Source organism: Anarhichas minor, unplaced genomic scaffold, assembly GCF_050575085.1.
Source record: "Anarhichas minor isolate MPS153535 unplaced genomic scaffold, ASM5057508v1 ptg000005l, whole genome shotgun sequence".
In the NCBI taxonomy this organism is placed as follows: Eukaryota; Metazoa; Chordata; class Actinopteri; order Perciformes; family Anarhichadidae; genus Anarhichas; species Anarhichas minor.
Genome location: NW_027466451.1, coordinates 868,629 through 940,717, shown reverse-complemented (window position 1 = coordinate 940,717; position 72,089 = coordinate 868,629). Strand labels below are relative to the sequence as shown.

The 72,089-nt window shown below is 39.5% G+C and overlaps 1 protein-coding gene and 2 long non-coding RNA genes across 3 annotated transcripts; all 3 read right to left on the bottom strand.

Moving 5' to 3' along the window:
* Positions 1–19,109: 19,109 nt before the first annotated feature.
* On the bottom strand, positions 19,110–20,935 carry LOC142971817 (uncharacterized). Its single transcript, XR_012959413.1, has 3 exons — positions 20,797–20,935; positions 19,809–19,889; positions 19,110–19,280 (listed from the first exon to the last, which is right to left on the bottom strand). It is a non-coding gene; the product is annotated as an uncharacterized LOC142971817 (long non-coding RNA).
* A 22,215-nt stretch (positions 20,936–43,150) lies between these two features.
* LOC142931447 (uncharacterized) lies at positions 43,151–47,324 on the bottom strand. Its single transcript, XR_012947339.1, has 5 exons — positions 47,230–47,324; positions 45,970–46,005; positions 45,167–45,203; positions 44,863–44,897; positions 43,151–44,134 (listed from the first exon to the last, which is right to left on the bottom strand). It is a non-coding gene; the product is annotated as an uncharacterized LOC142931447 (long non-coding RNA).
* Positions 47,325–65,116: 17,792 nt separating this feature from the next.
* LOC142931438 (olfactomedin-like) lies at positions 65,117–70,786 on the bottom strand. The gene is made up of 5 exons (XM_076075349.1): positions 70,675–70,786; positions 70,375–70,533; positions 69,337–69,549; positions 68,538–68,670; positions 65,117–66,429 (listed from the first exon to the last, which is right to left on the bottom strand). The coding sequence occupies exons 1-5, from the start codon at positions 70,702–70,704 to the stop codon at positions 65,573–65,575; spliced, it is 1,392 nt and encodes a 463-aa protein (XP_075931464.1). The 5' UTR covers positions 70,705–70,786; the 3' UTR covers positions 65,117–65,572.
* Between the last annotated feature and the right edge of the window lie 1,303 nt (positions 70,787–72,089).

Genomic DNA, 72,089 nt, shown 5'->3' with positions numbered 1-72,089 from the left:
TGTGTCCCCAGCGCAACATTGGACGTAACAATAGTTCCTATCACACAAAACCAAACAAAAATCAATCTTCATAAAAACAAGTTGTACAAATAATAATACATAAACAAGCATATTAAAGCTACTGCAGATGTAAAAACAAAAGCAGTTCACTTACCAAAGCTGCTGTTCACTACTAAAGACAAAGTCCATCCTCCTTTCTTTGTTAATAAAGAGTTTAATCTCACGGTTGTTCAGTACATCCGTGCATTTTAGTTCCAGTAAGAAGTCCTTCTCGAGTCATGGACACCAGTGAAGACAGTCGAGCCTCCCCAGTTGTATTTCTTGAATACGTTTTATGCGTTTGAGGGCTGAAAATGTCCGCTCCACAGAGGCAGCAGATATTGGGATTGTCACCGCCCAACATATCACGCTAGTCCACTGACCAATCACGTATGGCTAGGCCAGCTAGCAGGCTCTGACATGTCAAAGAATACGCCCAACATGTCAAACTAAAGATCTGATTGGTTGAAGACTATGACAATCAACAATATCGTCCACATTCACTTAAACTGCAAAGGGATTCACTTGTAATTCTGCAGGCCTCGGGCCTCTCTTCTTACCTAGAGACACAGAGGTGAAATCTGATTGGATAAAAGCTCTACTTAAAACAAGTTGCACTGGAAGCAGAGCAACTGAGGAAGACAGTAGCTGTGCAATGAGAAAATAAGATAATATTATTATAGTGTATTTATGAAAAATTATTTAATGATAAAATAGCTATAACTTTGTGATTCTGTCTAGGCCATCAGAGAAGGCCTTGCTGGCCCTGACGGCCCGCCACTGTTACGTGGATACAGTGTCTTTTCAAAATAAAGTTCTGTGCTCACAGAAAAATGCACAGTGTGTGGACATTACATGCATGCAGGGTCTGTTTGAAACAAACTTTTGATGTAGGTTCACTTTTTTAGGTCGACTTACGCAACAAAGTATTTTGTCAAAATGAGTATGTTTGCTATGGTTCCGAAACAACGTTGCTGAAAAACACTGCATGTGATGGGTAAATGTCAAGTTGCACGGCAGCAGTAAGTGGGGGTGAATTTTGTTTCGCTCATACAAGTTTTGCAGATAAACACAGATACAATTCAAGCTTTTATTTATAAAAACTATCATATCAGATTTCAAAAGTTAACCAAGCCTTAACTGCAGCATATTTTCTGTCTAACTACAACCTCCAAACCTAAATGATCTAGACTGGAGCATCCTTGCATCATTAGTTTGATCGGACAGCCTCTGAATGAAGTGAGGATTTACTGTTTGAATGGAGAAGACAGAGGCTTTGAGAGTTTGTCTCCATGTGATATTTGAGCCGTGATCCGGAAGCTTCCTCAGTCCTCGGCAGCCCTGCTGACAGAAATAGGGAAGATTAGATGAGGCGGAGAGAAAGAGGGAAGAGAGCTGTGACAATAAATTTGGGACATGAGGGATTGTGGGGCTTTACATCAGGGCAGTTGGATGATCCATGAGTCAGATAGTGTCTGAGGTGATTTGCCATGCCGTATGTGAGCAGCACCTGGCTTCAGTAAATGGCTGAAGGGATAATCCTTCACAACAAAACATACTTTGCCAATGAAAATCCTGTGAATTCTATAAACTCTGACTTATGAAAAGCAGCATCACAAAGTTAAACATGCAGAGAGCGAGAGAGATGTGGGTCTTGTAACGCCATCTAATCTCTTAAACACGCCATAACTCAGTTTGATAATCCAAGAAACACTGTGAAAGAGACAATATTTCATTTTTGAGGAGATTCTTCTCAGATCACATCAGTATATAAAAGCTATTTTCCCTGTTGCATGCGACTGAGACAAAAGTAAAAAAAAAAAAAAAAAAAGACTTTCCCTATATAACATTTTTCCATTCATGCCAACTGCATGGATAAAGAGAAAAATCCATCCATTATCTTTAACCGCTTATCCTGAAGCCGATCCCAGCTGACATTGGGCGAAGGACCCCTGGACAGGTCGACAGGCTATCGCAGTGCTCACACATATTGACAGACAACCATTCATGCTTAACCATAACCTAAGTTGCATGTGTTTGGACTGTGGGAAGAAGCAGGAGAACCCGGAGAGAACCACGCAGACATGGGGAGAACATACAAACTCCACACAGACGGGACCTCCAGCCCGGGAATCAAACCCGTTGCTGTGAGGCAACAGTGGTAGCCACTACACCACCGTGCAGCCATATATTGGGTACATAAAGTCTTGTCAGTCCATAATGATGTCAGACACTTATAATAACAATCAGGGGCAAAAACGAGCACTTATAATGGCCGTACATTGATGGTGAGGAGTTTCTCCGAGCATTCACATTACTGCTGTCTGCAACAAACTCTGACAACACCAGCACTACTCCTCTCTCAAACTCTCCCTCAGGTTTCCAACAATGTCTTCTGGCAACAAGTTACATGACACAATAATTCAAGCAAAAAGTAAAGAAAAAGGTTTAATTTCTCTGTAGGGTCCTTTTCCATTATGTTGCCCATTTAGCGGCTGCTGGCTGCAGTGTTCTGGCCCCAGTAGCCACTTAGACACAAAAACATGGGGAAATAGGGTACAGGTTTAAAAATACCCAAGTTACCCTTTTTTCCTCAATCCCCTCCGGTTGTTCTCCGTACTATAAAACGTGAGCCTGCTGCGTTCCGTTTTCCCCTAACAGGATTTCTGAGCTGAGTTCAGGAACATTTTCCACTCTCAAAGCATGAAGTCGTGTAGTGCAGTTCCAGCTACTGTTAAAACAAGACGCACTCAACAGTGTCACCTGGATGACATGACAGTGATGCACGCTGGGTGGTGCAGTGTAAACTTGACGGGCAGTGGAGAGTTCTACGTAATATGTGGGGCCGGGGGGACTTGAAACACTAGTGGTGGGAGGTCTACATCAGCCACCTTTCCACTCCTGCTCAGCTCTGGCTGGTAAGGGTGCAGTTATCATACAACTGGCAGCTCTTCACTATCAAAAGGATTCATCTGACTGGGAGTCCAACTCAAGCTCCTTGTTCATTTTGCAGCATGACAGTGAGCTGAGAACAGCATTTCGTGGCTTTGTTTATGTGGTCGGGCCGACTCCGGAAGAGCCGTGAAGTGCTTTTACATTTTTCTTTGATGGTTTGTCAAGTGCAAACACCCTTTGAGGAGGCTGCGATACAAACACCCACACACACACACACACACACACACACACACACACACACACTCGCTCACACATATACAGTGATAGAGCCTGGATGATGATGAACTCCTCTTACAGGCATTCAGATGAATTATACAAAGTAGTCCAAAAGCAGCGTCTTGTCCTGTGAGCGCATTAACCATGACAGTAATTCCTGCTCCTGCCAAGACGAAGTGGTGGTTGGCAGTGTATGTGTGTGTGTGTGTTTGTGTGTGTGGACAGAAAGAACATTGGCAAAGTTGGCAAGCATATATTTGCTGAGTAGCTCATATCCAAGCCACAGAACACAGCCCTGTTGCTCTCTGATTGATCAACAGATGATGTGCGGTGCAGAATCAAGATAAGGGTTGCTCAGAGCCTCTGCAACAACTCTGTGTTGCAGAGGCTGAAACAAAAATGAATATCAATACTGGCTGCAACAGAGATGAGGTGCTGTGCATCAGAGGTTTGATTAAATGCCTGAAGTATCGTTGAGAACTGTTGGAAAGATTTATCACTGCACCCCCAAACCTTGTGTCCGGCACACATTCCCCCATCAGAACGAGGAGCAGGAATTTATTTTTCGCCAGGAAAAATAGTTTGCATCCTGTTCTGCAAACCACGAATGCATTGAATGTGGACATTTTTGCATTCGTTCAGAGCAAGTGATGTAGTATATTGAGCCTTCTTTATTGAATTTTATTTGGTAAGAATGTTATGTGGTATGATAATGACTATAACAAATAATAACGCATAGCTGTAGCGTCAAAATCAGGTTATTAGAGGTGGTTCAACTGTAGTAGGACAGCAGTGAAGGCCCAGGTATAGAATACATGGCCCGCCACTGCTATCCACCAATCATCTTGCCCCTCCGTAGTGAATGTTGTTGCGCTACGTTGTTACGCTACGTTGTTACGCTACGTTGTTACGCTACGTTGTTACGCTACGTTGTTACGCTACGTTGTTACGCTACGTTGTTACGCTACGTTGTTGCGTTTCTTTTGCAGGTTTGCAGATATCCGTGTGAGATTGTGAAGGCCAGCAGAGGAACCATGCACCAGGTCTAAAATCCAAAAGCCCCCTTTGGGACATGGACTAAAATCAAAAGCTGTTCCACTCAGTAACCGTGCTTCCTGGAGCTGGCCCCAGGGACCGTAGAACTGCTGTAAAATCAATGAAATCACACTGAAGGTGAAGAAGTCTATGTGGAAGGTTACAGTTAATTATAAATTTCACTTGTTTTTTATGTCTCATATGATATGAAAAGTGAAAACACATGCAGAACCAATGCAGTGAGCCACCATGGCCCAAAGCTACCACTGTTTATTCTACAGTATTGTGACAGATTGGCATCCTTCTGTCCCTTCAAACATAGACATCTGGACTTTGACTCATATCTTGCAGACTTCCACAGCCAATAGCAAATAACACAGAGACTACAATTTTATTGATGCCCTCATCTGATAAGTTCTGCCACTTAATGTTAGACCATCATTAGGCGTTCGTGGTCATTCTGTGTTCATCTCCATCTGCATGACATTCCTGAAATAAACAATCACAAAGTAACACACATTCTCTTATTGCCTTGTCTCATCTGGTATCCATAACTGATGGTTGAGTTGTCCTGTTCAATGTAGCAGGCTGGTTGGAGCCTACTCCACACTACACAGCATCGTCCATTTCACATTGGATTACTGAACAGCCCTACTGGGCAGAGACCTAGGGGCCCAAAGTGCCTTGACCTCTCTGGCCATCACCTACAAAATGTCTTTCAAAAACACAAGTACCAACCAGGAAGAGACTCAAAAAACAGCCATAAAGAAACAAAAAATGACTATAAATAGAACCAAAACGACTACAGAAGTGCAAAATAGCTGCAAAAGACTCAAAAGAACAGCTATGAAAAGGGACAACACAACTACAAAGAAGCACAAAACAACTACAAGGAGACTCAAAACAACTACAAGGTGACACAAAACAAAAGAGACACAAAAACTTCTGCATCGGCTTCACTCTACAGAACTGGAGGTTGCCGCCTGTTTAAAATGTTATTATACTAGGTTTAGTTGACTGTAAGTCATCACCATGACATGTTCATGGCACTATTACAACTGTAACTGCGTCTACTAGGGAGCTGTGAAGAGGTTGTGGCCATCAGTGTTAATTCTTCAAACTTTAAGAAATCATGTTATTCCATCAGTTTGGATAACTGAAATACTACGATATCCATGAGCCATGACACCCAGAAGGGCAAAATGAAAACACTTTCATCACAGAATTTATGTAGAAGGGCTGATTCTAAGGTAATGAAAACACAAACATTTCACTGTTCCTTTAAAGAGACAGGCGCAAAAACAGAGCATTTCAGACAGAGGGTGAATACAGGTACTGTATATTCACACAGAAAGTGTGAGGAAAATAAAGTGTTGTTGAACATTAGCATGTAAACATGTTCCAGTAGAAAACCAGAACCTGAAAATGAGCATGCTATGCCCTTTAATGTTAACACCCCAATAGTGCAGCTGGTTCAATTGAAAGGAAAAGTATGAGTGAATGATCGCTGGCAAAGACACACACAACACAGAAAGAATGTATACCCATGAATATGGTAAAAAGAAACGGTCAAATAGAAAAAATAATTGTTTGCTGAAGCTGGTTTGCTCACACCAATAAAAAAAAATCAAATAGAAGGTTTGTGTCTCAATAAAAAGGCTCCTCTGTGGTTCTTGTTATTTTCTTTATATACTGCAGTCTCCCCAGTCTTGAGTCAACAGAAAGCAAACATCTGTGTCAGTATTTTGTCAGCAGAAACAGGATTTTGGATTATGGCCCAAACTCAGTGTTTTGAGAGTACAGTAAGTCATTACGGAACATGTAAGACAACATATTTTGAATATAAATCCATCACAATTACACGGCAGAGGATGACGTGTTTGTGTTTAATGGGTGTTCAACATGAGAAACATCTGCGGTACACAGTAGCACTTTGTGGAACAAGTTGAACCGTAAAACTGTCCACCCAGTGTGTTTATCAACTGACACACACACACACACACACACACACACACACACACACACACACACAGCTTTTCCATCCACCCTGTCATTTTAAGCAGGGGTGGTGGAGTCTTTCCAGGTTTTGCTCAGAACGGCTTTTTAAAAAGTATTTATGTCTTCAAACTCCAGGACGCCTTGTCATTAGAAGGCCTCATATAGCAACAAGGATGGTTCCACCCATCACAGCTCCACTCCCACACCCCTTTTCTCTCCGCATCCCCGCCTCTCATAGAGGCCAACACCTTTGTGGTTTGTGCTAGTATATGTTATATTTAAAAAATATACTTTTCTTTTAATTAATTTGATTATAACATATTTGCAGCCACAATGTACAGTAGCCAACATCTGACTGTGCCATCATAAATCTACAGTGCCTTTTAGCCCAGCCACATTCACCATTTAGTTCCCACTGAAACCCACTAAACTCCATCAAGCTCCCAACATATACTTCCCCTTATGTAGATTCAAGGTTGTTAAAACAGAATGAAATATTCTAAGATTCAAACTGTATATATAAATATTGCTGTACCATTCAATTAACTGGAAATCATGCTTGTTAGGGGGTTAAAAGGTCTGTAAAAACTCTGAACTCCATAAAGGAATACAAGTATTACGATGACAGTTCCATTGATCAGTTTTATATTTTTTGTGTAATAATAATGTAGACAAAAATATCATTTATATATTGGTTTGATTAGTTGCATTTGGGTATCGCTTTTTCAGTAGTTTGAGGCCATGTGTCAGTAGATCTTGTGTTGCTTACTTACACTTCAAATTACATGGTATTGACTGATAAGAGTTAAGGGCAATGGAAATCTATGGAGGCAAAGTAAATGTGCTCTGAGAACATATTCTCACTCCCACTAGTCAAAATACCGACGCTTGTTTAGTGGCCCTGCGCTTCAAACTATGACGTTCCAGGATTGTCAGTTTTGGACGTGTCAGGGACGGAGTGTCAGTAAACATGCAAAGTGTCTTTTCAAAATAAAGTAGGTTTACTTAGTTGTTAGGTTTACTAAGATCATGGTTGGCGTTAAAAAGAGTAAGCTTGTTATGCAACTGGCGTTAATTAAATATGTTACATAACAAACCTATAGTAATATACGTTGACAGGTTTCACACGGGACACAAACAGAGGTCACCTGGGTGAAAGTCCTGTGTTTATTCATTTTACTTTTCATATACAAATTGGAACTCACTCCATGACACACTGTTTCAAGACTGGATTATTATTGTTATTAACAAAAGTCATGTTTCTTTCTCTGGGACGCCAATCTTCCAGTGCCACCCTTTTTGCCCGGATACAAAAATGAATTTCACTGTGCCACTTTCTGGTGAGCCCTAAGCCTGTATGTGGCTTGTGTGCTCCCCCATTTTTAAGATGAGATAGTCTTTATATTTGGATTTATTTCAAATGAGCAAACATGTATTAATCCCAGCCTGGTCTCCTGAAAAATAAATAAATACGTTTCATAAAATTAATTATGAAAAACTTATTTTGTTTTTGACAGATCACAAATACGTTTCTAATTCAATCATGTAGGAACTCCCTCCTACATGGACTTATTTTGAGGTGGTTGGTTGAGTCAAACAAACACAGGACTTTCACCCAGATGACCGCTGCTTGTGTCCCATTTGAAAACAGAAGTCAACGTTGACTTATTATAATTTACGTCTGTGATGTGACAAACATACTTATTTGACAAGCCATGATGTTTTACCAAACCTAATTATGTTACCTAAACGTAACCAAGCATTGCTGTTGCTTTTCTGTTTTGTTTTGTTTCAATTTACAACGTTAACCACGTGTTTAAAACTGCACCCGTAGTCCAGGGGAAAAATACATTCACCTTAAAATGTAATTGAATGCAGTTTAGCCGTTTTGTTATTTTATAGCCGACAGGTTTGATTCATCCACTGGTTTATTGTCATAGTTTACTTTTAATGATTTCCCAAATTAAACTGAAATTCTAAATGTATCAAGAATTAGGTACCTATGCGTGACTAATATCAAGGCAGTCTCCCTGTTTGACTAAACCACACTGAGTGTAAATGTAAAAGAAAGGCGATTCGAAGAAGACAGGGATGGGTTGAGGTGAAGGGGGGCTGGGAGGAGTCGCAGTAGTTAAGGGAGGAGGTGGAGGTAAAATTGGTGTGTAATTACTCTCTAACTCTCTTAAATTAGAGGGGAGGACAGTGCTGCCAACCTCCTGCTGGTGCCTGAAGTCTGCACCAGCATCCCTCCTCCACTCCTTTCCCTTGTATTCCTCCTCTCCTCTCCTTTCCTCTCCTCCCCTCTCACTCAAACTATTTTTCTGAGCCAACCATGATATCTGGGAAAAGAAGTTAATAAACTGCCACAGAAGCTTTCAGGTACCACAAGAGTCATGATGTTCCAACTGGTTATGTGCCAAAGGGGAGAGGATTTGACATCTGCATCTCAAGGAAAACAAGGTCTCTTTATAAACAGGATGAGAAATGAAAGTTGGATCGATTGTAATGTGTTTTATGTGTGTGTCAGTGGGAGAGAGAATATTCTTTCAGGAACACAAAGCATCATTAGCATTCATAGTTTTGTCGCTCCCACTAGCAAAAAATATCTGTCACCTTAGCTGCTATGGACACAAGCTAGTAGCTAACATTTTTTCTGTTTTTGTCATTTGGTGCTCAGCAGGAAGTGCACTACCGGTATTTATCCCTGAAAACAAAACGTATATTGGCTAGTGCAGCTTTAAAGTTGCAATGCTTCCATCTGTGGCAGTTAGCTTGGTAACATACAAAAGCTGAGCAGGCAGGAGAAGGAGAAAACTTTTGTCAGACAGAGTGAGAGGCTTTGTTTTGTCCCAGAAGCAGAACATATTGTCTGCATGTTTGTGTGGACTGAACTGGGAAAGAGAGACAGTACAATAAGCACTAACCTGGAGCGGCTCACAACAACAATAGCAATACTTATTCCTCGTCCTCTACACTATTCACAGACCCTCACACTGCAGTCTCTACACGTCCACTCTATCACCTCCATAGTTACTACTGATGACTGTCTTTTAGTACAGTCTCCGGCTGCGAGCTTCCAGTTTTCAACTCTCTTTTCGGTACAGTGTGCTGCTGTTTCCCCTGCTTCTGCAAGACTGGATATTTTAGCTTCACAAATATTTATTGAAGGCAGCACCTCTCAGGAGGCAGAAGAGATTCATTCTAATTGGTTAATTAAACTTGAACACAGCCAAAGGACCTCTGTGTGTATTTGGCTAAAAACCATTAGACTAAGGCCATGTCCACACTACTCCGTTTTTACTCCGTATTTGCTACGTTTACACTGAGCAGCCACACTACGCCGGAGTTTTGGAGCACCCTAAACGGAGGGATCTGAAAACTCCGGCGAGGTTGGAGGTGTTTGAGAACTCCGGGGTTGCGTTTGCGTGTGGACGGTCGGATACGGATGTGCTTAGAAAAAATTACGCCCACACCCGTGTTCGCTACTGGATTGGTTCTTGGCAACCATGACGTCTCCGTCCCTGATTCGTCACACTCACTATCACATGACCCGTACCCGGAAGAAAACAAACTGGGCTACCAGCGATTCATTTCAACATGGATAACTAATTGCAAGCGTTGCTGCTAGCACAACAGCTAGCAGCAGCTATGCAGTAAAAGTCTGTATTTCTGTGGAGGAAGCAGCTGTTATTGGAGTGATTAGCGAGCGGCGTGACCGGCATCAGCCCTATGGAGCAGCTCGTTGTTTTTAGATTTTAATGAGAAGACATGCTGCTCTAACGTTTTACTTCTTCCGTTTGGTAGCCTTGAGAGACCTTAGTCTGTAAGTATGTATTTATGGAGCATGAAAATATGTACGTAGATATATTCTATTCGCGTGTTTAGTATAACATTTGTGTTGTATTAAATGCTAATCGCGGTTAGCATTTCTCCATTGGCGGTAATGTTAAAATTAGCTTAGAAGCTAGCTAGGCGGACATGTTACATGCTGGCTATATCATGGATTGTTGTTTTGTATTCGTGTAATGTGTATAGGGACAGTTCGTAAAGCCATATTTCATATTGTGCTTCCACAGTTTTACAAATAAAGATTCACACTGAAGTCTTGAAACTCTTCTATGGATTCCATGGTCTTTATTTCACGGATCTACTGTTAGCGATCTGCTAAGCTTTCCTGCACGAAGGAAGAGCAGAATAGAGTGAGAGACGTGTGTTGACCACATGTATGGACCCATATTCTAGTAAACGTTTACGTGTAAGTGTTGATTTTAAAGTAAATTTGATGTGAGAGAGATAGACCCGCACCGCTGTAATGCTAATCGCGGTTAGCATTTCTCCATTGGCGGTAATGTTAAAATTAGCTTAGAAGCTAGCTAGGCGGACATGACGTTCAGAGCTACTAGTGAGAACAGACATCAACAACACGGAGGAAACGAGTGAGAGACCACATTGATGGACCCATAATCTAGTAAACGTTTATGTGTAAGTGTTGATGTTAAAGTAAATTTGGAGAGAGAGAGACAGAGCGAGTATTTTTTTTTTTTTAACTAAGCAAGCAATTCACTTCCTGTTTACACCGTCACGCGCATGCCCAGTGTAGTTAATGGTCACGTGCTGTCCGCCTTCGACGGCTGCCGTGTGGACGCAGATCAACTCGAGAATGATGCTGAAACTCCCGTGTGGACGGAGATCGTTTCTATTTGACAAATCTGCATCCAAGGAGAAACGGAGTAGTGTGGACAGGGCATAAAGCCCAGTGCAAAAAGAAGAGAAGAGAGATGTGTGTATTTGAAGAGCTACCAAATAAAGTATTTTACTCCCAGGAGCCTGCAGCCACACAACAATCCTTAATTTTGAATCTGGTGAGTAAAGGTCAAATTGACTATTTCTGTTCATTGGTAATGAGACAGTGAGTCGGTGTAACGGTTTACAAGTCAAAGTTGAGTCACAAATTGCCATGACCATGAGCCTTTATCAAATTACACTAAAAAGGAGCTCCGTGATGTTAAAGGATGAGGTCATTCTATATGTTTTATTCAGTCCATCGCTCAGTCATTTTGTGAGTCTTCCTGTTCAAGATGCAAATCTTTAAAATCAGCTCACAAACAGTCATTGGCAGTCAGCATAACTAAGTAACGTGTTACAGCAGCGTCGTTTTTTTTCAATCACAGGTTACATGAAATTCATTAATTATATCAGTTTTCTTCCTTTTTTATGTGCGCACATATACAACATCATGAAACCAGATTACTTCAGTGGTGGGGCGTCAGGGCCAGCAAAGCCTTCTCTGCTGGCCTAAACAGAATCATCAAATTATAGCTAATTTATCATTTAATATTTTTTCATAAATACACTACATGTATTCTAATTATTTTTCCCATTAGCTTATTTTCTCATTGCACAGCTCCTGTCCTCCTCTGTTGCTCTGCTTCCAGCCTGCAGCGCTGCTTCCAGCACAGCTTGTAGAGCTTTTATCCAATCAGATTTGCCCCTATTTCTCTTGGTAAGAAGAGAGGCCCGAGGCCCGCTGGATAGCCTTTGCAGTAAATGGGGACGATATTGTTGATTGTCATAGTCTTCAACCAATCCAATTTTTAGTTTGACATGTTGGGCGTATTCTTTGACGTGCCAGAGCTATCGAGGTAGTCTACAAGTACGTACAAGGGCTAGCATGACTGTTGTGACGCTGAAGCAGCTAGCAGAAGTTAGTAGTAGTAGTAAGAGTTCAAGTTGAAAGATATGTAAGAAGTTATGACATTGACATGACATTTTTAGCGTTTTGCTTGGTGTAGATTCTGTTTTTTACCTAGCTTTGTTTTTTTAACACTCAATGGCTGAACGAGGAGGAGAAACTGATTTGGTGGTGGAGTTACTGGCAACGCCTTTCTGGAGAAAGACATTTCAGGAAAAAATGGACATCGTAAGAAAAGGTCGCCCAACCCCACAGCTAGCAGCCCTGACCCAGCATGGAAAAGGATTTGTACGAACGGTATTCCTTGCTAACAGCGCCGGAGAAGCGTTGCACATGTTATGGCTAAGAATGCGTTTAATTTGCAACTGAGCAAATGATGTTTGGAGCTGTTTGGAGCTACACTACACTAACCTGAGGTGCCATCTCAATCTATGTACATAATATGAAAACATGTGAACAGTTTCCTTCCTTTCTTCAGATCTAACCATGAAGCAAGGAACCTCACATGTCTGTGTATTCTTAGCATATCTCGAGAACTGTTTGTGAAATGTACTTCACACTTGGCAGGTATTTTGCTGAGGACTTTTTAGCGGTCCAATCAAATGTAAATGATGATTTAAATCCCTCTTATAACTGTACACTGCTCAAATATTCCGTTTCACTGGGGAATACTCACAGTACAGAACCTAAAGACGCTCTAGACCTCAGCTTCTGTATGCAAGATTATCAACCAGTGAACATACTTAGATTGAATCATATTTACAGGCTCTACTCCCTGAATAAGTGTGCAGAGAGGGCACACTTCTCTGCAGCAGCCTGCGATTTAAGCTGATAAGCCTGGCTTATTTTTTACATGAAACCCTGGTCCGGTGCAGCTTTAAGGAAGATGTGCCGGCTGCTCGTTGCAGTCATTACTGGTAATCATTCGTCCTTGGTATTGGCAGCGAGCAATGACGGCCTTGTGTATCCGTAATATGACCATTACACTTACCATTACATTTATGGGTAATGATGGCGTGATGATGTGTAAATGTGAAGCTGTCAGACAACAGGATGGACTTCCTTGCAATGCATATGAGGACGTGCTGTTCATCAACTCTTTTCTTATCTTTTACTTAAACTTTGTTTTGTATCGTGGGCTCGTACGAGTGAGCCACGTTACATTCAGCAAACTCTCCCTTCTTCAGATTACTGTGTAAATGACCAGCGTAAACATGATAAATACCACCTGTGTGTTCATGAGAATTGTAGCATCATTAACGCCCCAATAATACTATATAGGGCTATGCGTCCTGCCCCATATGTCCTGTATTGAAGTCCTGCGTTCAGACATCCATAAAGCAAAGTTTGTCATTTTTAAAAGCGTCAGCAGCAGAATTAAGAGACCTGCTGAAGACAAGGAATGGGGACAAATGACGAGCGCTGTTAATGCAGAGTCACCTGAAGGATTAATGTCACTGAAATAAAGAAGAAATGGTTCCATATAGAAAACGTCTCGCCACAGCAAGGCCATCGATCTGCATCAATGACTGCAACGGGACAAATCATATCTTCATATTGATATTGTAGTGTTATACAATAGCATCAATAGTCGATTTAAATTAATGGTGGTATTGTTATGCTATAAGAATACATATATATTAGCCTATAATTTGAACTGCAGAATCAAACAGAATAATGTCAACATTATTATGAAGTGAAATTGATATAGGGGTTTATCAAACTCAGAATTGCTTTAAAGTAATGGAATATTCAATCCATTCAAGAAAAACATGGAACAGCAGACTAATATCACATGACTCCCGAGAAAATTGGTGAATGCAGCAATGTGGGTTCAACTGAGGCCCATTGCTCTCAAGGGGAGCGTCTTACCTAGGGATGGGTATCGTTTGGGTTTTTTTTCCGATACCGGTGCTAAAACGATACTTTTAAAACGATACCGGTGCCTAAACGGTGCCTGAACCGATACTTTTTTCTTCAAATTGAACAATATATTAACTGTTTAAAGTATACTATAAATATAAATAAATACAAAACACTTGGACATGTCTCATGACTTATTTTATTTTACCAGTTGGTGGCGGTAATGCGCCAATTCGTCGTTTGCCAACCGCCACTACACCTCAAAGAAGAAGAAGAAGAAGCTTTCGCGTGCTTGTGGATGTTGTGCTTTATGAGCGGCAGCGCTAAGTACCCCGTTGTAATAATACTATGAGTGAGGAGCGGAGGATCGAGTCCTGCTGCCAGGACGGAGTCATCAGAGTAGTGTAAAAAAAGTATTTCAATCGGCTCAGGCACCGAAAGGCAGCACCGAAATCTGCGTTTCGGTCCGGTGTTACGGTTTAACTAGGGACCCTGTTAACTGGCGACCTTCAGCCGAATGCGTCTGTCTGCAGGGGTAACCAGATCAACTGGTGACTGCAGAGGGAACCCAGATCAACTTGTGACCGCACTGCGCGTTTACCATGGGTCCGTGTACGTTTTAGTCATCTGTTTTACCGTTAATTCGGAAAAACCAAAATATGGAAATACAATGGTATTCTCGTTTTTCGTTTCAAACCAAAAACGGAAAAACCAAAGTCAAATAACGAGCCGTATTTCGTTTTTGCAAATCCCTTTTTTGTTTTTTCATTTAAAACGAGACGCAGAGCACAACAGGTAACCCGGAAATAAGAATATTTCAAAATAAAAGTGAAGACGATATAATGACCGTATGCAAGAAATTAATACATTAATTAATTAATTAATCTGGGCCGATGGGAGTGCGTTAGCATCAGTAGTTGACTACATGCTGTTTAATATTCATTTATCTATGTACACAGCAATAATTAAGTTTTCGATTAATCGGTGCATTGTTTGATGCAATACAGTTCGTGATATAATTTAATCAGTCATTTTCGTGTTCACAGAGCACTGATATTTATTTTTCCACCGTATTGTGCTGTTGATTTAGTGAACGTGAAGTAGATGCAAAGTCAAAGTGTTTGCCATTTTTACCAGTAGATGACAGTATAAGTGTATTTAAACCATAGCTTTAGTCATATTTACCTGTGCCTTTAGGTTATTGATACAGATGTATTTAATGCTGATTATTTCATCTGATATTTGATGTTTATGGTTAATTTGCATTAGTTGTATACATCATGTATTTACATGTTATATTTGTGTCATTTAAGAACTCAACATAGCAGCAAGACACACCAAGAAGCAAAGTAACAGAGTAACCAAAAATATTAAGTATTAAAAAATGCACAGTATATACAATGAAATAGAATAGTGTTAAATTGTCACGATCAGGCTTTGCCCTGTGTGTTCTGTGTCTGTTTCTTTCTGTAGCTCCTCACTCACCTAATCAGTTCATTCAGTGCACCTGCCAGTCACACTCACCTCATCAGCTCATTACTCTCACCTGTTCACTCTGCCTAGTCACTATTTAAACCCCTGTCTTTCACTCAGTCACTGCCAGATCATTGTGTTTGTTTTCCGTCCAACCCGCCCGTTTTGCTCGTCCTGTTCCCGGTTTTCCAGTCTGCCTGTTCTGCCTTTTCCTGCCGGATTTTCCCCCTCTTCTTTTGTCTTGTCCCTGGATTCCCTGTTTTGTTTTTGGTTGATTAAAAACCTTATTTTTTCACTACACCTGACTGTCTGCGTTTGAGTCCTCATCATGCCCCGTGACATAAATGAACTAATTAGGTGAATAACAGTAGTGCAAAAATCAACCCCAGCAAACAACAGTGAAGCAGTGTGTAGTTATGTGGAGGATGATCTGGCCATAGGTGATCTATTGTAAAGTGTTATTGCAGTGGGCAGGAATGCTCTCCTGTATCGGTCCTTGTGACAGCGGAGCTGGATCAGTCTGTTGGAGAAAGTGCTCCGCTGTCCCTGCAGTAGGTGGTGGAGAGGGTGATCCGGGTTATCCAATATGGATAATAGTTTCTTCAGTATCCTCCTCTCCACCACCTCTTCCAGATAGTCTTGTTTGCAGCCAATGATGGAACCGGCCTTCTTAACAAGTTTGTTAAGTCTGTTGGTGTCTCCGGCTCCAATGCTGCTCCCCCAGCAGACTACGGCGAAGTACAGTGCACTGGCCACAACAGACTGGTAGAACATCTCCAACATCTGGCACACGTTGAAGGATCGAAGTTTCCTCAAGAAAAAGAGTCGACTCATCCCCTTCTTGTACACAGCGTTGATGTTGGTCTATCAGTTCAGTCTGCTGTCGATGGAGACACCCAGGTACTTGTACTCCTCCACCATGTCCACGTCCTCTCCCAGAACTCTCAGCGGTTGTGGAGCCGTCGTCTTCCTCCTGAAGTCGACCACCATCTCTCTGGTCTTGGCCACGTTCAGGTGATTTCTACCGGCCCACTCTACAAAGTCATCCGCTACTGCCCTGTACTCCTCCCGTCCGTCCCTTATACACCCGACCACTGCAGAGTTATCAGAGAACTTCTGCAGATGGCATGACACAGAGTTGTACTGGAAGTCAGTGGTGTACAAGGTGAGCAGGAAGGGAGACAGAACAGTTCCCTGTGAGGCTCCAGTATCACTGACCACCCCATCAAACAGCACACTGCCCAGTCGGACAAACTGTGGTCTGCCCGTGAGGTAGTCAGTGATCCAGGAGACAGTGGACGCGTTAACCCCCACCACCCGCAGCTTCTCACTCAGCAGCACTGGTTGGATGGTGTTGAATGCACTGGAGAAATCAAAGAAAGTGATTCTCATAGAGCCACCGGATCCATCCAGGTGCGACTGAGCTTGTTGCAGCAGGTAGATGATGGCGTCGTCCACTCCCACATGAGGCTGGTATGCAAATTGCAGAGGGTCCAGTGAGGATTTCACCTGCAGTCGGAGGTGGGCCAAGACCAGCCTCTCCAGCACCTTCATCACATGAGATGTGAGGGCAACTGGTCGGTAGTCATTGAGGCCAGATGGTGTCGTCTTCTTTGGTACAGGAAGCAGGCACGACGTCTTCCACAGCACCGGGACTTCCTCCTGCTTCAGGCTCAGGTTGAAGAGGTGTTGCAGGACAACAGACAGCTGGCTGGCGCAGGTCTTCAGGACCCTGGGGCTGATGCCATCAGGTCCAGCAGCCTTGCCTTGGTGGAGTCTCTCCAGCTGTCTCCTAACCTGGCCAGTCGTCACAGAGAGGGGAGGGGGGTCATAGTGTCGGTGGTGGCAGAGCCCTTTGAAGTGGAGGGCTCTGAGTCCATGCAGCTCACCAGGGGGGACAGAGGGGGAGGTGGTGGTGTTTGGGAGGTGTGGTGTGTGGAGGACATAGATGAGGGCTCTGAGCTAAACCTATTGAAGAAAGAGTTTAGCTCGTTGGCCCTCTCCAGGGAGCCCCCTGGTTGTCTGCCTCCAACCTTGAAGCCGGTAATCTGCTTCATCCCATTCCACACCTCCTTCACGTTGTTCTGCTGGAGTTTGGCCTCCAGCTTCCTCCTGTAGGAGTCCTTGCACTCTCTGATCATCAACTTCAGGTCGCGCTGGACTCTCCTGAGCTCGTCCCTGTCCCCAGACCTGAAAGCTGCTTTCTTCTTGTTAAGAAGAGCTTTCAGGTTGGACCCTTATGTGGGTTAAATGCTGTAGTCCAAATAAAATGACTTCAGTTTTAATGCCATTGAGTTACAGAAAGTTTGACTCTAGAATGTTTTCATTTGTGTTCCCTAATCTCAAAAGACAAGAGCAAAAACCAGATTAATTGGTTCTCTTTTCTTCTTTGCTGCCATGTTACCGGTCTCGTGACCCCTCAGATTGATCTCTGGAGCTGTAGGCGGATGATGACCGTCAGGATGAATTGAGTTGGGAACCAATGCAACAGACTACCAGCTATTTAGCATGTTGGACACACCAGCATGACACTGTCTCGTAAAATTAAGTTCCCATTCAATAACACTGGTCTGCAGAAGACTGCTGTGGGAGGAGGGCTGTTGAAAACCGTGACCGCGATATGAGAGAAAAACATGTCCCTCGAAATGTAATTGAAATTGCAGTTTAATGATATTGGAATGTAATTTCGTAGGAAAAAGGAATGTTTCTAGTGAGATACAATATTAGTTTCCTCTTTCGTTGTAAATTGGATTCATTTGCTCTATCATCACGAAGGTCAAAGGTCACATTTTGCCTGAGTACACTGTGTTGGCCTTCATAGTGGTTTAAATGATCAGATCCCCTTCCAGGTAGCAGGTGCTTGTGATTCTATACAGGCAGTATGACGCGTCTCCTTTAAATAAAAAGTTTGGAATTTTATGTGGTACTTATTTCGCTTTCAAGTCAATAAAGTAGTAAAGGAAAAACTAAGTTTGCTAGTGTAACCACAAATATTAACAATATCTGATGTAATTGATCTTGTTTTGAACAATAAGATTCAACAATAATAAAAAGTTCAAAAACATTTATTGAATTTCAAATATATTCTTAATATATTATATATATATATATATAATAGTACATTGCCAATAATTGTACTATTTGCAAATATATAAAATATACTAACATTGTACGTCTAACAATTTGCAAATTAAATCTTTCAACACACTTTCAAATAAATGTAATATAGTGCATTTTCGAGAAATATAACAAAAATATACTTAACAGAGAGCAAAATAATTCTGATTTAAGTTTATATGGTACATGTATTACTAAACAAAACAGAATGACCATGTTTCAAATTAAAACAACACAGAACACTGAACCATCAAAACAAATTGCACCGCTGCAGACTCTCGCTCACTAAATAGAAACACAAACATGCTCCACATTATGTTCCTTTCTTTTGGTTGAACTGCTCGTTGTTACACTTCCGTCTGATGACCGCTCGCACGTCCGAGGCACTCGTCTGCGGAAACTCTTGAATAACAGCATCTGTTAAGAGACGAGAAATGATGTCACACAGCATATTCATACAACAGTTTCTTCTATTTTGACCACACAGGAAATCCTGTTGAACTGATATTATTTTTTGAACAGAAAATCAGGATTAATATTGAGGAACTATATCAATATGATATGCCAATATTCCTACCAGTGCAGGTCAAACATATTTCATCACGGGTGGTGTGTTGAACATGTGATCCTGCTGCTTTATAAATCACAGAAGCTTTAAATTATCTACATACGACTCAAGACAATTACCTACCTGTTATGGCCTGCACTTTGGCAACGTCCAGTTGTCTTTTAGGAGGTCCCACTTTCCCTGACTTCCCAGTCAGGGTGGACAGTGCAAGGACCTCCTTTGTGAACACCAGAGCAGCCAGCTCCTGGCAAAAAAGGGTCATGATCGATTAAGCCGCAGGAAGGCCCTCTTTGAAACCATCACTGTGCTGCCAGCCAAGGCGTGCTGTATACGAGAGAATCAATGGAACACATTAATATTCAGTTGGAAGATCTCTCCCTACCTATTAGGAATTAATAGACCTTATTCACATATGAATACAATGCGCTTCATTATTTAAAACACTGCTAGTAGTCTGTACATCCCTCTATGGTGTGGAGGTTCCCACTCTCTACTAATTCACATGACTGATGTGTGACACATGTAACCTAGTAAATCCCATCACTTTATTTCTGACACATTTTAACTTGAACAGCAGACGATGCTGGGGAAGACAAAAGGAACGTGGTGTCATTTTTCTATAGCCCTTACACTGAGCAATCAACATTTACTTCACAATGACAAGTTAAAGCAAAAAAGTTCAGCATTGTTTTCCTTTCTCAAAATCACAGACATGTTCTCTACCTATTCAACAGGTGTGAACTGAGTTTTTTGTGCTGTCGCAATGACTTGTTATAACTATTAGTGATATTGGGATCTTAAAACATTTTCTGTAATACAAAACAGTACATGTGGCTGGTTACATTGACTTACCATATACTTCAGAATGAGATGCCCATCATCTTCCTCAAGTTGGATGCCTAGAGGATGGCCGCCCTTGAAAGCACTTGTCGCCTGTATAAAAGGATTACAGTTGTTGAAATATCCCTCAAAACATCAATAATTACAAAAAATGTTTAGAATATATATAGGACCTATGGTGACCTTAAAATATACACTGACTTCATTATACATTCTCTTAATGGAATAATGAATTATCTTAGTTCTGCTTACATGACCCTACTACCTTTACTTATAGTTATTCTCATAAAGCACAACCTGGTGATTACTTTCACTTTACTGAAGCCTGCTTCTGGTGAACTCAGACTAGACTTGCACAAAGTGAGCTTCTGCTGTTGCTCTGTAATGACTCAGCGTCATTGTGTTGACTGAACGGCAGCTTGCTGCTGAAATACAACGTTAACGTTATGGTGTCACGCCGTTCAGTTTACATTATGAGGGACGGTAACATTAACCCCTTGCTGTTTATTAAGTGCATCTTCAACACCATTTACTAACGTGATTTCAGTTAGCTTTGTCTAATTCTACCATACTGAAAATATTTGAAAGCACACTTGCAACCAGTCAGGAATATACAGTTGGCATTCAGCATGGCCAGTCTTCAACTCATTAAATAGTCCATTAACATTGGCATGTTTGTGAAGTCCACATGCTACTAACACAGTCTAAAAGCTACTAAAATTGAATTCACCTAGCATTACACTTGAGAGGAATATCATGTTAGGTTAATGTTAACATACATATCACCTTCACATTATGTTACTACACAACTAAGCTAGCTGTTGTGACGTTAGCTAAAATAGCAACTAAGCTAACGTTAGCTGTTGTGGCGTTAGCTAAAGTAGCAAACACACAATTGATAGTCAGCTAAATGATTTTTTCGATCACTGTTTTAAAATGTAAAGAAAACTCTGTTTTAGAACAAATACAACACACATATGGTTATAAATTGCTTACTTACCGAAAACTGAGACCTGTGGACAGACAGCAGTGCACGAACTGTATTGCATCAATGCACCGATTAATCGAAAACTTAATTATTGCTGTGTACATAGATAAATGAATATTAAACAGCATGTAGTCAACTACTGATGCTAACGCACTCCCATCGGCCCAGATTAATTAATTAATGTATTAATTTCTTGCATACGGTCATTATATTGCCTTCACTCTTATTTTGAAATATTCTTCTTTCCGAGTTACCTGTTGTGCTCTGCGTCTCGTTTTAAATTAAAAAACAAAAAAGGGATTTGCAAAAACGAAATACGGCTCGTTATTTGACTTTGGTTTTTCCGTTTTTGGTTTGAAACGAAAAACGAGAATACCATGGTATTTCCGTATTTTCGACTGAACGGTAAAACAGATGACTAAAACGTACACGGACCTTATTTGACTTTGGTTCTTGGTTTTTCCGTTTTTGAATTCAGAACCAAAAACGGAAATACGACCGCCCATTTCCGTTTTCCCGTTCTTGGTTTGAAACGAAAAACGAGAATACCATGGTATTTCCGTATTTTGGTTTTTCCGAATTAACGTTAAAACAGATGACTAAAACGTACACGGACCTTATTTGACTTTGGTTCTTGGTTTTTCCTTTTGAATTCAGAATCAAAAACGGAAATACGACCGTCCATTTCCGTTTTCCCGTTCTTGGTTTGAAACGAAAAACGAGAATACCATGGTATTTCCGTATTTTGGTTTTTCTGAATTAACGGTAAAACAGATGACTAAAACGTACAGGGACCACCATGCAGCATTTTGAAGTGTAACACAGAGCACTTTTGAATACAGCTGGTTAATAAGTGAAAGTCATGACATTCACTTATTAAAGTATAATGAACTCAACTTGCACTCTGTGTTCTTGGCTGGTTAAATTCTTCATTTTATGGCATTGCCATTTATGGTTTGCTCTGATGCGTTATTGTCCACATTGTGTATTTTCACCTCATGACAACATCACAAACATTTGCCTCGTTAATTTGCAGCGGTACAAAGATTTGTTTCGGAAACCAGCTGTATTCAAAAGTGCTCTGTGTTACACTTCAAAATGCTGCATGGTAAACGCGCAGTGCGGTCACAAGTTGATCTGGGTTCCCTCTGCAGTCACCAGTTGATCTGGGGTACATCCCAAGTCTCTTAATTCTCATTTCCTCGCTCCTCGCTTGAACCGGAAGTTGTTCTGCGCCGCCATATTGACGGCTGTCCCAAAGCTCTTATTTAGCTCTGAGGAGCGAGGATCGAGGAGAGAGGAGGGATCTCTGAGGAGCCATGAGCGAGAACCCACGAGAACAGACTTCCAGGAAGTGTTTTAACGGCCGTGTGTCATGTGATTGGACGCTGCAGTCGATCGGACTGATACGATTTTTTTCAACATGTAAACAGTGAAGACGGATCACAGATTAAACTCTAGTTTATATTTGATTCGTTTTCTGATTCAACATCTGGTTTAAATAAATGTTCATTGTAGACTGAACAACAAAAGGATCACAAACAACTTTCTACATTTATTAGAAAGATTTGTGTTTTCATGATCTGAACTTTTATTATGGAAACAATTAAAGTCAGAGGGAACTGGAGAGACGAAACACTTATATATATATAACACTTATACACACATATATATATATATATATATATATATATATATATATATATAGAGAGAGAGAGAGAGAGAGAGCTGGAGAGACGAAACACTTTTTACATAATTTATCATCATTTCATTCAGTCACGTGAGGCTGTTCATTCCTGATTGTCGGGTTTGATGAGTTTTATCATTTAAGAGAAACAATAATCATATTCTGGGTTATTTAATATCGACGTCACAATCTGAATTTCAAAATGTACAGACGCAAATAATTCACAAATAAGACGATCGCATTCCGCCAGTAGAAATGGATCCTGTGCTTATGAACAGAACACAGGACACAGTTTGTAAACAGACTACAGAGAGAAACACCTCTACAGTGGTGATTACTGTGTGTCTTTATTAGTTATTAGTATTATTAGTTACTATTATTAAGTACAGTGATCATGTGAACAGACACAAAGGTATCAAAAGTCTCTCCAGCTGTTAAAGCCGACTGACAGCTGATCCAGCTGTGATGAGCTGATCCTCCGTCATCAGAAACAGACGTCGCTTCACGTGACGCAGCTGAGGAAAGGACGTCTCATATCTCTTAAAACATATTTCCTCGTTCCTCTCTCCTCGCATGGTTTCCTCCATGCATCCCTGGTGGGAGGGACTAAGATGCAAGGAAAGGACCCAAGTGAGGGAAACGGGGATGCAATTAAGAGACTTGGGATGTACCCCTGGTTATCCCTGCTCTTAGGAGCGACTGCTGACTGTGTTTTACATTTTTCTATATGCTTCCAGCAATTCCGTCATATCTATCGTGGCGTAATGGCACTGCCTCTGCCCGCCAATTGTTTTTCCACTCAATGATATGAGTTCGAAATCCGTATACCTTTTTTTTTTTATTGTAAATTTTTTTTAAACTGCGCTACAGAGTTCTTCTACGTAACACAATCATGTTTCCACAAAACAGGCTCCAAAGACGTTTATGTGTTTTTTTTACCAACTTTATTATTTCAAAGGAAGGGGAATTTGCTCCCTTCCTGTTTCAACACAAACAACAAGCAAGCAAGCGACGTTTCAAACTCGAGTGGACTACTTTCCTCAAAAGACTCTCCAACGTCGAATCCGGTATGTTTTGACCACAGACTGTAAATGAGAAGGTTTGACACTGTATTGCAAAACTAAACAATGCGGCATTCACGAGGACAGCTACTTGTTCTCTACCCATTCTCAACAGCTGCCGTAACTACGACAACAACAGACGCATTCGGCTGAAGGTCGCCAGTTAACAGGGTCCCTAGTTAAACCGTAACACCGGTTCGCCATATTGGCACCGCTTTTCGGTAACCAACCCTAGTCTTACCCCGGTTTCCCGTATATATGATGGTAATGTTAACCATGGTCATAGCTCAATTAAGCATGCTAACATTTGCTAGTAAGCACTGAACACAAAGTACAGGTAAGGCCGATTGGAATGTCATTATATTTGCACCAAAGTAGGCTACAGGACGAATAGTGATGATGATGGTTCTAAATGAAAAGTCAGAGATTCACCAGTTTTATTACAGGTCATGAATATTGGCACATTTATGGCATCCCATCTAGTGGGATTGATTCAGTTTGGGGCTCTTAATTAGTAAATTACCAATGGAATGAGTTCAAATATTAGATATATTGTTCAATTTCTACATCAATTACTACATTTTATAATCCTGTTATCTGTTACCTTGCTTCTTTATGCCAATTTTCCAGTGACTGAATTGTTCAAAGAGAGGATCTGAAGATACAAACTATGAACCTGAAGGTTACCAGAAATGGTAGTGTCCCAGCCATGTCATTACAGAACATGGAGATCCTGCCCAGTCTATTTTCCCCGTACAGAAACTTGAAATCAGCCCGACCACATACACGGTAAAGAGCAGACCGTTGGGTTTCGTCCTGAGCCAGGCCGCTGCTGTTTGGCTTCTTTAAATTTGCAGGGCAGCAGGTCTGTCATTATGTGAGCAGATCTTTTGGGTGTGTCTGAGAGGCAGCCAGCCAGAAACTGGAAACCAGGCCACAGCAGCGGAAACATCTGTCCTCCTGTCTTCATTGTGAAATCGCACTGTCCCCTACTGGATTTAACCAGTACTACTACACACTGCTCACCAGACAGATTTATCAGGCATGGACTGATTACCACCTGCTTGGTGTTTTAATTCAGTGTGGCTTTGTAGCACAAAGGCAGTAAAACTGCCTGTGCCAAAGCACACTGACTGTAATCCTGCGGGCTTAATAATAATAATAACTAGAAAATTCCTAAAGAAATTTTGACAGTGTGGCTTCTACTGCCCGAAGAAATCGCAATATATACACACGCCAATGTTACCGGTAGTGTCATTCAGGTTCAATTGAGCTAGAGCTACTCTCTTTTCTGCATTTTAGATTAATACTCTTGGATTGAATCTTGTATTTGTGGGGCTTTTATTTTGAAAGGGTGGGACTGGGTGGGTGAGAGAGGGGGAGAGGAGACAGAATCATAATGTTTGACACTAAAATGAGAGGCTTCATCACAAGCATTCCAGTTAAAATTCATTCTGTGGGGCTTTTAATTTGAAATGGGGGGAGGGGGGGTGAGAGGGGAAAAGTCCTCTAAAAATATCTAAGACCTGAATGACTGTATGATAGAGAGAGACACAGAGAGGGAGAGAGAGACAGACAGAAAAATAGACAGAGAGGAGAGAGAGACAGAGTGAGACAGGCAGACAGACAGTTAGATGGACTGAGTGAGTGGGGGAGAGAGACAGGCAGACAGACAGTTAGATGGACTGAGTGAGTGGGGGAGAGAGACAGACAGATGGACTGAGTGAGTGGGAGAGTGAGACAGGCAGATAGACAGTTATAGGCTTTTATTTTAAAATGGGGGGGGGGGGGGGGAAGTCCTCTAAAAGTCTCCAAGACCTGAATGACTGTATGAGAGAGAGACACACACAGAGAGAGAGAGAGACAGACAGAGGGAGAGGAGTGTGTGTGCGTGTGTGTCTGTGTGTTTATCAACATCACTAATGAGCTCATATAAACACCTGTGTGCTTGGGTGCATGTTGGTGATTGGAGCACCTGTGTGTTAGAGGCTAATTAAGAGAGAGAGTAACCAGTGATTTCCAACAAAACTACCTGTCAAACATATGCCCTCTATACCAAAACCATGAGACTAATCAATAAAATATGGATACCGTCAGAGAGATAAGACTCTGGCAAACGCGGAGATGTGTTTTTTATGTTTGTGGTCTTAAAAATGTGAGCTCAAGCGCAATATGCAAAACTGGTACCGTCTGCTTTCTTTGAGAAATGAGTGGTCAGATTTAACATTGAGTCTAATGGAGCAGTTGGTTGGAGTTCATGTCGCTCTGTGGCTCTTTGAGCCAAATGTGTAAGTCCGTTGGATTCCACAGACGTCTGTGTGCGACAGCACAACATTTCCAAGCTTTTTGGCCAAAAATGGTGTATAAAGAGTAAACATTGTGGGAGCTGGAGCAATTTGTTTGGAAAAATCACAGAAGATTTTCCTGCTCTGCTCCACTCTGACAGGTAAGCTCTCACTCTAGCTCTTAACGAGCCGTGCAATACACACCCATTATAAAATCTGAAACAGACCCAAAATTTTCATGAAACTTAATCTGTGACTTCATGAAAACTGTGCTAGCTATCAAAATGTCCCTTTGGCTCAATAAAGTGCAGCGTTTTGTCTACATTTTAAACTTTGAATCATGTTTCTACGTTAATGTACGGCTAGTCAATATGGGCCCAAAGTTAAGTGTTTTTTTTGCTCTCTTCACGCTGAAACCCCATTCAAGTGAATGGGGACATTTTGCTCAGTTTTTGGGGATTTTTGGTAAAGCCGCTTGGCAAATCTCTCCGAAAAATATATAGCACACTATTCCCGATCAGGCCGCACGTTTTGATGTATTTTTCACGGCGCTGTTGGCAACGCTGTGTGAGGAGAAATGCGCCAAACTTCATTTTGCTCTGTTTTTCGGGGTTTTCCGGGATTTTCGGGAAAACCGCTTGGCGAATCTCTCCGAAAAATTGATTGCACACTATTCCCGATCAGGCCGCACGTTTTGATATATTTTTCACGCCGCTGTTGGCAACGCTGTGTGAGGAGAAGCGCGCCAAACTTTTGGATAAACCTGATTATTATTATTACTAGAAAATGCATTTCCTGCTGAAAATGCGTTGGAATGCTGAAAGCTGAAATTAATTGTAAAAAAATTGCTGAAAATTAAGAAATGGGAGACTACCTGTCTGAAAAATGTTGTAGCTCGAAAGCATTTAAACTGCACTGCTGAAAACCCTTCTAGTTGAAATGTCTAACTATGGTGTCTGTAGCCGAAGGTATGAGGAAGAAGAAGGCTTTGAAAGTTGAAGAAGTTTAAGAGGATTTGAAAAATGTCTCCATAGACATCCCATTAAAAATAAAAATTGCAAAAAGCTTAATAATTTAAAATGTTTAAAGATTATAAATATGAAGAGATATAGCACCCATGAGCTGAAAGAGCTGAACATTTTGATAGTTGAACGGTTTCTGTAGCTTAAAAAATGAAGAAGAAGAAGAGTTTCAAAAAACGTACGGAAGAAATAGTTGAGTGAAGTTGAATAAAGATTCGAAGAACAATAGTTGGAATGCTTATCAGCATTCCAACAATAAAGAGAAACAGGATAACAATAGTTGGAATGCTTAACAGCATTCCAACAATAACTAGAAAATGCATTTCCTGCTGAAAATGCGTTGGAATGCTGAAAGCTTCTCAAAAACATTGCTGAAAATAGATATCCAATTTAAAAAAAATTGCAAAAAGCTTAATAATTCAAACAGTTGAAAGATTATAAATATGAAGTCATATGTAGCTGAAATTATGAGAAGAAGAAGGCTTTGAAAGTTGAAGAAGTTTAACAGGATTTGAAGATTTTCTCCATAGAGATCCCATTCAAAAAAAAATTGCAAATAGCTTAATATTTCAAAGAATTTAAATATTACAAATATGAAAATTCATATCACCCCTCTCCTGAAAGAGCTGAATATTTTGATATTCGAACGGTTTCGTAACATTTAAATACAGTTAATCCATAGGGCTTTTATTTTGAAAGGGTGGGGCTGGGTGGGGGAGAGAGGAGGAGGAGACAGAATCAGAAAGTATGAAACACACATACAGAGGTTATTAAATGACAGGCTTCATCACAAGCATTCCAGTTAGAATTCACTCTGTGGGGCTTTTATTTTTAAATGGGGTGTGTGTGTGTGGGGGGGGGGGGGGGGGTGGACTTATAATGTTAGATAAACACAAGCAGGTTATTAAATGTCAGGCTTCATCATAAGCATTTCAGTTAGAATTCATTCTGTGGGGCTTTTATTTTAAAATGGAGTGGGGGGAGGGGAGTCCTGTAAAAAGCTGTAAGACCTGAATGACTGTATGAGAGACACACACAGAGAGAGAGACATACAGAGATAGAGAGAGAGAGACATACAGAGATAGAGGGAGAGAGACATACAGAGAGAGAGAGAGAGAGAAGTGTGTCTGTGAGTCTGTGTGTTTATCAACATCACTAATGAGCTTCATCAGAAACACCTGTGTCCTTGCAGCCTTTTCATGGAGATTAAACAGGGAAACACCTCTCAAACAAATCCTCAAAACCCCCATAACCGTACCTCCTATTGCTCCGATATTAATAAATGAGAGGAAGGATGAGTTGAAGAACAGATCCTGTAAAAATTGTGTCTGTAGTGTAAAAAATGTGGCTGAACTGGCGATTTAGAAATGGGGTACCGTGTTCTGTGGAAGATGTTTTTGAAGCAAAATTTAACATTGGTCTCTATGGAGCAGAAAGTTGGTTTTCCTCTCAATTACAGGCTTCTGTGTCAAATGTGTAAGTCTGTGGGATTCCACAGTCATTTGTCTACGACAAGGACAAGATTAGCTACTTCTACATCCAGAAATTATGCATGAAGAGTGAAGATTGTGGACACAGTGGCAAAAGACAAATGTTTTTTTCACAAGAATCTCAAGCTGCTCTTCACTCTAGCGGTGACATCACGCACTCTAAGCTGCGCAATACACACCCATTATAAAAGCAGAAAAGGGCTGAAAAAATCATAAAAGTTAAACTGCTGCAGTTCAAAAAGTATAAAAGATATCAAAAAGCTGAATAATGCGGCAATAGATCAGGGTTTTCTCAACATTTTAAAGTTGAAATGGTGTCTGTAGCTGAAAGTATGAGGAAGTAGAAGGATTTGAAAGTTGAAGAGGATTTGAACATTTTCTCCATAGAAACCCATTCAAAAAAAATTTGCAAAAAGCTTAATAATTCATAAAGTTTAAAGGTTAGAAATATGAAAAGTCATAGCACCCCTCTGCTGAAAGAGCTGAACATTTTGATAGTTGAACGGTTTCTGTAGCTTAAAATATGAAGGAGCAGAAGAGTTTCAAAAAGCGTACGGAAGAAATATAATAAGAAGTATAAAGATTTGAAGAACAATAGTTGGAATGCTTAACAGCATTCCAACAATAAAGAAACAGGATAACAATAGTTGGAATGCTTAACAGCATTCCAACAATAAAGAAGAACTAGAAAATGCATTTCCTGCTGAAAATGCGTTGGAATGCTGAAAGCTGAAATGAATCTCAAAAACATTGCTGAAAATAGATATCCAATTTAAAAAAAATTGCAAAAAGATTAATAACTCAAAAAGTTGAAAGATTACAAATATGAAGTCATATGTAGCTGAAAGTATGAGAAGAAGGCTTTGAAAGTTGAAGAAGTTTAACAGGATTTGAAGATTTTCTCCATAGAGATCCCATTCAAAAGAAAATTGCAAATAGCTTAATATTTCAAAGAATTTAAAGATTACAAATATGAAGTCATATGTAGCTGAACGTATGAGAAGAAGAAGGCTTTGAAAGTTGAAGAAGTTTAACAGGATTTGAAGATTTTCTCCATAGAGATTCCATTCAAAAGAAAATTGGAAAAAGTTTAATAATTCAAAAAGTTGAAAGATTACAAAGATGAAAAGTCATATCACTCTCTCCTGAAAGAGCTGAACATTTTGATATTCGAATGGTTTCTGTAGCTTAAGAAAATTTCAGCGGTAGTGACACCCATTATAAAGTCAGAAAATGACTGAAAAAATCATAGAAGTTAAATTGCTTTGAAGAAAGAAGCTAAGAGCAGGAAAAGCTTGAAGCTTAACGATTTTATTTTCAAAGTAATAGTAGTAGTAGTAGTAATAATAATAGTAGTATAACTATTAGGAGTAGTAGTAATAGCAGTAGTAGTGATCATAGTAGTAGTTGCAGGAGTTGCAGTAGTAACAGTAGTAGTAGCAGCAGTAGTTGTATATCAACAGTAGTAGTAGCAGCAGCAGCAGATGTAGTCGCAAAAGTAGTAGTTGTCTCAATGTTATTGCAAGTATAAAGCAGACAGTGACATCATTACAAATATGTTTTATTTGTTTACATTTAGATTACCCTTTTGTGAATCAATCATTTTGAAGTCATTTACACAGTAATTAGTATCAGCAGCAATAAATTACAAGAAATCATATCAAGAGAAACAGACAAGCCTACTACACTGATCATAAATAAATAGAAATCACTATATTTCAAAGAGAAAAAAATAGTAAATGTAAAAATGTGAATAAATAGTTGGTAATATGTTCTGTATGCATATATATTGTGGAATGGAAAGATTGTGTAACTGGCAATGTCAAAAAATATTGTCTGCATATTTAATTGTCCAAGTAAGGATGACTTGTTTATTGAACTGCAATAATCTGAAAAAAATTATATTTAAATTAATAGATCATAATTGAAGTGAACTGAAGTGAATTAAAACTGTAAATTGAAAAAAAACAAATCTCTGCAAAAAGCCTTACGGTTTTCCCCAAAGATCTCACAACATAGAAGCACTTTGGCCAACCAGAAGGAAACGTAAAGGGCCTTTTGTCTACACTGTCAATGCACTGACAAATGCATGTAGAAAGAGGAAAGATCAAAACCCTCTCAATCAAATTTGACTAAAAAAAACAAAAACAAATGACTAAAGTGAACCCAACATTTACTATCCCCATGGAAATTAAACACAATCCATAATGCCTTAACAGTAATTGTTTTCAAATAGATTTATAAGGCAGGCAGGGCGCAAGATTATATTGTCACTATCAGTAGTTGGAGGTATGTGCTGTTTGTTCAAAATATGCGTTGTTGGGTCACTGAAATCTGTCCACACAACCTTCTTTGACCCTCTTATATCTTTTTTTTATGATAAGCACATTACACAATAACTGTTGTGTTGCTCATGAACTTTAGTAAAGATTCATGGATAATAAAGGGAAGGGATACATCGTTCTCGTTGGTAAATTACACAATTTTACATATTTCATGCCTAAAAAACCATCATAGCAAGAGGGGCAAATTTATCAATACAGAGATTTCTGTACATTGGGCCCTTTGTTTGATATTGATAAACAAATATATCACAATTCCAACGGTTTACAGTATTCTCATTTCCTACAATCAAAGGCTTTTCACATCGTGCTTACACCTAGCTTAATACTCCCAGTAGTTCAAGCGTTCAAGTTAGCCCTGGACTACCAGTCTTGTCAACATTGTCATTTAAATGATCCCAACATTAAGCTCAGTTTACTGAGCCTCACTGAAACGCTGGATTTTCCTTAATTGTAAGGAACATTTGGTTAGAGTCACTAGTTTGACTCAAGGTTAAAAGACGAGCTTGGGAAGATTTGTTTTCAAATTAAATCTTTTGACAAGACTCTTTGAACCAAGTCATGTGTTTTAGACATTCTGAAGACAATACCTTCAGCTTGGATTCCACAGTCTGACATTTTAACACTGGGCTTACATATACTGTATGTATTTTCAATAGGGTTTAGATTACCCTAAGGCTAGGTATACACATGTGAAAAACCTTGAATATACCTACCAGCTGAAACCCCACACTAATGACTCATGACATTAGGATAAAAATGTGTACTTTCCTCTAGGTTAATTAGTTCATATGCATGTAGCAATTTAACTAACTGACACATTTTTATCCTTAATCTTTCATATATCTGTAAAAAAACTGATTAATATGAAAAGGGAAGGATGACATGGATAAATAAATACAATAAAATAATGTAAAAGATATACATTGTGATGAAACATAAAATAAACATACATTGTTGGACCAAATAAGGTAGAGATCAAACAAACAAAATAAACAGGTGTCCTGTTGTTTTGAGAGACAGTCATTCTGTCCATGTGTCAGTAGTGTATGTTGCTGTTTGTTGAATCTGTCTGTTCTTAACACAAAACAAACTGTGAATAGAGCTCAGTGTCAGTGTGATAATATAAAGAGCTGAAACATTATGACCTTTGACCTGTCCAGTGGCTGTAGAAGCACTTTTTTGGTGTTGTGGTCAAAGAGAGATATTGTACTAAGGAAGTAACACAAATTGTTACCTTTACAGCTTGTTTAGGGAGGAGCTTGATGCTGGACAAAGGAGGAAGTGTCACTGTGACAGTGATGACTGGTGGATGATGGATCTGCAGCAGTTTGGTTCCCTGCAGCCCTACACCTGATCACTTGCTTAAGGATCAACTGTAGTTAGTCTCTACTGAACTAAACTATGCACAGCAATGGATGCACAGATGGTGATGTTGAGGAAGGAGGACAGAGCTGGTCCTGACAAGAGAGAACAAAATGTTATTGTAATAAACTGAAGACTGAAACAAAACATGTTAAAAAGTTACATAATTCACAATAATCAAATACCTTGAATTCTGCTGCAGGGCAGGACAATGTGTATATCCAGTGCCATTTCACACAGAGAAGTTTAGGAAGGCTGCATGATGTTCAGCTTCTTCTATATGTTTAGCTCTCTGTGCAGTCCTGAGTGTCTTCACTGTGAAGTGGAGGGATCACAGAGGAGGAAGACCTGAAGGAAGAAGTTGATATAAATTACAACGTTATACTAGCTGTAACATTAGTGTTATTTAAACTGTTGCATTAATACAAAAGGAATAAATGAATGAACACACAATTAAAGCAAAACACTGTAAATCAAATGTGAAATAAGAAAACTATACCTTATGCTCTGTTGTGAAGAAACCTCGACACTGGCAGGGAGAACACGTGTCTCTGTGGTCCAGCAGTGATGGGTCCACTGTTGATGAACAGTTGAGATGGTGCTGCAGCATCTGGTCTGTGGTGGCATGATGTCTTGGTTGTTTTGAGCTGATCCAGTATGTCACAGCTGGTGAGGCAAAGGCAGGCAGGTGTTTTCTCATCCTCTGCCTTGAAGACTGACTGGGACAAGCAGTAAGTAAAATGTTTATCTATGTCATCCAACAGTGATAAGTCCTCCGTTGATTGACAGTTCAGTTAGTGCTGCAGTCTCTGGCCTTTTGCAGCATGTCTTGGTTGCTGTGAGCTGATCCTCACAGTGCTGAAGGAGGTGAGGCCAAGGCTGGCAGGTGTCCTTACAGAGGACACAGGAGAACTGTGTCTTCTGTCCATCAGAAAGGAAACTTAGCTTTACAGAGGACACAGGAGAACTGTGTCTCCGGTCCAGGGGGAAAAAAAACCTAAATGAGTAACAGTCTCTAGCAAGGCCACCCGCCCTGCTAGAGTGTGAAAGTGATTGGGATGGAAATGTGGGGTTTCAGCTGGTAGGTATCATTACACCAGAAAGTATGTGTTACATCTAGAACACATACTTTCTGATGTATGTCTGCTATGCTAAATGTTAGCAGCTGTGTACAATGCTGTATACAGCTGCTGAAAGAGTTTTGGCCTGTGCATTTATCAACCCTAACCCAAACCCACCCTGATAAATGCACAGGCCAAAATGTGTTGGAAATATAGCTCGAAACAATATGGTTACCTGGAAAGAATATTACCTATAATATTGTCCAATACTGTGAAAAGATGATTACCAAACAAAATTCCATTCAACTTACTAAATAAAGTCCAACATGTCTTGTGACTGCATAATTAGGTTTCCGTGAACATTACTCTTGATAAATTAAATCTCTGCAAGTCTGTTATATTCTATACATCATTCTCAGTAAACATAGTCATCACAATATACTCTTTTTGAATTTATCATTGTATCTTTCAATCATTTTGTAATCAGAATGTGTCATTAATACATATATCACTAACTTTTGTTCTTCTCGATTAGTCTATACTTCATTGAGTTATGTTTTATCAACACACTGTTATGCTGTATTATTTATACACTACATTATAATAAAATATTTTCTTAATCTCTGCACTGAAAATATTAGTTTAAGTTTAGTTACAGGTACTTTGCATTTTTCTTGATCTTTAAAAGTCAGCTGATACCTTTATGGACTGTTAGAGGACATGACACAGTAGACAGGGTTGTGATAACTGTAATAGGTTTTCATCACACCAGAGTGGAGACAATGTTGTGGTTGAGAGATGAAAATGAGGTCCAGCAGTGTATTCTTCTCTGTGGTTGCAGTAGTGATGACTTGTGCATATCCCCTGGACTGAAAGAGCTCAAGTATTGGCTTACTTGTGTTGGATAAGAGATTCTCGTTGAAATCCCCACAGACAATGATGGGCTGACAGTCCATGATCTCCAATGAGTCCAGAAGGCTTCCCAGGTTCGACAGGAACAATTTCACACTGTAGTCTGGTGGTCTGTATACAGCTGCAATCAGTGCACTCACTGGGGCTTCAACCTTCAGAGCCACAAACTCAAGATCAGTTACATTATGGATGTACTGTTTCTCACGCACTTGAATGTGGCTTTTCACATAAACAGCAACTCCACCACCACGTCTGTTGGCCATTTCTGGAACATTTGTGTAGGACAGGTGTCTGTTGCGTTTGAACATATTGTAGCCCTCTATATGGAGACTGTCTGCAACAAAGGAGCCTTGAAGGTGAGTTTCTGTGAGACACAAAACATCTGCAAGATACAGTTCATGATGGCTCCTGATGTCATTGACATGAGATGGCAAACCTTCTGTGTTATGGTGAACAATGGTCAGAGTGTCATGTCTGCTCGATGTCTGTTGGATTTGAAGAAGAGGCATCATGTCGTCCAATCTGACTTGTCTCATGGTCTCTAGGGCTCCAGTGACTGCTGGGTTGGCATATATCTTACTCTCATCCAGATCCAGCATGTGCAGTCCACTGAGAGAGGTCACTCTACTGACAGCTACATAAGCCATGCCAGGTTCAAAAATGTGTTTTAGTGAGACTACAGCTGATGTCCTTGTCATACCTTGAACCTTGTGTATTGTACAAGCAAAGGCAAGTCTAACAGGAAACTGTCTGCGTACCACTCCTTTCTGTTTCAGATTGTCCTCTGCTCTCTCTACGTACACTAGATCATCAGGTCTGCCTGGTGCTCTATTTCGGTAATTCATTCCAGCGGTTTCATCATCCATCTTGAGCCCAAGCATAGTGACATGTGCAACACCACTTTGTTCTGAGGTTATTACCCTGACTAGTGTAGCAAACGATCCATTCACCAATCCTTGAGACACGTCTATGTTTCTGGTGAGCATGACTCGAGCACCTTCAGCTACATTCAGTGTATCTGGTAACTCATTTCTGTTTCCTTTGTATGGTTTGGTTTGTCGGGCCATTCTTCCAGTTCGTGGGTCCTTTTTGTAGTCATCTGCATCGATCTTGGTGATATGAGAATGGAGCAGAGCTAATGTTACTGAGTTGTGTGAATCAACCTGTTTATTAGTTGCAAAGATGTGCAGGACATCAGTTGGACAAAGTGCTGGTTCAGTGATGGTCTGTGACAACAAAGCTCTGTCTGCTTGAGACAACTTATCTGACTTTCCTTTCACACGGATCCGGTTCAACATCTCTGCAAAGTTAACATCATCCTTCTGACGCATTATCTCAGTTAGAGTGATCATCTGAAAGTTGTCCTGCCATAGGTCGATCTCACATGGCTCATACATACAGAGGGTCTTGGACTGTCGCACTGGTGGTAGCTGATAAAAGTCTCCTACAGCTATTACTGACATTCCTCCAAAGGGTCTGTGACTGCCTTTGATCTGTTTCAGTCTCGCATCCACATAAGCAAACAGGGGCTTTGACACCATGGACACTTCATCAATGATGAGGATTTCAGCATTTAAAAGTTCTGATCGGACTTCATCCAGTTTGTTGCCAAGTCCTTGAAATGGAGGTTTCAGACTTCGTGGTAGCTTGAGCAGAGAGTGCAGTGTTGTACCTGATATATTAAATGCTGCAGTTCCAGTGAAAGCAGTCAACAGGACAGTGGGGTTTGATATGTCAGCCTCCTCAGAATGTCTCGGAAGTTTGCACAGTATCTTAGATGCCTCTGAGTAGATGCATTTAATGAGATGTGACTTTCCTGTTCCAGCACCACCATTGATGTAATAGAAAAACTGCTCAGAATTTAGGCCACAGACACGCTTTATGCACCAGTCTCTAACTGCATAGAATACACATGCTTGTTTCTGGTTCAGGTTCTGATACATCTGTCGTAACAGTGTGGGGTCTAAGACAGGGGGCTCTCTGACAGCTCTGACTTCTGTTACAGCATTATCCTGATTACTGTATTCTGGGACATTCTCTTGTACATTTTCATGATCTGGCTCTCGTGCCTCCAGTTCTTCTATACATTCCAACCTGACCACTTCAGATTCTGGCGCCAGATTACACCATTCATCAATCACTCCTCTGTTCTGTTCAAATTCTTCGACTGCATTCTCAATCTCCTCAGTGTTTTTCTCATATTTGTCTCTGTTTCGTTTCACAATGTGTTTGGCATACTCAGGATGGTCATAACCTCGTAGTTGAACAAGACAACTGTTGTAGAAGGACTCGTACGTGGGGAAATGCGGCCTTTTCAGTTCCTGGTCTGATCGGTGAGGAAGGTACAGTTTCACTAATGTGCCATAGAACTTCTCAGGATATTTTTCCTGTGAGCAGCGGTAAAATCTGATGATAGCAGGTTTATCGTTTTTCCTCTTTTGCACAAATCCCATTTCATTGAGGAGTGGCAACACATCTTTACCTTTTTTCTGCTGTCCATAGACAATTCTGCAAGTAGCTGCGAAATCAGCCAAACACATCTCCTCAAAATCTGGTGTTTCAGGTCTGGCTTTGTATTTGTCAGTCAAAGATGTCATCCACACATTTTCACTTTCTGATGTTGTGTTTTCTAGGTAAGACATGGGGCGACTCATTTTCAGTGCGTTGTCATCAGTCGGTATGAATATGACACCACGTGAACACTTCTTCATTTTAATCCCACAGGCACGAGTCACACACTCCTGGGCACTGACCTCTCTCTTTTTAGAGTAAGCTTGCATGATTTCCCTCATTTCATCACATTCATTGACGTTGTCTGTGGTGGAGTTCTCAATGACTGTTTTAAGGTACTCAGAAAGTCCAGATTCCTTTTTGGTTATGTAGCTGGTGAGATACATGATGCATGAATATGCATTGAGAATATAATTTACATCAATATTGGCATCCCAGGCTTCAAGTAGATGTGGATTATATCCATTTACCCAGCAGTCTTTTGGCTCACGTTTCAGTATCACCGCACTGGATTTGTTGATCATATTGAGGCATCGTTCATACTCGTGGAGTGTTAAGTCGCATCGAGCTAGGAGCTGCTGTAAACTGAGTGAGGCAGTTTCAGGTTCATTCAGCAACAAGTTCAGTGGTTGGAGCTTTGACTTTGCCATTTGCACTTGCAGTGGATCAACGTTCTCACCAGGTCTCGTTATGATTGTGTTTCTGGCAGGTGGTTTGGGAAATCCAAATCTGCAACCCGAGCTGGGACTTCTGAAACATGTCCTTGAGTGGTTTTTGCTGTGTATTTGCACTTCTGTGACCTTCTTGTACAGTTCAGGTTGTGAATGTGGGTCAGGCAGCTGAGCTGTGATGTATTTTGACACAAAATCTGACACAATCTGATCATCATCCTTCTCAAACACAGGTGCACCTTCTACCCATATGAGACAGTGTATGTGTGGGCTTCCTCTGTGCTGAAACTCAACTCGGTAAAAATAGTCAACAACTTTGCCGAGAGGCTGTGCAGGAGATAAGAGCAAATCTCTGAATAACGCCTCAACACGCTTATCAAACATGCGCATTGTTGTCACTGGATTGCTTCTCAGTATGTCACACTTTGCTGACCAGTCGAGCCCTTCAACATTTACTTCTTCACCTTGCTGTCTTTTTATTGCCTCAATCACTTCAGGCCAACGCATCTCAGCTGCAGAAAACGTACAAAAGAATGTGGGGGTTCCCAACTGTCTGATCATGGCAAAAAGATCTCTTGTAGTTTTCTCCCAATAAGCTGGTGTTCCTCTCAGCGGCTGCATGAATCTGACTGCATCTTTATTTCTCACCAGTCTCTCGACCTCTCGTTTATTTTGCAGCATACCAGAAGTTATCCTCCGTCCATCTCTAGTCAGAGGCTTTCCTTTCCTCAACTGTATTGTCATGCTGGAGGTAGCCAAATGTATTTCAGTCACAAACTGTGCGAAAAACAAATAATTTGTGTCTCTGGCAAAATGATCATCAGTACAGAAAAGCCTTGCTTTGAAATAACTGCTGGGTGTCAGTTTAATACGTCTCATTTCATCCAGTGTGTTTTGACCTGTAGGGAATTGTACCGGGAACGCCATCGCCTCAAGTTTAGGTGTTTTGAAAAAGCCAACAGGACTGTTTCTTTCTGCAGGGGCAACAGAGTAGATTCCTTCACTGAAACATAAAATCTCCTCTGAAACATCACATGGCTGAAGACATGACTCTAGAGCAAAACCACCGTTAGGCATGTCACCTTCCTGTTCTGCATCATCTCTCTGCTCCTCTGGTTGTTCACCATCACATGACAACATGTCAATATCCTGCTCACCTTCAGCCTCAGTTTCTGCCTCACACAGTGTACTTTTTTCACACATGTCAATGTCATTTAAATCAGCTTCATCATAATCATTCTCATCCATTGTTTCATCATCATCATCGTCATCATCAGGAAGTGTTGGGTCACATAGCTCAGCCTCATCTCTGATAGTTATGTCCTGGTATTGTGGATGAATGTGTTTGAGTTTATGCAGCGCCTGCACTAGTTTAGACCAGGTGACAGTCTGGAACAGCTGATGACCTCTGTAACACAATCGTCTCTTCAGTTTCACTCTCATGACCTGGGACTCACTTCTCAGTCTGGGCAACGCTTCCACTGTTTCCTGCACCTCCGACGGGACACAAACCACGTTACCATGTATCGCTCTCTGTCTACCTTTGGGAAGAGGAATCATTTTTGCAAACGCTATGCACTTAGCAATGAGATGTCTCTCCAATATGTTGAGATCACACAGTTCAGGTGGAATGTCAGCGAGCTCCAAGTTGTTAGCTACAGCGAGTGTTGGCATGGCTCCATCTTTAAGATGATTATGGCAGGTGTGACAAATCCACTCTTCCTTTCTCTCATCAGGCACTTTGCACTGTTCATCTCTGCACTCATCATCACAAACATGTACGTACTTTCCTGTCAGGCATGCTGCAACCATAACTGGATTTTTGACATAGTTTAACCTTTTACAGGGTCTCACTTGGTTTGGAAATGAAGCTTTATGACAGACGCTGCACACATAAGTAGGACCGGCCTTTATTTGTGACCTGAAAATAGATATAGCCTCTTTGATCAAACTGTTGTCACTTTCTTCTGTTTGTCTATTTATCCATCTATATTTCCTTTTTATTTTCATGGCACATCTCACCTTATGCATTCTCCTATATGTAGGATTGTTTTGATATCTGTCTTGCATTCTTTTTTTCATTAGTTGTCTGTGTCTTACCCTGAATGCTTGGTCATGAGCATAACGCTGAGTGATTTGAGATCTCTTCCTCTGTCTAAACTCTTTGCTGTGTTTATAAAGAGCAGTGAAATACTGTTTTTTTTTCTGTCTAAAATCAGTATCGTCTCGGTACCGGGCCATAAATTGCTTTTTCTGTTTCTGTCTCAAATCAGGATTGTCCTTGTAACGAGAGAGCATGTGACGTTTTAGTTTCTGTCTCAAATCAGGATTGTCCTTGTAACGAGAGAGCATGTACTGCTTTTGTTTCTGTCTCAAATCAGGATTGTCGTAACGAGAGAGCATGTACTGCTTTTGTTTATGTCTCAAATCAGGATTGTCCTTGTAACGAGAGAGCATGTACTGCTTTTGTTTCTGTCTCAAATCAGGATTGTCGTAACGAGAGAGCATGTACTGCTTTTGTTTCTGTCTCAAATCAGGATTGTCGTAACGAGAGAGCATGTACTGCTTTTGTTTATGTCTCAAATCAGGATTGTCCTTGTAACGAGAGAGCATGTAACGTTTTAGTTTCTGTCTAAAATCAGCTTTTTCTCTGTAATGAGAGGAAATGTACTCTTTCCGTTTTTGCTGTAAGTCAACATTGTCTCTTGTAATATTTATTTTCTTTTGTCTAAATTCAGGATTGTTTTGATAATTCCAGCTTGCGTGATATTTTTTGTTTGCTTTATATGCTATATTTGAAGCATACTTTTCCCTTTCTTTGTTTTTTTGATTCTCTTTTCTTTGTGGAGTTTTTTCTGAGACCAATAGTCTTCTCTTCATTTTACTCCTTTTGTGTTTACTAAACTTTGACAATCTAGAGATGGTTTCCTGAGATACAGTATCAGAGAGTTCACTGGCAACAGTATTTATTATTGAAGAAGAAATGTTTGATTCACTGGCAGAAGCATCATGTGATGGAAGGAAACTGAATTCACTTGAGGGTTCTGGTTTATTTTGGGTATCAGGTAATATGACCTCTTGTTGTCTATCAGATGATGTAAAAGTGATGTCACTGGACAATCCTGTCAATATGTTATCAGAGGGATCACTGAGAACAGGGTTTATCACTTCAGCAGTCAATTCTGATTCACTGTGAGGAGCATCATGTGATTGAAATGATGTGATGAGGACCTCTGGTTGTTTCACAGCTGTGGTGTGAGGAGACATTTCAGGTAAAACATTCTCAGGACAATCAGTGGCTGTGTTTGTCTTTAGAGTCGGTGAGTTTGATTCATCAACAGCTTCATCCAACAGAGTAGGTTCATCCTCAGTGACAGCTGTAGGTCTGTAGTCTGTGTTCGGAAGAGCATCATTCAGGTTGACTGTGTTCACATTGTAAAACTCCACAGGCTTTAACTCATAGTTACAGGAGGACTGTGTGCCCATCATTCTGTAGGACTTCTTGAGCCTGTCAATCATATCACTGAGACGTGTGAATGTCACCATGACAGCGGTACCAGGAGTACGTGAAGGGGGCAAACCTCTGGCTGTTCTGGAGTGTGGGTCAAAGAAACCATATCTGCCTGACCTGGTTCTGAATACTGCAATACACAACAGTCTCATCAACAGCAAAGCGTACTTCACATCTGACAACAAGCAGCTCAGTCCTGACTCCAGGTCCAGAAAGCTATCGACTGCTCCAGGTAAAGGTTCTCCTAATGTGCCGTACCTAGAAAGTTGTGTCATGTCCACATAATGTGTCAACCTGCGTGCAGGAACTTCATCAGGGAGCTCATCGGTAGTCAGATAGATGTGATCCACGACCCTTTTCCTGGTCTCTCTATACATCGTGTTACCTTTATCCAAAACAAGGTTGAGGTCTGCTTTGGTGATGTTTTCATTCTCATGAAGGAATGCAAGAAAGGTTAGTGAGTTACAGGTACACTGCTGATTTCTGGATCTGCCGAATTTAACAGAAGCCTGGCTGCGGGATGCACGGACATGTTGTTCATCTCCCAGGTTTACAAAGTCTGCATGAGAAGGTCCTGCTGCAAAAGCCTGTGGTACACATGATGCATCACTTTGACCTCTGTGGTTTACCTGCTTCACATTAGAAGGCCCTGCCTCACATGAGTCATCACTGTGTTGTCCTCTCTTTACAACGTCTGCATATGATACCTGTGGTACATGTGACACATCACTTTGACCTCTGGAGTTTTCCTGGTTGACATTAGAAGGCCCTGCCTCACATGAGTCATCACTGTGCTGTCCTCTCTTTACATCTGCATAAGATACCTGTGGTACATGTGACCCATCACTTTGACCTCTGGAGTTTTCCTGGTTGACATTAGGCTTTGCTTCACATGCAGCGTCACTGTGTTCTCCTCTCTTTACAATGTCTGCATAAGATACCTCTGGTACACATGAAGCATCAGGCTGACCTCCTTGTTCCACACTTCCAGCATGAGACGCTGCAGACATCTTTACTTCTCCACTGCTCTGAGGACCACCACATTCTGCTTCTTCAGTCGTTGTTGCACAGTCATTGAACCTCTGCCAGCGCAGCTTCTGAGCTTGTGACCTCTTACCCTTCCTTGGCATTGTTGTTGTTTCAAAACCACAAATGCTATTGTTTTACTTTTATTGTACAAAATCAAGATATTAGACACAATATTAATGGTAAAATATTACTATAACGATTTAGGATCTGAAGATGGTAGAAACCTTTCTGCTTTTAGTAATCAAAAGCACGTAGGAATGATAAATTAACTCACAGAAGAGTTCGGGGTTAAATGCAATTTATAATTATACACCAAAAGAAGAGACTTCACAGTATCCAAGCAAATGTTGATCCACAAAATCCTAACCAAGTCTGTATAAATAAATGGTGTTCAAAATATAACACAATAAAGAGATCAATATTAATGCCCCAATTTTACTTTACTGAGACAATATGGTATTTGTATATTTTAGTGTTTGTGATACAAATTATTTGAATGTCAAATTCAGTGACAGTAACCTTAATTATATTCCTTAGTCTTAATATATTAAGGCTAATATATTTAGGTTTATATCTAAACACCAAAAAAATCCAGTTGTTTGACTTATTACAGCAAATGAAGATTTAAACAGCAAAGCACTTCAACACACTGATTGAAAGTGTGATCAGGTCTTGACTTGGTCTGTATACGTGTATAAGGGACTGTGTACTAGAGGAACAGATTGTATTTAATATGTAAAAGATGCTTCTCAAAGAAATCTGTGGAAATATATATTCTATGTAAAAACTGAAGTTTAACACTGACACACAACTGCAGACAAATTATGCTACTTCCAATACTGTTGATTGCAAGCCACCTATATCTCAATAAATGTTTTTTGTAGTAATACAATACACTTGAACTTGTTAATTTAAACTGTAAAAACTTCAGTGATATTTCAAAAAGCCTCAATTTATAGCTCGTTAGTATAACTACTACTAAGGAAACAGTATTTAAAGTGTACGAACCAGAATGTATGAACAATTTAAGCCTGACGCACTACAAAGAATAAATTGTGTTAATTTCAAAGCTTTATGTAATATGTAAAGATTTAAATTACACACAGAATACACAATTTTAATAATTACCACCAACACACAACCAGGAGCCTAATATCAGCTATGATCTGTTCTGATCCTAAACTGTTTGCACTTACCAGCAGAGAATAAGTTAATACTACTACACTATAGTTTATATTCAGAATCAGGAAGAGTTGTCGTGGCAGTGAGATGACAGATGAATGCTTCTGAAGAACGTTGGGTCTGCAGACAGGAAACAGCCGCTCCAAATAAATGCAGTTCCTCCCGATAGATGTCTGTATTTTATTTCAGTAGGAACAGGTTAAACAACAAAACACTGAATGATTGAAACAATGGATGTTTATATGAATTTTTTTTTTAATCAAATAATGATGAATACAATGTATGTAGTGGTATTACATTTACTCGTATGTAGACTAGTCAAGTGAACAGTTTGAAATGTGAAAGATCTGTTACCAAAACAAACCTTTGGGTACAAACCAACAGAGCTCCACAGCAACAAAGATCAGGAACAACTAGACTTATTCTCTAATGTGGATTTTCACAAATTGTTTATGTATATTAACCAGAATGCACTTTAATATAATTATGTTAACTTTCATGCAATTTTACTATAAATTTACCAGATTAAATTCTAAATTATAATTTATTTTACAAAATGTTTGATAGAAGTGTAACTTTTTCAATTACAACAAAATTATGTGTATGTCTTTTTCAATTATATGTTCAAACAAATTTTGTTGAAAAAATCACAAATAGTATATTTCAAATTTTTTTGTACAAACAGTAATAGTATTCTATAGATGTATATGATGTAGATAGAAGATTGACAGAGGTGAGCGTGAGAGGAGAATCTCTCAGATTATTCAAAAAGATAGATCAGGTACCAGTAACCCGAGGATTGTGAGTGGATCAGACGATCAGTGGAGAGACAGAGAGTGGGCGAGATGAGAGACACTCAGGTTTTCATATAACAGACAGGTTCTTGTTAACCATGGATAACCAAGCAATTTGGTTCAGTACGAGGATTTCAGAATTCAGTTTTCATCAAGCTTTGTTCAGTAGATTTGTTCAATTCAGGAGGTTTTCGGCAGTTTGGAAAGTGCTTTAACAGATAGAGTGGGATAGAAGAGGGATACAAAGAAGGAGTTCAAAATCAGACAGAGCGGTAGATTGACAGGAAAGATAGAGGGACCAATGCTTAGACAGAGTTGATACAAGGTATAGGAAAGATAGAGGGACCAATGCTTAGACAGAGTTGATACAAGGTATAGGAAAGACAGAGAGCCAATATGATAGAGGAGAGGGGAGACAGCTGGACACCTGTAAGACACAATAAAGACACACATTAGACAGCAGTCTGAATAACAAACTAAGTAACTTCTACTCTAAGCTAACAGATCAGTGAAATGTCTGCTCACATGAACAGAATGTAAACCAATACCCCAGGTAATACTGCAAATATTGATATGAAAAATTTTCCTATCAATTAAGTAGGGCTGGTTTAGACGTGTCATGGCCACACTGCCTGTGTCTCTCACATGAGTAGTTTCCACAGTGTTGTTGCTGCTGCCAGCGCTTCTTTCTACATGGTTTGCCTTTCATAATTGCCATACTGTTTCATTTCATTTTAAATGGAATTTTTATTTATTTTCAACAGAAAAGGGTGAAGAAGCCTGTGTGCTGTCATAAATAATATTAATAATCCACAATTAAAATGAAGGCGTGCAAGTCATTGCATTTTCCCACACTGTCCTGTAAATATTTCAGAATAAAAGCCTTGTGTTAACAAATGATGGGATTCTGTTAGCAGAAAGATGCTAGCAGGCTTTTATTTTTATATTAAGTGTCTATTTTAACTGTGAAACCCATGGCACACTTAACAAAATAGGCGAGACCTCGAATCTCTAAGAGACGCAGCTGAGATGCTGGCGAGCCACGCTGCTAACGTACGCGCCAAAATAAAAACCAAGAGGTTCAGTGTTTCATTACAACATCACTACATGTTTTAAGACACTGCATTCAGTTCTCATTCATATGTGTGAACTTACTGTCAAATCACCACGGAGTCGCCAACACTGATAGTCTACAGTTAGAGACAGGAAGGAGGAGGCCGGAAGGAATGAGGAGAGAGAAATAAATCATGTTTCCATTCTTTTCAGAAAACCAGTGTATCACATCTCATTTTACTGTAGAACAAACTGTTGCTAATGTTGGATAATTTATTGTTGAGGATGTAATGTAGGAATGTAATCCTGTCGAGACAGATTATTATGATGCTACGGTATTCTAAACTGTAAACCAATGTAATATCAGTTTAGTTATAGCAAAACCATTATTAATGTGTGAACTTACACTTCAGAGTCAGAGAGGAGTCACCAGCAGTAACGGCCTGGAGTTTAAGACAGAAAGGAGGAGTCCGGGAGGAGTGGAAGGAGGGTGAAGGTTAAAGAGAGGGAGAAAAAAATAAAAAGACATTTTCAGTTCACTTCAGAAAACCAACCTCATAGCTTTATTGAATTATAAGTACTTTCAGGTGGACAACTTATTTCCTTATTTATTATCAATGTCTCATTCAAAAGTCATATTTTTCTAGGAAGTTCAAATGTATTGTGCAGTGTGACTGTGAGTTGTGTGGTAATACTGACTGTTGTCAACAAGACAAAATTGTATCCCTTTAATGTGTTATTGCCTGTCAGGGACTTTAAGATAATTGTCTTTATAGCATGGTACACAAAATTAGAGCAGCCACAATAAATTGATTAGTAGCCAAGTATGACATTAAAGAAAAATGTTAAAATTCTCTGATTCCAGCTTCTCAAATGTAATAGTTTATGATTGCTTTACTCCACTATGACAGTAAACTGAATATCTCTTAGTTTAAGACATTTGAGGACATTATCCTGGGAGTCTTTGGGATGATCAACATTTTCCCCGATTTTCTAACATTATAAAGACCAACTATTCAATTAATAGAGAAAACAAACAACAAATCAATCAACGATTGAAAAAATGATATGTTGCGGCCCTACACAAAATAGAGTGTATAATGTCAATGTTTTCTTTAACAAAATGAAAAGAACAGATGCTAAACAGTTATTCACATTGAAGTTATGTGGTCTGTTGTCAATTTTAGTTACAGTATTTGATTTACTTACCAACCAAAGTGCAGATACGGATTGATGTTCTGTTGTCTAAGAGAGGAAAGAATATGACAAACTGACAGTAAGTGGAGTAGGTTCAAAGTTGCAGCCTTTAAACTAAACAAAACAACAAAAATGACATGCATTACAGAAGTAGATTACTGCTGTTAATTACTACCAGCATAATATGAGAAATCAAGATTTAATTCAACCTCAGTCATAAATTAAGCTTGTTTAATGATAAATGATAAAGTTTCATTAGTAACTTATATGAGTGTAACCACTGGTTAAAACAAACTAGCCAGAATGTCAATTGCAATATATCCAGCATCCTGCTAATCAACACTATTCTTGCCTTAATGTTACCGAACTGAATGTAGTCAACAGCTAAAACTGCTGGTAAAATAAATAAGCCTGAGACAAGCATCAACAGTATTAACGTTATAAATTAGCTTGTTGTTACTGAAGTCAAGGATTAGCGCTAGCCCTTGTCTAGCATTCAGCGACTGACATTGATGGTTTATTTATTTGCATTTTGTAAATTTCCCAGCTTGATATTGCCGCATTGAGTTAATGGCAATAAACTGCTAACTAACGTTAATTCGTTAGCGATTTTTAGCGTTTTAAAAATGCATTGACATTGGTTTGTAACTCATAGAGAATTTAAACATGAATGGAAAAGTATATGCTAACGCATGGCTAACACCGGCTAACGCTGGCTTTAGCCATGTTAACTGACAAACTAATGTCAGTTACCTAACGAACTAACGTTAGTTGGCTAACTTAGCCATCCTAACTTATTTGTCAATTAACATGGCTAAAGTCAGCATTAACCATGTTGCATTGAAATTGGTTAGCTTCTCATACAGAATTCCAAATGGAAGAGCGAAATATTTTCCCTTCATGGCATTAAGCTAAAGCGAACCCGTGACTAACACTAGTATAGCGGCTAACGCAGACTTTAGGCATGTTAACTGACAAATTGGTTAGTTAACTAGTTTGCTAACTAAATAGTTAATTGGTTTGAAACAGTTACCAATTATACAATACACAGAAATTAGTTTAGCTATATTAACTAGCTAATATGGCCGCTATGCTAGTGTTAGCTATACGTTGGCGTTCGTGTATGCCGTACAGGGGAAATATTTCGCCCTTCCAGTCATGTTTAAATTCAGTATGAGTTACACACCAATTGCAACGCCTTTTTAAAACGCTAAACTGTATTTATACCATTCAAATGATTAGCCGTTAGACAAGTGGTTCAATGCTACTTACCAGAAAAGACTTCAGGACAAATTAGCGGAGCTGCGGTGTTGCATATTTACATTTCATTGAGGCGTTCAGGAGCAATCGGAAATTCTGCTGTCAAACGCAAAAGAAAATCATGAATCCTGTCTTAGATAGTGTACATACACCACACCATCCACAAATCTAACAAACGCATTCTGCCGGTATAAATCGACACCGTTTGTTAAAGAGTTAACAGAGTACAGAGAGAAAACACCTCTACTCTGGCAGTGATGATTACTGTGTGTAGTTAGTATTACTAGTTAATATTATTAAGTACAGTGATGACAACTGTGCGTCTTTATTAGTTATTAGTAATATTAGTTACTATTATTAAGCACAGTGATCATGTGTACAGACACAAACTTCTCAAAAGTCTCTCCAGCTGTTAAAGCCGACTGACAGCTGATCCTCCGTCATCAGAAACAGATGTCGCTTCACATGACACAACTGAGGAAAGGACGTCTCATGTCTCTTTAAAAACATTTCCTCGTTTCGTCTCGCATGGTTTCCTTGCAATTTCGACCTCCCGTCCGAAATTGCGGCCAGTACGTTCTTTTTGGTAAAGTCAAACTCACAGGCCACCACCCTGGGCTGCTCTGTATAACCACCTCCACACATAAGTGGATTGGCGAGGGTTTAAAATAGCTTTGGAGGCTTTGTCCTCAGCAGTGATGAAATAATACACATAACACATAGAAACTATGCCTATAGGATGAGCCCTATGGGTTTACCATTATACTTTTTCCCTGTAATGTTTATTCATTATTATATGTGTAGCCTACTTTATTCGGCGTATTAATATTATAAACTATTTTTTTCTATTAAAGTGTGCTTTCAGTTCACCGGAAGAGGGATGACTTCTGTTTGGAAGTACCGATTGCTAAGCAAGATATATAGCCATAGTGTTTCAAAAAATGTTGCCACTTTCATTCATTTTTAAACTCTGAGATGTAGGCTAATTTGTGACATGCTTTCTTAATATCACTCGATAATTTATAGGTTAGCTTACGATTTGAATCATCACATTTTGAAAAGATCAACAGTCAGCTCTTACAACTCAGTCTGGACAAATAATTGTTATCAGCCAGTATACCACAGAGAACACCTGCGCTCATTGAGCGCTTCTCATCTCACCGCTTTGGACCTTGTGTGTATTTTTGTTTTTTTTGTTCGCCAATCACTGTCTGTATTGTGTATTTCTCTCCAATAAAAAGTATTCATTCCATGGTTGTTATGTCTAAAGCGTTGAGATGAAACGAATTTACTGAGTCTCAGAAGATCTCCGACATTATAGCAGTGACTGATTTTCACTAAAGTCGTCTGTCCTGCCTGAAAAGTCGAGAGAGAGGTAAGTGTTGTTCCTCATAAATGTGTTAATAATGTGAATGATATAAAGAATACCTGACATGAATTGAGTCCAGGTTTATATATATATATATATATATATATATATAAAGAGAGAGATATATTCTTAATGAAATGAAATTGCTATTTTTTAAACATTGCTAGCTATCGTTATTTCCAAATAGCGGGCATCTATCTCTTGTTTTAGGTAAACTGTACGCACTCTTTAATACGAAATACTGTCGTTTCTAATAATAATTTGCTAAAGAGGCAACACACTATGAAATAAAAGAAACGCTATAGATAAAAATGTGTACTGGCCTACTCCCTAACGTATCCTATAACTTCGTGTTTATTCTATTATTTCAGAATGGCGTTACACTCGCTTATATGGACAAAGCCTCCCACACCATATTTCAGGCCACCACCAATCCACCTTTGCATGGTGATGGTGGCGGAGCAGCCCAGGGTGGTGGCCTGGGAGTTCGATGCTTCTGGTGCGAGACCAGCTTCCACAAAGCACAATGTGCTGGCCGCCATTTCAGACGGAAAGTCGGTGGCCAAAGTCACCATCTATGAGGAGTTTTCTTCAAAATTCCAGGAGGGTAGGAGCTACGTCCTAAAGGGACACTCCTTAAGAGGGCAGTCTCCGCCATACCTCATTAATATAACAAGAGAGACCATGTTCTTTAGAAGCGCACCAATCGACATGTCAGAGGCGCTGACTCAGCAGGCGGAGGCCTTAATACGTCCTATCTCTCTGCTGACCCCACTCAGTAGCTGCTCAGTAGCTGCAAAGGGCCTAGTGACCGTGGAGGGGGAGGTGATCGAAGTAAGTTCCTATGGTAACCTATGGTGGTATATATAAGGAAAAAAGAGTTGGTATAAAATGTGAATTAACTCACAATTCCATCTTTTTCAGCTGTCCACGCTGAAAAAGATAACCAAGGGCAAAGACATATTTCCCATGAGAAATATTAAACTGCAGCAGGTAGGCTCTCTCTCTCTCTCTCTCTCTCTCTCTCTCTCTCTCTCTCTCTCTCTCTCTCTCTCTCTCTATAGAATTAAAAATTGAAATATTATTTCACATGGCTTTCTACAGGGGGATACACAGCTGTCGCTGTGCCTCTGGAGGGAGGTTTCTGTGAAAAAGCTGCAGATTGGGGCATGGATCAAGGTGTCCCACCTGAAAGCTTCTCAGACAGACTACGGGTTGCAGCTGCAGTCCACCAACTTCTCATCAATCGAGGTAGCCCTACTTGGTTGTTGATGTTGTATTCATTCTAACATTTTTTTTTTAAAATAATAGTGACATTAATTTTTTTGACTAATTTCTTTACATAATCACATCTTCAAAATACACACAGCGAAGTCTGCTGAAGTGATGTTGTGAATTTATTCTATGTAAATAAAATATAGTTGAAGTGACATTAAAATTTAAAATGAATAAGCAACGAACGGGCTAGGTAGATAATTTGGATTTTTAAAAAATGTTAAGGAGTAGCTACATTGATGTTTGGGTGATTTGTGACAGCGGATATCTAACAGAAGGTAACGTGATGTCTGTTTCTCTCAACAGGAGGTCAACTCAGATGACGTGGTGGGCGCTTTCGGGGTGATGGACGCTGAGGGTGAGCCAGGCAGCCTGAACCTCCTGCTGGATGACGGCCGGACCGTTATCATAACAGAGGCTCTGTGGACCCCCATAGAACCGCTTTTAATCAATCCCCCACTGAAGATTCGGATACAGTTGACGGGGAACCACGTCACTAAAGTGACAGTAGAATAGTTCACTGTTGTTCACATGTTCCTTTATTTGTATTCATATTTGTAATGTAGTTATTTTGTATTCAGGGTTTCATTATGTTGTTATTTTTGACCGTTCATATTCAAATGTTTTTATGTGTTTAATATGTTATGTTAAATCGCATTAAATTAAGATGTCAAAAGTCAAACTCTGCCTTTGTAATGGTGTGCATTGTTTCACGTAAACTTCATTTTTTATTTTAAGTGCTGTGACTTATTTTCTAAAGATGTTTATTATATGCGTCTGAGTCAAGCCGGGTCCGCAGAGCATGTTGGAGAACCAAGAGGGCAGGAGGTCTGCGGGGTGCCAGCCATCGGCAAAAAATACATCCAAGCAACACATTAATATTATAATACACACATGTAATTATAGTCAGATCTATCGTGCTCTAGATAGGACCAGTTCATTTAGACAGTCACACAGTCGATGATTTATAGCCAGTTGTAATGGTAATAGGCCTACATCGTAAATAATAGTACTTTCTGCATTTGGCAGCTTCAAGGTGTTTCTTTTAGCCTAGATTAGGCTACGTGTTTTACTTCTTCGTAGGCTATGCTCTCCGTTTGTAAAACAAGACTGTGATTCACTGAGTCTATATCGCCTACATACAGATTTCACCACTTATAGTCGTCAGTTATTCTGCCTCTGTTTATTCTCTGTTTAGTATTAACGAACAATCCAATTTGCTCGGTTTTTTGGTTGATTCTCTCTGTTGTTTCAAGTGGTTTTCTTTTATTTAATTTAGTTTCATCCACATATCGGCCGCAGGGCGCTGGGCAGCGCTTCAGCAGCGTTTAAACGGAAAAGCGCTCCGACCTCTGAGGGCTTTTTTCTAATGTTTCTATGACAACAATATCTTGACAACATATCACCACTCTAACCACAGTTGTATGATAGACTAGCATCGCTCCTTTGCTTTGTATGATCTATTTGGGCCACTATCTATTTGTTTTACATTGTTGTTTCACCGTTAGCTTTAAACGGAGGAATCTGCTTCATACGGACTATATCTATATAGCTCGTCACCTCTCAATCTGAACGCCGAGACAAGGGGTACACAACAATCAATGGCAATATTCAAAGTCCGCCCAGCCAATCTGCTCCTACAAATAGGGGTTTCTGTCTTTGTTATGATAGTTTATCCCGAAAAATAAAGTTTAGGGTCTTGCTGTAGTACGGTGGCCCCGTAGGACATATCAATTACCACAATATCAGTCATCGCTAGCACTACTAATACGAGTCCAGCAGATGGCGAAAACAAGCGGTCAATTTCAGGATCAAAGGTGTTGAGTGAAACAAATTACTAATCAACTTCGGTTAATATGACAATAAATTATTAAATAATGATGAAACTATTGGTAAACTGTTGCCATTTTTAACTATGCATTATTATTTGCATTGCTGCAACTATCACAGAAGCAATTGGCATTTAAGCTTAAAGCAGAATATGACAACCAACTCAGGACAATATTTTGTCATGTTAAAAAAACAGGAATACATAATAATCTTGCTATTATGTGGAATTTAAATTGATTTATTAATTAAAATACACTTATTTTTGTCAAGTCCAAGGTTTGTTTTGTGAGAGAGACAGAATGACAGACAAAAAGAGAGATACATAGAGAGAGAAGAGCAAGAAGGAATGAGACAGAAAGATACAGAGGAGAGAGAGAGAAAGACAGACAGAGAGAGAATGTTGAAGCCCGAAAGCATTTAAACTGCACTGCTGAAAACCCTTCTAGTTGAAATGTATAACTATGGTGTCTGTAGCTGAAAGTATGAGAAGAAGAAGGCTTTGAAAGTTGAAGAAGTTTAACAGGATTTGAAGATTTTCTCCATAGAGATCCCATTCAAAAGAAAATTGCAAATAGCTTAATAATTCAAAGAATTTAAAGATTACAAATATGAAAAGTCATATCACCCCTCTCCTGAAAGAGCTGAACATTTTGATATTCGAATGGTTTCTGTGGCTTAAAAAATGTCAGCAGTAGTGATATTTGTAGAAGTAGTACTAGAAGTTGTAGTTGTAGTAGAAGTATTATTAGTAGTAGAAGTATTAGTAGCATTATAATAAGTAGTAGCAGTAGTGATATTTGTAATAGTAGTCGTAGACGTTGTAGTTGTAGTAGAAGTATCATTAGTAGTAGAAGTATTAGTATTTAGAAGAAGTAGTAGAAGTAGTAGCTGTAGTAGTGGTCGTAGTATATAATATAACAGTAGTAGTAGTAATAGTAATGGCAGTATTTGAAAAAGTCTAATTTTGAGCTTAATGTTTACATACAGTTAATCCATGGGGCTTTTATTTTGAAAGGGTGGGGCTGGGTGGGGGAGAGAGGAGGAGGAGACAGAATCAGAAAGTATGAAACACACATACAGAGGTTATTAAATGACAGGCTTCATCACAAGCATTCCAGTTAGAATTCACTCTGTGGGGCTTTTATTTTGAAATGGGGTGTGGGGGGGGGGATGGACTTATAATGTTAGATAAACACAAGCAGGTTATTAAATGTCAGGCTTCATCATAAGCATTTCAGTTAGAATTCATTCTGTGGGGCTTTTATTTTAAAATGGAGTGGGGGGGAGGGGAGTCCTGTAAAAAGCTGTAAGACCTGAATGACTGTATGAGAGATACACACAGAGAGAGAGAGACATACAGAGATAGAGGGAGAGAGACATACAGAGAGAGAGAGAGAGAGGAGTGCGTGTGTGTGTGTGTGTGTCTGTGAGTCTGTGTGTTTATCAATATCACTAATGAGCTTAATCAGAAACACCTGTGTCCTTGCAGCCTTTTCATGGAGATTAAACAGGGAAACACCTCTCAAACAAATCCTCAAAACTCCCATAACCGTAGCTCCTATTGCTCCAATATTAATAAATGAGAGGAAGGATGAGTTGAAGAACAGATCCTGTAAAAATTGTGTCTGTAGTGTAAAAAATGTGGCTGAACTGGCGATTTAGAAATGGGGTACCGTGTTCTGTGGAAGATGTTTTTGAAGCAAAATTTAACATTGGTCTCTATGGAGCAGAAAGTTGGTTTTCCTCTCAATTACAGGCTTCTGTGTCAAATGTGTAAATCTGTGGGATTCCACAGTCATTTGTCGACGACAAGGACAAGATTAGCTACTTCTACATCCAGAAATTATGCATGAAGAGTGAAGATTGTGGACACAGTGGCAAAAGACAAATGTTTTTTTCACAAGAATCTCAAGCTGCTCTTCACTCTAGCAGGGACATCACGCACTCTAAGCTGCGCAATACACACCCATTATAAAAGCAGAAAAGGGCTGAAAAAATCATAAAAGTTAAACTGCTGCAGTTCAAAAAGTATAAAAGATATCAAAAAGCTGAATAATGCGTCAATAGATCAGGATTTTCTCAACATTTTAAAGTTGAAATGGTGTCTGTAGCTGAAAGTATGAGGAAGTAGAAGGATTTGAAAGTTGAAGAGGATTTGAACATTTTCTCTATAGAAACCCATTCAAAAAAAAAATTGCAAAAAGCTTAATAATTCATAAAGTTTAAAGGTTAGAAAGATTACAAATATGAAGTCATATGTAGCTGAAAGTATGAGAAGAAGAAGTCTTTGAAAGTTGAAGAAGTTTAACAGGATTTGAAGATTTTCTCCATAGAGATCCCATTCAAAAGAAAATTGCAAATAGCTTAATATTTCAAAGAATTTAATGATTACAAATGTGAAAATTCATATCACCCCTCTCCTGAAAGAGCTGAATATTTTGATATTCGAACGGTTTCTGTGACTTAAAAAATGTCAACAGTAGTGATATTTGTAGTAGTACTAGAAGTTGTAGTTGTAGTAGAAGTATTATTAGTAGTAGAAGTATTACTGGCATTAGAATAAGTACTAGTAGTAGCAGTAGTGATATGTGTAGGAGTAGTATTAGTAGAAGTTGTAGTTGTAGTAGAAGTATCATTAGTAGTAGAAGTATTAGTAATTCGAAGAAGTAGTAGTATCAGTAGTCATAGTAATAGCTGTAGTAGTGGTCGTAGTATTTAATATAACAGTAGTAGCAGTAGTATTTGTAGTAATAGTAAATGCAGTATTTGAAGTAGCAGTAATAGCAGTAGTAGTAGTACTAGTAGCAGTCGTACTAATAGCTGTAGTAGTATTAGTACTGGTAGTAGCAGCAATAGCAGTAGTAGTAGTAGCAGTTGTAGTATAAGTAATAGTAGTGGTAGTAATAATATTGATGGTAGCAGTAATAGCAGTAGCAGTAGTAGTAATAGTAGCAACAGCAAAAGTTGAAGTAGTAGTAGGAGCAGTAGTAATACTATAAATATTAGCAGCAGTAGTAGTAGTTGTCACAGTATTAGTAAGAGCATTCATTATTTCAACAAAAAAGCCTAATTTTGAGCTTACCGTATAGTTAATCCATGAGGCTTTTATTTTGAAAGGGTGGGGCTGGGTGGGGGAGAGAGGAGACATAATCGTAATGTTTGACACATAAACAGTTTATTAAATGACGGGCTTCACCACAAGCATTTCAGTTAGAATTCACTCTTTGGGGCTTCTATTTTGAAATCGAGTGTGTGCGGGGGGGGGGGGAGAGGATGCAGAATCGTAATGTTAGATAAACATAAACAGGTTATTAAATGACAGGCTTCATCACAAGCATTTCAGTTAGAATTCATTTTGTGGGGCCTTTACTTTAAAATGGGGTGTGTGGGGGGGGTCCTCTTAAAATCTCTAAGACCTGAATGACTGTATGAGAGAGAGACACAGAGAGAGAGAGAGAGGATGAGTGAGTGAGTGAGTGAGTGAGAGAGAGAGAGAGAGAGAGAGGCTCTGATCTCTCTGGCAATCATTCTCATTTGGAGATTGTCCTATGTTTTATCATTTACAGCTTACATGACTATTGTCCTGCTCTGCCATGTCTTTCCTCGTCTCTCCCTCTTGTGTCGCGGTGTGTGTAAATGTCACTCGAATCAGGAAACTTATCAGAATACCCATATTTGATTGGCTGGGCTGCATCACGTATATCTGTAAATCATGTGTGTGCGGCTTTTATTTTAAAATGGGGGGGTCCTCTAAAAGTCTCTAAGACCTGAATGACTGTATGAGAGACACACACAGAGAGAGAGAGACACACAGACACACACACACAGAGAGAGGAAGAGGAGTGTATCTGCGTGTGCCAGTGCCTCTCTGTGTTTATCAACATCACTAATGAGCTTCATCAGAAACACCTGTGTCCTTGCAGCCTTTTCATGGAGATTAAACAGGGAAACACCTCTCAAACAAATCCTCAAAACTCCCATAACCGTAGCTCCTATTGTTCCGATATTAATAAATGAGAGGAAGGATGAAGGATGAGTTGAAGAACAGATCCTGTAAAAATTGTGTCTGTAGTGTAAAAAATGTGGCTGAACTGGCGATTTAGAAATGGGGTCCCGTGTTCTGTGGAAGATGTTTTTGAAGCAAAATTTAACATTGGTCTCTATGGAGCAGAAAGTTGGTTTTCCTCTCAATTACAGGCTTCTGTGTCAAATGTGTAAATCTGTGGGATTCCACAGTCATTTGTCTACGACAAGGACAAGATTAGCTACTTCTACATCCAGAAATGATGCATGAAGAGTGAAGATTGTGGACACAGTGGCAAAAGACAAATGTTTTTTTCACAAGAATCTCAAGCTGCTCTTCACTCTAGCGGTGACATCACGCACTCTAAGCTGCGCAATACACACCCATTATAAAGTCAGAAAAGGACTGAAAAAATCATAAAAGTTAAAATGGGACAGTTCAAAAAGTATAAAAGATATCAAAAAGCTGAATAATGCGGCAATAGATCAGGGTTTTCTCAACATTTTAAAGTTAAAATGGTGTCTGTAGCTGAAAGTTGAAGAGGATTTGAACATTTTCTCCATAGAAACCCATTCAAAAAAAAAATTGCAAAAAGCTTAATAATTCATTAAGTTTAAAGGTTAGAAATATGAAAAGTCATAGCACCCCTCTGCTGAAAGAGCTGAACATTTTGATATTAGAACGGTTTCTGTAGCTTAAAAAATGTGGAAGGAGATAAGTAGCAAAAAACGTACGGAAGAAATAGAAGTTGAAGAAGTTGAACTAGAAAATGCATTTCCTGCTGAAAATGCGTTGGAATGCTGAAAGCTGAAATGAATCTCAAAAATATTGCTGAAAATAGATATCCAATTTTAAAAAAATTGCAAAAAGCTTAATAATTCAAAAAGTTGAAAGATTACAAATATGAAGTCATATGTAGCTGAAAGTATGAGAAGAAGGCTTTGAAAGTTGAAGAAGTTTAACAGGATTTGAAGATTTTCTCCATAGAGATCCCATTCAAAAGAAAATTGCAAATAGCTTAATAATTCAAAGAATTTAAAGATTACAAATATGAAAAGTCATATCACCCCTCTCCTGAAAGAGCTGAACATTTTGATATTCGAATGGTTTCTGTGGCTTAAAAAATGTCAGCAGTAGTGATATTTGTAGAAGTAGTACTAGAAGTTGTAGTTGTAGTAGAAGTATTATTAGTAGTAGAAGTATTAGTAGCATTATAATAAGTAGTAGCAGTAGTGATATTTGTAATAGTAGTCGTAGAAGTTGTAGTTGTAGTAGAAGTATCATTAGTAGTAGAAGTATTAGTATTTAGAAGAAGTAGTAGAAGTAGTAGTAGTAATAGCTGTAGTAGTGGTCGTAGTATATAATATAACAGTAGTAGTAGTAATAGTAATGGCAGTATTTGAAAAAGTCTAATTTTGAGCTTAATGTTTACATACAGTTAATCCATGGGGCTTTTATTTTGAAAGGGTGGGGCTGGGTGGAGGAGGAGACAGAATCAGAAAGTATGAAACACACATAGAGGTTATTAAATGACAGGCTTCATCACAAGCATTCCAGTTAGAATTCACTCTGTGGGGCTTTTATTTTGAAATGGGGTGTGGGGGGGATGGACTTATAATGTTAGATAAACACAAGCAGGTTATTAAATGTCAGGCTTCATCATAAGCATTTCAGTTAGAATTCATTCTGTGGGGCTTTTATTTTAAAATGGAGTGGGGGGAGGGGAGTCCTGTAAAAAGCTGTAAGACCTGAATGACTGTATGAGAGATACACACAGAGAGAGAGAGACATACAGAGATAGAGGGAGAGAGACATACAGAGAGAGAGAGAGGAGTGCGTGTGTTTGTGAGTCTGTGTGTTTATCAACATCACTAATGAGCTTAATCAGAAACACCTGTGTCCTTGCAGCCTTTTCATGGAGATTAAACAGGGAAACACCTCTCAAACAAATCCTCAAAACTCACATAACCGTAGCTCCTATTGCTCCGATATTAATAAATGAGAGGAAGGATGAGTTGAAGAACAGATCCTGTAAAAATTGTGTCTGTAGTGTAATAAATGTGGCTGAACTGGCGATTTAGAAATGGGGTACCGTGTTCTGTGGAAGATGTTTTTGAAGCAAAATTTAACATTGGTCTCTATGGAGCAGAAAGTTGGGTTTCCTCTCAATTACAGGCTTCTGTGCCAAATGTGTAAATCTGTGGGATTCCAGTCATTTGTCTACGACAAGGACAAGATTAGCTACTTCTACATCCAGAAATGATGCATGAAGAGTGAAGATTGTGGACACAGTGGCAAAAGACAAATGTTTTTTTCACAAGAATCTCAAGCTGCTCTTCACTCTAGCGGTGACATCACGCACTCTAAGCTGCGCAATACACACCCATTATAAAGTCAGAAAAGGACTGAAAAAATCATAAAAGTTAAAATGGGACAGTTCAAAAAGTATACAAGATATCAAAAAGCTGAATAATGCGGCAATAGATCAGGGTTTTCTCAACATTTTAAAGTTGAAATGGTGTCTGTAGCTGAAAGTATGAGGAAGTAGAAGGATTTGAAAGTTGAAGAGGATTTGAACATTTTCTCCATAGGAACCCATTCAAAAAAAAAATTGCAAAAAGCTTAATAATTCATAAAGTTTAAAGGTTAGAAATATGAAAAGTCATAGCACCCCTCTGCTGAAAGAGCTGAACATTTTGATAGTTGAACGGTTTCTGTAGCTTAAAATATGAAGGAGCAGAAGAGTTTCAAAAAGCGTACGGAAGAAATATAAAATAAAGAAGAACTAGAAAATGCATTTCCTGCTGAAAATGCGTTGGAATGCTGAAAGCTGAAATGAATCTCAAAAACATTGCTGAAAATAGATATCCAATTTTAAAAAAATTGCAAAAAGCTTAATAATTCAAAAAGTTGAAAGATTACAAATATGAAGTCATATGTAGCTGAAAGTTGAAGAAGTTTAACAGGATTTGAAGATTTTCTCCATAGAGATCCCATTCAAAAGAAAATTGCAAATAGCTTAATAATTCAAAGAATTTAAAGATTACAAATATGAAAAGTAATATCACCCCTCTCCTGAAAGAGCTGAACATTTTGATATTCGAATGGTTTCTGTGGCTTAAAAAATGTCAGCAGTAGTGATATTTGTAGTAGTAGTAGTAGAAGTTGTAGTTGTAGTAGAAGTATCATTAGTAGTAGAAGTATTAGTATTTAGAAGAAGTAGTAGAAGTAGTAGTAGTAATAGCTGTAGTAGTGGTCATAGTATATAATATAACAGTAGTAGTAGTAGTAATAGTAATGGCAGTATTTGAAAAAGTCAAATTTTGAGCTTAATGTTTACATACAGTTAATCCATGGGGCTTTTATTTTTGAAAGGGTGGGGCTGGGTGGGGAAGGGGAGAGGAGATGGACTCATATTGTTAGATTAACACAAACAGGTTATTAAATGACAGGCTTCATCACAAGCATTTCAGTTAGAATTCACTCTGTGGGGCTTTTATTTTGAAATGGGGTGTGGGGGGGGGGGGGAGAAGAGATGGACTCATAATGTTAGATAAACACAAACAGGTTATTAAATGTCAGGCTTCATCATAAGCATTTCAGTTAGAATTCATTCTGTGGGGCTTTTATTTTAAAATGGGGTGTGTGTGTGGGGGGGGGGGATCCTCTAAAGATCTCTAAGAACCTGAATGACTGTATGAGAGAGAGACACAGAGAGAGAGAGACACACACACAGAGAGAGAGAGACACAGAGAGAGAGAGAGAGAGGAGTGCGTGTGTGTCTGTGAGTCTGTGTTTATCAACATCACTAATGAGCTTAATCAGAAACACCTGTGTCCTTGCAGCCTTTTCATGGAGATTAAACAGGGAAACACCTCTCAAACAAATCCTCAAAACTCCCATAACCGTAGCTCCTATTGCTCCGATATTAATAAATGAGAGGAAGGATGAGTTGAAGAACAGATCCTGTAAAAATTGTGTCTGTAGTTTAACAAATGTGGCTGAACTGGCGATTTAGAAATGGGGTACCGTGTTCTGTGGAAGATGTTTTTGAAGCAAAATTTAACATTGGTCTCTATGGAGCAGAAAGTTGGTTTTCCTCTCAATTACAGGCTTCTGTGCCAAATGTGTAAATCTGTGGGATTCCACAGTCATTTGTCTACGACAAGGACAAGATTAGCTACTTCTACATCCAGAAATTATGCATGAAGAGTGAAGATTGTGGACACAGTGGCAAAAGACAAATGTTTTTTTCACAAGAATCTCAAGCTGCTCTTCACTCTAGCGGTGACATCACGCACTCTAAGCTGCGCAATACACACCCATTATAAAGTCAGAAAAGGACTGAAAAAATCATAAAAGTTAAACTGCTGCAGTTCAAAAAGTATAAAAGATATCAAAAAGCTGAATAATGCGGCAATAGATCAGGGTTTTCTCAACATTTTAAAGTTGAAATGGTGTCTGTAGCTGAAATTATGAGGAAGTAGAAGGATTTGAAAGTTGAAGAGGATTTGAACATTTTCTCCATAGAAACCCATTCAAAAAAAAAATTGCAAAAAGCTTAATAATTCATAAAGTTTAAAGGTTAGAAATATGAAAAGTCATAGCACCCCTCTGCTGAAAGAGCTGAACATTTTGATAGTTGAACGGTTTCTGTGGCTTAAAATATGAAGGAGCAGAAGAGTTTCAAAAAGCGTACGGAAGAAATATAAAAATAAGAAGAAGTATAAAGATTTGAAGAACAATAGTTGGAATGCTTAACAGCATTCCAACAATAAGAAGAAGTATAAAGATTTGAAGAACAATAGTTGGAATGCTTAACAGCATTCCAACAACTAGAAAATGCATTTCCTGCTGAAAATGCGTTGGAATGCTGAAAGCTGAAATGAATCTCAAAAACATTGCTGAAAATAGATATCCAATTAAAAACAAATTGCAAAAAGCTTAATAATTCAAAAAGTTGAAAGATTACAAATATGAAGTCATATGTAGCTGAAAGTATGAGAAGGCTTTGAAAGTTGAAGAAGTTTAACAGGATTTGAAGATTTTCTCCATAGAGATCCCATTCAAAAGAAAATTGCAAATAGCTTAATATTTCAAAAAGTTAAAAGATTACAAATATGAAAAGTCAAAGCACCCCTCTCCTGAAAGAGCTGAACATTTTGATATTCGAACGGTTTCTGTGGCTTAAAAAATGTCAGCAGTAGTGATATTTGTAGTATTAGTAGTACTAGAAGTTGTAGTTGTAGTAGAAGTATCATTAGAAGTAGAAGTATTAGTATTTAGAAGAAGTAGTAGTATCGGTAGTAGTAGTAATAGCTGTAGTAGTGGTCGTAGTATTTAATATAACAGTAGTAGTATAAGTAGTAGTAGTAGTAATAGTAATGGCAGTATTTGAAGTAGCAGTAATAGCAGTAGTAGTAGTACTAGTAGCAGTCGTACTAATAGCTGTAGTCGTACTAATAGTCGTACTTAACAGCATTCCAACAATAAAGATTAGGATAACAATAGTTGGAATGCTTAACAGCATTTCAACAATTAGGATAACAATAGTTGGAATGCTTAACAGCATTCCAACAATAATATAAAGAAGTATAAAGATTTGAAGAACAATTGTTGGAATGCTTAACAGCATTCCAACAATAACTTGTCCATGTGAGAAGCAATAGTTTAATTTAATGACATCACCAATTTTTAAAGCCAATAATGCCAAATTATTTGGGGGGGCTGAAGAACATAGGCCTAACGACGCCCCTGCCCACCGCTATGTTTCTACAGCAACCCAGAACGAACAAACCAAACACTGGCTGTACAGAGAGCCTTTTGCATTTTTACGTTACATGAAGGCCACTGCAGTTCTCCGACACACTTGGAATATTTGTTTAGCTACAATATGCAACCTCACCACTAGATAGTGCTATATCATACACACTGCTCCTTCAAAGACAAAATAATGAAATATTGGCATACTTACCTTAACCTTAAACCAAGTCTCCACCCTAAAATGTAAAAGATTTATGGGGGGTTACTGGGATGTGCATTTTTATTCCCCAAAAGGCAGGTGAGTCCCCACAATGTAACTGTGTGAAAAGATTTATTCCCCGACATAGTGAGTAATACACACACACTGGATCGAATTCTTGGTACAGCTAGAGGACCTCTGCCAGATGACGTGAGAGGCCAGATCAAGGTCTGACTATTACCAGGGTTTTGAATGTGATTCTGTGTTGTACCAGGAGCCATTGAAGTGATTTCATTACCAGCAAAAGTAATATGTTCAAATGTTCATGTACATGCCAGGACTCTGGCCACTGCATTTTGAACGAGCTGGAGTCGACTATTTAGATAATACTGTCTGTTTGAATAATTCTACAAATACAGTTGTCCAACCTGCTTGAGATAAATGCATGAACCAGTCAGTTTGATATATGAATGCTCTAAGATTTGATACATTGTTAATTGATAGAACGCTGTTCTGATTAAATTTGTGTGATTTTCCCCAATTGAGATCAGTATCTTAAATAATGCCAATATGTCATGACTTGTTCATTATATTTCAGAGACAGCGATGCCAAGTGTGAATACATTTCCTGTCTCTGACTTTCAGGACTAACTAAGAGTATCTCAGTCTTGTCTGTAAAGCAGTAAAAAAAAAATAAGGAAGGCAGCCTTCTTGTATAATGCTCTCATATGTTATTACAACATTCAGATTATGGGAGAAAAATATTTTTGAAAATGTTGCTATATGGAATATATTGCAGATCCGGTGGGGATTTAATTTTGATTTGGTGTCATAATTAACATTAATGTTGATATAGCACACTGATTAACGAGAACATTTATTTTTCAAAAAATGTAGAAGAAAAGCAGAAAGACAAATGTAACCCTCTTAGTATCTGCAGGTATACTCAAATTATTTGTTGGACCAGGACCTAGGTTCATAGGGAGAGGTTTATAGCCAATAATAGACACACAAATAACTGGAGCCACAGAATGGTTTGATTTAAAAGGTTATATTGAACCTTGTGAAGATAAAAATAAAATTCACATCTTATACAAAATTTACAATGCTCTTCTCAATCAGATAACTCAGCACATATCCATTGAAATGTGTAAAAGTGTCTCTGAGATGCAGTGTTCCTTCAGTTTGTTCCTTTCGCGTTTAAGCTCCTTCCTTGTTTCCTTATTCAGTCAGTTCAACTATTCAACAGTCAGTTTCAGTTCCAAAGTCAAAAGAATAAGTCAAATTCGTAAAATGTGTTGCTTTCTTAATCCTACCACACTGGTGCACTCAGGTGGTGAGAAACGAAGAGACGCTTGTTTTCTCCTCAGCAACAAAGAAAATCTTGATCCTACTCCTCGAGGTAAGGAGATGATCAGTTCAGTGGTGGCTCGCCATCTTCCTCGTCAGGAAGAGTTCCATATCCAGTCTCAAAGGTATCCAGGGAACTTCAAAAACCTAGCCTGTATAAGACAAGGCTGTTACGATCATGCAATTCTAATTTATGTTATGGCCATGTTATGGCCATAATGAATTACATATCAAACTTCTCAAAATAATACACATCAAGTATCACATGGAGCATTTTATCCTTCTTAAAACTATTAGGATGTATTTTTAAACTATTTAACCATGGATTAAACATGTTTCTCTTTTAAATCATTAACTGAGTTACAACAACAATAATCATTTTACCAACTTCACATTCATGTTTTTAAGATAGTCTCAACAAAAGTAGCCGAACAACTAAAATCAAATAAGTTTGCTACAACCATATCCACATTTTTCAGTAAATTATCAATGCAAAAATATGCTGCTTTAAGTAAACATGTAACACTCTCCATTTCACAGCAGTCGTTTTAGCGCCAGCTTCACATATCAATGCCCTCACGTCGAAGGACAACGTAGCTAATACAGTTAGCATGCTAGCTTAACTCATCAAAACTCACCAAGACGCTGCCAAAAGTTGTAAACTCGTGGCACAAAGGTCTCTGAATCACCTCTCACGTTGCATGAGTGCAGTCTCACAAAGCCTTGAAACCTAAAGAAACCTGGTTACACAAACAAAACAGGAACAATGGGGGTTGTGTGATTTAGAGAAATGTATATGGATGTGTTTTCAATAAAGTGACAAAATATGGAACACAGGTGAACTGAGCTGTCGACCTGCTCACAGCAGGGCATTCTTGGTACCAAGAAATTAGCGACTGGATTGGCATCGCCAAGAGGAAATAACCTCAGTACACGAAAATGGAGCCCAGAGATTTTGTTCCAACAAAGTAAGAAAACACTGGATTCACAGGATAAAATCCGTCAGTGTAAATAATGTATACTTGCACCAAGACATATACTGCTTACAGACTGCAGGCCTCTAAGTAAATAGAGCTGGAACAAAATCACATCCCAGGATGTAGCTTACAGATAATATGCAGCCTTACGCTAACTACTTGACTCCTGTCCCCACATGTCCCTTTTTTCCCGAGATCATATTTTTTTTTTATTTAAGTGAAGACATTTACTGGTATATATTTTTCATTGTTAATTGTTCATTGTAAATTGTCACAGAGCTGCCAAGCATAACTGGAGCCCTGACATAATCATATTTAGGCTCCCCGGGCGCCTGTCATTGGCAGCCCACTGCTCCCTATATAGGGATGGGTCAAATGCAGAGACAAATTTCCCCTTCCGGGATCAATGTAGTATCACAAATTAATCAAAAATTTGGTTTTGGAAAAAGTCCTACCAAAGTTTATTTCAGTTTTTATTTGTTTTTTTTCATTGATTTTCCAGCTTTCTTAAATTTACATGACAAACATTTGTTATAACACACAGTGATATGCCCTACAAATCCTTACAATATGAAGCACCTGATTTGATATCGGCCCCGTTTTCATCTGGCATTAACAAGCGTCTAGTGATCCAGTCAAATGTGGACAACAGTTCACACCTGATATTAGAATGCATCTCCAGTGAATGGATTACATATCCCCGCTCTTTATGCAAATAAACACGCACATCATTTTCAGTTTTGCAAAGACCAAATGCGTCGCTGTTTTTAACCAGCAGCAATGCACTTCCTGTTCCTAGTCTGCTGGAAATTAAAAGAAAAAGAAATCAAAACAATACAGACTTTGATCCACTCTTTATACTGTATATCTATGGACTTTTTTAAATGTTCAGCCATCGTGGACAAATCCAGCTGATGGAATTTTAGAACCCAGATGAGAAACAGGAACGTAGTTTCCTGTTTGGTCCGTGTCGGGGGAAGCATCGGGAGTGTGTACACTACAAAAGAAATGTGGTCAAATGTGTCCCAGACCGAATGTGACGGTTCACAGTGTGGGATTAGGAGTGGATCAGAGACTCAGGCGCAGACTTAGACACAGGACACAAGGTGAGGTGAATTGCAAGGCTCTTTACTGGGCATCAAGCAAACAAAAATAGAATCCAAAAACAACTCCAATAGGGAGTGAGAAAAATCCAAACTGAAAATAAAAGACAAAGTCACAAAAGGGCTTGGTCACCAAAAGCACAGACACAAACCGTGGGGCGCAGAGGGTCAACACGAGGGAATAACCACAGGAGAGCGAAGAGTCCACGGGAAGGGAAAAGGAACAAATGATAATCCGGCAACTGGAACAGGGCAAGCAGGGGAGTATAAGTATGTGAGGGGTGATGAGCGGATTGCCGGCAGGTGAGTGGAAATGAGTGGGATTTGCAGAGGGAAAAACCAGGGGCAGGTGATTTGGCACAGGTGGAGAGAATGAGCATGATCAGGAGAGACACACACACACACAAACACACGTAGCAAAACCCAACCGTGACACCCACTCTGCAAGTGGTTTGAGTGATTGAATCACAAAGTGTCGAAGTGTGCCTGGTAGGCCAGTAGATATCCATCGTTGTACATGTAGATCTGCCTGTTGATGGGGTTATAGCTCAGGCTGGCCACTCCTTTAGCCACCTTCTCTAGCGGCAGTTTTAGTGTGTTGTCCTCTTTGCCTGTTGCTGTGTCGAAGGCATAGAACACCTCTTCGCGGTATTCGTCCACATACCGAGTGGCATACAGCACGCCGCACACCATGAAAGCATTGCTCACCGCCTTCTTGAACAGCCTCGTCTCCCACGTCTGTGTGACATTGAGCGTCTTGGCCTTGCCGTCCCAAACCAACCGGCTCACCACTAGATTACCATGGTTACCGACGGCGGCATACAGGGCCCATAGTCCCAACTCATCTGCCTCCACATCCACATCACTATTGGCGCGGCAGTCATAGTAACAATACGGGAACTTGTTGTTAAAACCCACGCCGATGCCCGGAAGGGTCACCCGCTGGACGGTGCTGCTGTTCAAGTCATAGCGGCAGACATCTGCAGAGCGGTAGCAGTGATAGTACAGCGCTTCGCCGTATAGGATGGCACTGGGACCCTCAATGGTGTTGACGTGAGTGAAGGATGGAGCCACGGTGAAGTCCCTGTGGTTGGCGGAGGCCATGAAGTCTTTGTATGTTTGGTATAGTCGCAGGGTGTTGCCCCAGATGTGGCTGTTGAGCAGAGGCTGAACCCAGTAGCTGTTCTTCTGTCCCTCGCTGTCCATCTGGGCCTGCTTTCCCCACGAACCAGAGATGTAGCTCTTGCCATGGGGACTAACCTTAGTCATGACAGGATCGCTAATGTTGGAGATCAGGCCCTTGAGGCAGTTCCTTTCCCGGCCTGGAAACAGAGAGAGGCGAGAAGGTAAATGCAGAGTGCAGTCTAGAGCAGTAGTTCTCAACTTTTCTGGCTGCGGGACCCACCATCACCCCTTAATGACAAGCCGCGACCCAAATCGAGGACAATTTTCAACTTTTCAAATTTATTTAATGAAAAGATGGTGCAGTTTGAACCTGAGCTGAAAATGTCTTCTGCAGTCGTAGTATAGGGAGCTCTCTTGTACATAGATATGGTTCCTGTCAGTCCCCATCCCACACATGTTTCACGTAAACGAGTAAAACTGCTTTGTTTGTTATGTCTGTAGATTCGTCCATTTGTAATGCAAAATGACCACTTGCGTCATTCGAGCTGTGGTCTGTTGTTTGATGTCATCCAACATGTCTTCATTTCGCCTACTTATAAGTGTCATTTGACAGAGGGTTAGTTTTCAGTTTATCTTCTGCTGATATTAGCATTACAAGGCATTAACGCCAAATATTGTTAAGAAGTGTGAATAGAGGGCACTCCACTGCATAATAAATCCCCTTGAAAATAAAAGCACAGGATTTTTTTTTTTTCCAGGCAAAGGCCCGCGACAAACTGAATATGGGTCCGCGACCCACCAGTTGAGAATCACTGGCCTAGAGTAAGGGTAGCCAACACAGGGACACAAGACGCTAATGAGTCGCCAGTGTCTAAAAAAAAAAGCACGAGTCACTGGGAGAGTTTAGTGGATGCTTTTTTTCCCCTGAGGCTAGCATATTTTCAGAATTATTTGCAATGGTAGCTGGATTCCCGCAACATGCAAGAAAAATGCGGGATCATATATAAAACGAAAATCCATCCTGTCGGGCTTTAAGTAAAGAGTTTGTGCCCAGTAAGACAGAGCACGGACCAATTGAGAGTCCTGTGAGGAGCTACTGGCAACTATGGGCGTGGAAAATGTACTAAACTTTACAAAGTTTAATCAATCGGGTGCACTTTGAGAGCAAAATTAAAATGCTAGATCTATGAAGAACTTTGTGCTCTTGTAAACAATTCTGTTCTCAAGGAGTGGTGGTATGCTACTAAGTACATTTGCTCAATTACAATTTTGAGGTACTTTTACTTTACTTGAGTATTTCCATTTTATGTAACTTTATAACATTTATTCGACAATAATAGTTACTAGTTAGGCTACTTTACAGATTCAGAATCAGAATACAATATACAAAATACAAATCAACTAATAAATGATATTCTATTATCAAGTAGTATATATCATCATTATTAAGTGTTAAAATAGACACCTTTCAGCTGCTACATTAAAGTGATGACATTGAACACATTGATGCATCAATATTTATAATACAATGTTATAGGCCTACCGTGAATATATTATTTGGAATGGGCCATTCTGCAAATGAGTTTACTTTTACTTTTGGTACTTTAAGTATTTTGATCGGAATCTTTTTTTACTTTTATTAAGTAATATTTTGAATGAAGGACTTTTACTTGTAACAGAGTATTTACACACTGTGCTCTCGTAAATCATTTAATCAAACACATCGGTGATGACACGTCAAAAAAGTCACACCCACAAAGCATGGTAAACAAGACGGGGTTCGTGTTTCAAGATGGGTCTTGAAACACGAACAAACAAACACGCGCAGATATCGCCGCACCGCTGCTTAAGAAAAGGGACCCGCCGGCCAGCCTTCCCTGTTGAGAAGTGTAAGAATATTTTTGGTTCATTATTAAACTGTGGCTGGACAAAATAGACTTTGGTGGGCAGCCACAGTCTAAGTAATTAATGGGAAACCAAAAAGGGAATTTGTAAAGTCTCAGGGGGCGAAGTATTTTTTCCGAGCCTTGTGGATCCCTCATAAGATGCTACCACATAGTTTGAGAATAATAATTAAAATGTAGAGGATGTTCAGTTTCAAATTGCATTTTTGAAAATCGTTCCATACAAAATTACCATTTAATCAATGCAAAAATATTTGTTCAGTTGTTTGACAAATAAGGCAAAATCAATTGCAATTTTCATACATTAAATTACTACAAACACACACACACACACACACACACACACACACACACACACACACACACACACACACACACACACACACACAGAGTATACTTGCCTCTGAAGTCTTTGGGGATGGACTTGCAGGACTCAGCACTGTTCTTCAGGTTGCGCAATGTCTCTTTGACAGTCTTCATGTTAATTGTGTCTGACATCTGCATCCTGTCTACAGCTGTACGCAGTTTAGCCACCTAACACACACACACACACACACACACACACACACACATTTACAACATTTTACACATACTGTTACTGTTGAAACACAAATTGGCAATTAGGGCCCTCTTCGTCAAAACTACATACATACATAACTCTTGCAAAAGCAACACTTCATTCCAAACTATATAAACTCTTCTAAAAATGGCATTTTTGAATCACAACTTTACACCCAAACACCAAATAAATAGCTCTGTCCATATACCAAGTGAACACCGATGTGCTAAGTATCAACCTATATTTCATAGCACACAGAGGCTTTTAGCTTTCAATGACGTGTCTAAAGGAGCTAACCGTATAAATTTCAAACTAAGTGTAAAGCAGATAATGTGCTTATGGTTCGGCATACCTGGTCAATAGATTACTACACGAGTTAGTGCTTTCAATCATTTTGCCACAAGTACCTTTTTTTTGAGGAATTGAAATGAATAATTTCAGTTGTGTTCTCTATTATTTCTGTATTGTACCCATGACATTACACTAACATAATGCAGCATTCTTATTTTAGCAATATGATTCTTTGCTGTATCATATTGCTATTTGCTGATGGAACATAGAGTTTCACATCATGTTACTCATGTGGACGATGCTCTGCAACTTTAGAAATAATAACTATTGTCACTCATGTTCTGCGGTACCTCTTTGGAGAGTTTCGTTGTTTGGCCGTTGTTTAACTGGCTGTGGATGGCCCCAATGTCAGTCTCCAGTTGGCTGAGCTCCTGGCCCAGCAGGTGCAGAGGCAAGTCTGTGTAAAGGCCATGGTTGTGCAGGTACTGGTGAGGCTTCAACCGCTCCGTCACGTTCGTTATCAGAGCCTGGATCTGAGGGAGACGCCTGTTGGACAACTCCACCTGCAGGGAGACACAGATAGGGACTCTGAATGTGTTTTCACGATTCCAGGTTCAAATAGTGTACTGAAATGTTCTTCTTTTCCTCATTTTCATTAGGTACTGTAGGCTACTATGGATTACTGAACTGGGCTACAGGGCACAGGCCCAGGGGCCCTAAGTGTCAGGGGCCCCTCTGACCTTCAGCTACAAAACGTCCCAAAGAGACAAGTATGAACCATGAAGAGACACAAAATGACCACAAAGAAACATAAATCGCCTGCTCATGGACAGGCACAAAACAAATATAAAGACGCAAAAGTAACACAAAGAAACACAAAACGACTAGAGACACGAAAAGACTACAAAGAGATGCAAGCAGCTGAGAGACACAAAACGACTGCATTGAGACACAAAACAACTACAAAGAGACATAAAATGACCACAAAGAAACATAAAACGACTGCTAAGAGTCATGGCCAGGCACAAAACAAATATAAAGACACAAAAGTAACACAAAAGAACTAGAGACACAAAAAGACTACGAAGACATGCAAAACAACTACAAAGAGATGCAAGCAGTTGAGAGACACAAAACAACTACAAAGAGACAAAATTACCACAAAGAAACATAAAACGACTAGAGACACAAAACTACTATGAGAACAAAATAACTAGAAAAAGCTTGTTGATCTGCCTGCATGTTGGGGCATCAAGGAAAGTGCAAAGAGGTTTGCCTCATTATGCCCTCTTAGTAGGGAAGGGCGGGGCTATTGTCCCATATATCATTCATAGCCTGGTTTTTACAACATTTTATTACTGAAAAAAAAAGTGCTGCTTAGTTCTCACCTGTTCCTGCAGGCTGCTCAGAGATCCTTCACAGGACTGAACCTGCTGCAGTGCGGCCTCGTAATTCACAGCGGGGAATGACCACTTGGCGGGGTTCACCTGGCAAACACACGAGCCGTTCTTCCTCTGGCCCGACACACGCTGGGCCCGGACGTCACCCTGCAGTTGCATGCGAGTAAGAAAAACACTGATGTTGTATACAGCAGGTTTACAAGGACAGTAAAGAGACTGCACTGATAAAAACAACCAAAAAAAGTGCTATTAGCATTAGCATGTTATTGAGTAGGATATCAAACTCACTGATGAGAGCAGCAGCAGCAGGAGCAGCATGTTTACAGTTGGAGAGATGAGTGGTGGACTGACAGGGACAGACGCTGGTGGGACTGAAGTCAACGCACATTTTCCCCTCACTGACGAGTCACCACGGAGCCTTGAAACCACTCAAGTGGATGTGAAACTCTAGAAGTGTGAAACTGTGGAGTTTCACAACAGTTATGGTCAATTTAGGAGTTTCCCTTATTTCCCCCTTTAGTTCAGTCAGTTAACTGAACGTCTCCTATTTTTTATTTTTTTTTTAAAAGCTTCGCAAGACCTGATGTTTGCGTTAACAATTAATATTCTCTAAACTTTATCATGCAGTGATGTACTTGATAATATAATCAAAATACTCTGCACACTTGAACGTGTGATAGGCGCGTCAGATGATTGGAAGATTCTGTAAACTATCTCACTTGCTGCTGGATTACTTAAAATGTATGTATTACAGACAAAAAATGTTTTTATTCAGAAATCTAAACAAAATTTGTGGAAATAGTAAGTGGAAAAGATGGCCTTCTCCACGCAGTAGTGGACCAGGAGCCAATCAGAGAAAGCTTGTTACACCCCATGGTTAATTTGCATTGTTTTTACTCTTTTTTTACCAGCACAAGGCAAAAAGTGTCAGACAGAGCCTAACTGGAGAGGCCAAAAGATGAAACTAAATGAGCAGATCTGGGGAAATGGGAATGCAGTGCCTGATTAAAATCTGAAATCTTAATTCAATTTGTGAATCCAGTTATTTGTTTCAACTTCATTGCCAACTAGATTATTTATTGATGAATACATTTTTGTTCTATATTGTTTTGTAAACCCCTTCTTAATGTTAACTAATTATTGGTGGATACATATTATATATATGTTAATTATTTTTAATAATTCCTTTGTATTGTCCTCTAAAATATATAAAAGTTCCGTACACTGTAATTTAGTCTATTTATTTGTAGATTGAACCGATTCAATAATGCCTTTTTTATTGTGCAATTGGTTATTAATGAATTAAATATGGTCCTCCATATTGGGGTGAGCAGACCCGTGTCTGAGACGGGAGATTCCAGATTCTGGGAAAGGTTAAAGGGTTGGAGAGGTAGAAGCATTATAGGGGAGAAAGGGACAGACGCTGGCTGGACTGAAGTCAACGCACGTTTTCCCGACTTGCTTCCCCTCACTGACGAGTCACCACGGAGCCTTGAAACCACTCACGTGGATGTGAAACTCCAAAAGTGTGAAACTGTGGAGTTTCACAACAGTTATGGTCAATTTAGCAGTTTCCCTTATTTCCCCCTTTAGTTCAGTCAGTTAACTGAACGTCTCCTATTTTTAATTTTTAATTGTTTTTTAAAAGCTTCGCAAGACCTGATGTTTGCGTTAACAATTAATATTCTCTAAACTTTATCATG

Coding starts and splice junctions, on each gene's coding strand:
- LOC142931438 (XM_076075349.1), bottom strand. CDS start 70,704: ATGCTGCTCCTGCTGCTGCTGCTCTCATCA. Junction 70,534..70,674: donor TGCTGCTGCTGCTCTCATCA/GTGAGTTTGATA, acceptor ATGCAACTGCAG/GGTGACGTCCGGGCCCAGCG. Junction 66,430..68,537: donor CATCCCCAAAGACTTCAGAG/GCAAGTATACTC, acceptor CTCTGTTTCCAG/GCCGGGAAAGGAACTGCCTC.